At 36.6% G+C, this 56,091-nt stretch overlaps 2 protein-coding genes across 2 annotated transcripts; both read right to left on the bottom strand.

The window, feature by feature from the left end:
• Positions 1-572: 572 nt before the first annotated feature.
• Positions 573-16,118, bottom strand: LOC308632480 (broad substrate specificity ATP-binding cassette transporter ABCG2-like; the record flags this gene model as incomplete). The annotated part of the gene is made up of 8 exons (XM_081264574.1): positions 573-659; positions 1,698-1,783; positions 3,164-3,253; positions 5,280-5,428; positions 6,924-7,045; positions 8,142-8,228; positions 12,558-12,640; positions 16,056-16,118. The coding sequence occupies 7 exons, from the start codon at positions 16,116-16,118 to the stop codon at positions 1,754-1,756; spliced, it is 624 nt and encodes a 207-aa protein (XP_081120700.1). The 3' UTR covers positions 573-659; positions 1,698-1,753.
• A 737-nt stretch (positions 16,119-16,855) lies between these two features.
• On the bottom strand, positions 16,856-39,450 carry LOC308632481 (broad substrate specificity ATP-binding cassette transporter ABCG2-like; the record flags this gene model as incomplete). The annotated part of the gene is made up of 8 exons (XM_081264575.1): positions 39,322-39,450; positions 35,010-35,231; positions 30,812-30,871; positions 30,147-30,261; positions 29,449-29,601; positions 26,957-27,093; positions 21,234-21,385; positions 16,856-17,007 (listed from the first exon to the last, which is right to left on the bottom strand). The coding sequence occupies exons 2-8, from the start codon at positions 35,210-35,212 to the stop codon at positions 16,856-16,858; spliced, it is 972 nt and encodes a 323-aa protein (XP_081120701.1). The 5' UTR covers positions 35,213-35,231; positions 39,322-39,450.
• Between the last annotated feature and the right edge of the window lie 16,641 nt (positions 39,451-56,091).

Here is a 56,091-nt window from a genome sequence, read left to right on the forward strand (position 1 = left end):
CATGTTTTGTTATCATCATGAATTTTTTTACCCTAGAAATATCACTGTTTTTTTTCAATCTAGATTTCATTCTTCCAATATAGCATTAATATTTTAACATATTTGTTATTTATTAAGTAATGGCAGGTCATAGTTCATAAACTATTAAAATAGAAGGGCTACTAACCTATGTATTGAGTTTGAAAAATGAGAAAACTAATCAGTCAGAGATATTATAACTAGTCAAGAGTTTCTAGAATTCAATTCTCTTTTTTCAGACTGATAAATTCAACTGAATTTCTCCCCATAATTATTGTCTAATAAGAGGAACTTATATATACTAGTTTTGGGCTTGGATTCTTTCATTTATAGTTCTGTTAATTGTGATTTTTCTGAAATTTTTTTCTATTGAAAACACTTCAACAGTATGTTGGCAATCATGCACAACAAAAAAGTCTTCATTGGATACTTAAAATAAATTAAGGTGCTTCTTATTATTGTAAGAGTAACTTATAGTATATTAAAGGTGATTTTAATTACTTCTTTTAAGAAATAACAATTTTAGGTAGGCAATTGTGAGGAAAATTATTATCATAAAAGCCAAAGCCACATGATTCTTCCATAAACTCCAAGGTGAGAGATAGATGCCCTGGTTTGTCAAGAATTCTTCACCAGTACATCTGAAATTCAACACAAAAATATATGACTATATTCCTAACATCTTTCAAATTGTTCTCAATATAGTTGCTATTCCTTTGTTAAAGAAGTCTATAGGTCATCTAAATATTCAGTATCTGTCATTTCATAAGTAATAGCTAACAGTCATTGAGTACTTCAAATTTTGCTAGATATATTAAGCAACCTGTGCCTGACAGCTTAGTTAATTCATAAAACAATCTAAAGGAATATAAATATTATGCATATTTCAAAAAGGAGATGATGCAGGCTTAACTTACTTGGCCAAGTTTACAGATTCACACTATAAACCAATTTCCTAGGCTTCTCAGATTCATCTGTTTTCAAATCTATAATGCTGCTCTCTTCAAAGGAAATACTGATCAAGTAAATTCATTTTCTCCTGGTGGGAAAACCTCAGTTTTGATGATGACAACTCTGTCCCCTGTTTATATGATCAAAGCTCCTTAAATTCTGCTTACATCACAAGATAGTCATCAAAAAAAATAGGCTAAGAATTCTAAAACCAGAACCAGGGGGGAAAAGGGCTTGTGAACAGAATTCTGTTCTGTCAGCTCTCACACCAATACTATAATGAGTATTGCAGATAGTCAGCAACGGGAAGATACCAGCAGGTCTAGGATCAGTCTCAAACCTTAAGTAGCAGCTAGAGGAGAGCAGGATGGAGTGCCTCTGTCAGAGGTGAGAAAAGCACCTGGGCAGGGCTTACCAGTAGCCAATCCAGACGTTCACAGACTATAAGCCCTTAGTAAACCATGAAAATAGTCTATTACAAATTCAAATATTCTGAAAAAGAACTCATTTTTTTCACATTCGATAGTATTTTACTGTTAAGAGAACCAGAGTTACACAACATGTTCACATACATTAGTGCACAACAACTCACTTTACAAGTTAGAAAACTTAGGCTTAGAAAGTCTTATTGACCTTGAAAGGATCCTTACCAGCTCTAAGGCCAGGGACCTTTCCATACCATACTATGATAGTAAGCAAACCCAATGTGACACTGGATGCAAACTTACATTACATAATTGGAACAGCTACTGATTTCTGTTGTATTGAGTTCTGGACAGTAGTTTCATCCCCAAAATTCATTGTGTTGCAAAGCCTAAAACACAAGGGGGAGAAGGGCAAGATAAATAGTGTCAAGGGATTATCACAATTATGCCCTCAAGTTTAATGTTTATGATTATTTCTAAAAAATATTCTCTTTCTTGCCATGTCTTTGCCACAGCAAAGTACCTAATTTTCCCTGGAAATAAAGTAGACTAGGGTTGAGATGCTGGTTCCCATTGGATAAGAAAGGAGAACTCTGGTTAGATTAGACTGTGGTTACTTCCTTCTCTCCCAATTTTATAGTTTGAACACTATAATTAAAATGATATAACAGTGAAATGGTTCTGTGATTGGGTTTGGAATCTCTGATGGCTTCATAACTGTGGCATGCTTGGTGGCTAGGAAGTTTCTGTGCAAAGACACAGAATGCCTGGCTACTAGGAAAATTTCTGTGCAAAGACATGGTATGCCTATCTGCTGTAGGAATGCTCTGCATAAGGAGGATCTGTGCTAGAGTCTTATCAGCCTCAACCTTGACCTCAGGCTCACAGCTCCTGAGAATAAACAAAACTCTCTTGTTAGACAACCACAATGTTTCACCAAGCTCCGTTGCACGTGAACCTGTCCACATAACAGTAAATTTAAACAATGGACACTTGAGAGCTACACAAACCTCTTAACATTACATATTGCAACTATAGCATGCAAGTGAGGAATAAGCTGCATAATGTTACTTATTCTGTAAGCTGCCTAATGACACAACGAGCAATAATGCACTACTGATGCCAATGATCTAATGAAACTTATTGATATAAATAAATAAAGCTGACAGCTTGGCTATTCTGCTATTCTGCCTCTGTATCTTGTCTCTGTGTCTCTTTTTATTTTCCTTACATAATAGAGCTCAAAGAATATTGCTGATTTATAATAGCAATCTTCGCTTATTTATTTTTTCCAATCCATTTTAATTATGATAGTCAAAAATGTAATCATTCTATATTGACACAGGTTATTTTGGAGTTGAATAGCTCATGAAAGACAATATGGTTTTGAGTATTATATGATTTTCGTTCTGTTCTAGTTTTCCTTTTGATATAAACTATAAATTCTAGTCTCATCCTCTCATTTACTTCCTTATTTAACTAAAACACAACATGTTTATCATCAACTTTTATCTTCACATTTTACTATGAGATTTATCTATGACTTTCCTCTTCCTCAAACATCGGGGTGACTGGGGAAAACCCCATGTGACTCCAAGAACTTGTGCTAACTGAGGCTAACAGGAGAGTTTCATTCATTGCTCTTGAAAGGAGACTCCCAAATCACAGACATTCACAGCTCATGGCTGGGGAAATGAGCTGGTCAGGCTTTACTTTGCTTTTCTCATAGCTTGGAAACACATGTACTGTAAGAGAAGAAGACAACTTACCAAATAGCCATAGTGAGGGATACTGAAGTACTCAAGCCATGATAGCCAAGGTGGAAGAGGAGTGAAAGTCAGCAATATACCCAATAAACCCTATAAAAAGCAAAGACCATGAATCAGAACCCAACTGGTGATTTTATGAAGAATTCTAGATAATACCCTTTACAACTTTCAACTCTACAACTTTCCAAACATTTCTACTAGAATCAACTCTTTTCATATTCCTTCCAGTTACTCTAAAAAAAAATCTTCATCGTTTGAATGTGTATACACCTCTGTGTATCTAAGGTTGTTTATTATTTTAAAGGAAGGACCATTTCCAATAATCTGTATAATATATACTATTTGGATGATCTAAAATTATTAAGACTATGTCCTCAACATTCTCTGTAACTGCACACAATGGAAGTTTAAGAAGTAGTCATTCCTTGATACCTGAAGGGGATTGGTTCCAGAACCTCAGTTCACAGATACCAAAATCTTCAGGTATTCAAATACCTTATTTTTAAAATGGAGTAGTATTTGCATGTAAATCATGTACTTCATTTTTTTACTTTAATATTACTTCCTATATATTTCAAATCCTTTCCATATTCCTTAATGATACTATAACATAAATGCTATATAAGTAGTTGACAATACATATTTTATGGCATAATGACTAAAAAATGACATTAAGAATAATTTGAGGTTCAGAATGCAGGCTTCAGATTACCCAAAGCCTAGAACTGATAAACACAATAATATGATGAAGTACAGCAGAAAATATGGTCAATACTTCCATTTAAAGCTATCAGAAATCAATATTACAATAGAGATACTAGGAACGACTTCTCAAAACACAAGGAACAGCTATGAGGTTCACACAACACTTGTCCTAAATGGTACCATTTAGGTGGTACTTGGTACCACTAGGATAGCAACATAATGACAACGTTGTATGTCTGCCCACATTTAGATCTGACCTAACCAAGTGCTTCATATAACACATACCATCTCTGAGTAATATGTGGTTTCATGACTATGGTTTTAAGGTTCTACCAAGATCCTTTACACAATATTCAGTCAAAGCATCCAATAAATCAAACAATTCATCTGTATTTATTAAAGGATATTTTATTTATTAGATGAAATATAAACAAGACATCACTTTCTGAATGAGATACATTGTAGTTGACAAATTCAGAAATGAAAGATTTACACTTTGACAAGAACTTATGCTGATTATGTATCACTGAAAGACATCTATTGTAGCAGAGATGACAAGTGCATTAATTGGTTAAGCACTCCTATTTAGTCCATGTCATGGAACAAAAATGTGAGAACTATGTTGGGGATATAGCTCAGTGGGTAGGGTGTTTGCCTCATGTGCACAAAGCCCTGGGTTCAATCCCCAGCACCACACACACACACACACAAAAACAAACAAACAAACAAACAAAAACACCAGGGGAACTTGTTCTGTTTATCTGTTAATTCATCTATGTGATTACAAACTTTAGGGCCATGTGAGATTAGAATTAAGTAACCATTATAAATAAAAGATAAGCAGAAATACTTGATATAGAGATTCTTAGGAACACAAAAAGGGAATCACCTAGTACTGTGGACTTTGGAATTTTCCAGTATTCTTAAAACACTCCTTTTCAAAATACAGGACCCAGGTAAGACACCCCTCCCCATGCCACACACTATTACACTTCTCAAGGAGCTTCACATTCACCTTGGAGTTTCAATGCATCCAATGAAACTGTCTCCGCTGGTTAAACAGCTGGGAGTTCTCTAACTCCAGCATGAAAAGCAGGTAGAGAGTTTACTGTTCTCATTACTGTGGTTTCTAAAGTTCAAGGTCTTATTCAATGCTATCAAGAAGTATCTTTTAAAACCTCATCACTAAAGACATATTCATACTAACGACATTAGAACACTAGCAAAATAAGCTTGGATAAAGTTAAGAAGGAAAGCTGGTAAATTCTCTAGAATATACCTCATCTAGGTCTCCTGGAAGCATCCAAATCCCATGTATAGAATACTCAAAGTAGGTTTTAAATGACAGGTAAAGGTACAAGGAAGAAAAAAGGGGAAATTTCCTTCTGAGAGAAGTACAGTTCATACTCACCAGCATTAACAGATAATAGGTACTTAAAACTGCTACTATGAACAAACGTTGATATGAACCTATAGCCAGTAGCAGGGAAGCAGTTGAATAGTACACCATCAAAACAGTAAGCATCGTGATTGAGAAAACTTCTGCCTCCAGTTTCAATCCTTAGAAAGAAAAGAAGGGTTTAGCCCTGCTGCCTAGGTCAATATGTATTCAGGATCATTTACCATGCAAATAATGCTAATATTCAGAGAAATTAATACCTGAATGAAGAAAGTTACCCAAATCCAACTACCATGGGCCAGCAATTTCAATTTTCACCTATATATAATTGCATGAAGTTACCACACAGATTTCTTTTGTACATTTACCTCCAAAGCACTTTTCCGTATAGCACCTCTGTTTTCCTATGTGGAATTAGGACAAACTTCAGAACTACTTAGATGGAGAGGCACAGGCAACAAAACTGGTCAAATTATACTGCCTTCTCCTATACTCAGACATCACCACATTGCTCACTATTTGCTGTCACTGCATTACTGAAGAAACAGGGATCAGGTTTCACAACTTCAGTGGTTTTAATGCCTGGGGGAAAGAAAGGAATCTCCATACCTAAATCTCCCAGACAAACAATCACATGGCTCTGTGATAGAGAATGGAATAAGATAAGTATACTTTAAAAAGTGTACCAAGCAAACATTCATTATATAGTTTAATGATTTGGAACAGCTATAAGAACACTGATCAGGAGTCTGGGGCCTAGATACCATGACCAATTCCTTATAATACACCTCTTATTTGTAAACTGGAAGTTTTGGGTTCTTATACTATAGTGTGTTATCATAAATAGATATTTCCAGTGTATGTGAGAAAGAGAGAAACATATAGAAATTCAGAAGCAATGACCCTGGGGTAAAGTCTGAGAACAATGCAACAATGATCTATTGAATCAATAAACCCCAAAGTAACCATCTTTCTCTCATTATTAAGGGTAGAGGGAAAGAAGACATGTATACACAGATTCTTTACTTTTCTATATGTCTCTGTAGACCTTATCAATAATGCATACCAATCTAAATTTTATCTATATACAGTCACATGTTGAGAGACAAAGAGAAACAATATAGATAGGCAATAACTATCACAGCTCCTCAGCATAGTGTTGTTTTTTATAAATTATATTTCTATGTTTCTTCATGATACATGGCATCTTGGTAAAATGAAGTTTTGTAAATATTGAAAGTTCTGTTGAGTAGAGCATGGGGCATGTGTGCAATCACAGTTCTTCAGCGGACTGAAGCAAGATGATCTAAATTTTCAGACCAGTCTGAGAAGCTTAGAAAGACCCTGATCAAGACAAAAATTTTAAAACAGCTGGGGATGTATCTCAGAGATAGAGCGTTTGTCTATCATCCATGAAGCCATTGGATTGATACCCAGCATGGCACCAAAATCAAAAACAAGAAGCTTCACTTGGGAAGACTTGACAACAATACTCAACTGAATGGCTATTGTTGAGCATGCACAATGGATACACACTTCCCTAGTGGCGGGAAGTGTGTACTTCTAGTTGTAGGAACCATAAACATGCTTGCAAAAGAAATTGGTTTTAACATATAAGCAAAACTAAAGACACATTCTCTTTGTGTTGTTACTTACCTATTAAGAAGTATGCTACACAAGTACATATAATTGGCAGCAAACTCCTGGGTAGTAATTCAGATACCAGTTTTCCAAAGAAGTAAGATGACACTTCATACCATCCACTAATAAGCTCTTGTCTACAAAACAAAAACACACACCATGCATCCCATATTAGTCCAAGGCACAGCTCAGTGGAGACGCTGCTGTCCAGGTTCCTGCTGCCACCAGGTCTGCCACCAGCTGCCCACAGGCTCCAGGCTGACCCTCCCACCCTGCCCCCATCCCTTCTCCATTGCAGGTATAGCCTCCCTGGAGGTGGGACACAGAGTCTGCATCTCCTCACTCTTCTCAGATACCCTGCTTCTCCTCTCAGGCTGACTCCCTCTTAGTAGTACAAAAAGGGCCAATCTTAGCAGTAACGGAAGATTTTCTTCACTCCAATTCTGACCCTGTAAAAGATGACACTGTTATTCTCCAAGGCCTCAAAGCAACTTATGATCCCTAAACTTTTTATACTTCTGCTACTCTCATGTTAGAAAAAGAAAAGGACTTCTCCCTTCAACGATCACCAAGCAATACACCCATCAGCTACCAAACCCTCATCTTTCTTCTTCCTGATGTCTTTCTCCTGAAATTCCACTCTTCCACCAGTATCTTCATTCCTTCCCTTTCTGATAATTCCAGTCCTTGGCATATAAATAGGGTAAAATATCTTCCATCTTTGAAAGCAGAAGAAACAACCCAGTCTGCTTTTTAGTGTAAGACTGTCCTCTTGATCTTTCCATTCCTTCATCCACTAAGGCCAACTGTACTCCCACCTCCAATTGCTAATCCTACAACTTAACTCTCTACCAAGAACTTCAAACTTTTCTTGCAAGGGTCATGGTGGCCTGTTATTTGCAAAAAACCTAAAGATACTTTTCAGCTCTTTATTGCTGGCTTTCTCTGCAGTACTGCAAACTGATGACCACACCTAATTCTGAAATTTTGTTTTCCTTTGGTGACAGGCCCCACAAGCTCTTGATTTTCTATTTCACTCTTGACTGCTTGTTTTCAATTAATTGTGATAACCTGCATACATATTTCAAAAGCTCATGTTACACAATGATAAATACATACAGTTTATATTTGTCAACTAAACAAACCAAGAAATAAAAGAAAAATACTGGTAATCCTCTGGGTAACACCTTTGACCCAATTATAGATCCACTCCCAAAATAGAAACCTACTCACCCAAAGAACTTCTCCAGTTCAACACTCTTTCCTCCTAACAGGCCAGCCAAACTCTGGAAGATAGTCAGTGTACAGAGTGCCTGGGCTCTGCCAGGACAGAAGAACAAACACAAAAAAAATCCTCAGTCAATTCAAAGCTATTAGATCAGCTTTCAACTCACAGGATCTCCTTCCACAAATTATATAACATTTTTCTTTAAAATAGAGTCTTTAGTATTTTGTAATGGCAGCCTGAGCTATCTGGTCAAAGAAATACCATCACCTTGAATTCAGTGTTTCTCTGTTTATATTTTAGGAATGAATGCTTGGCACCATTCCTAAAATATAAACAGAGAAACAACAAACTTAATAAACTCCTCAGATGCTTAAAAATTTAATTAGCCAGTTTGATTTTAAAGTTGAGTCAAGAAAATGGTGAGACATGTGGAAGAGAAATGCCAGATGTTAGAAGGAACCCGCACTCCGTTCCTTCAGACACACAGACAGCACACACGTCAGCAAAGCCCGACAGTCATCCTTGACCAGGACAGCCACCTTCCTACAAGGTCTTCAAAAATAAATCAAAGGGATATAATTTAAGAGGAAAAAAAATTCTGTGTACCTTTTCAGTAAAAGAATTGTGTTTTTTTAAAAAAATATATATATAAATTTTATGATTATATACCAACCTCCTGGAAATAAGAACAAGCTTCTCTTCAAACCAACTTAACTGATATGAATAATTTTTAATTGAAACATTTTGAAAAAAAGATAATGTAGTACATCAATTAAGTAACATAAAAAAACAAGAGAAATAAAATATTTTAAATATAAATTCAAGTGAACAATTCCAGCTATATTAAAGGAAAAACAGGAGTCCAGAGACACTCCATATATTTTCTTAATGCCTAAAGAATGATGAAATAATAGTACCTGTAAATGTGTAAACATGTAAATGTTAATATGATAATTAAAATAAATAGGAAACAGCCATGCCTAGTAGATAATCAACTACATAACTTGGAGTCCAAAAATATACCTTATGTAAACTTATAAGCTAATTTGAGATGCATGGGATATAGCAAAGATTCAGTTCAATATAGCTAATGATATTATAGTGTTCATAACTCTGAGAAAAAAGACAATGAAATTCGTTCAGATACATAATATGATTTATTTTATATTACTTTTTATTATTACAGAACCAATTCATTCTAATTCTTTATAAGACAGTAACTCACATTTGTCATATCTAGTATTTATCTGATTGATTTTAGTTTTTAATTTCAAATAAATCAAAATATACTTGTGCATATATGGTACAAAGTAGTGATACTATTCATAAATATGTTAAATAATGAAATCAAGGTAATTCAGGTGATCTCTACCACCTCAAATATTTATCATTTTTCATGGTGAAAACATTTGAAATTTAATCCAAGCAATTTTGAAAGGTATATTATTATTTAGCATCTTCACAGCAATGAGCAATGTATCTCAAAAAAATAAAAAAAAAAATATGTGTCTCTTCAATCTGAGACTTTGTACCCTTTGATCATAATCTCCTCATTCTGCCCATCCCTCAGATTCTGGCAACCACTGTTTACTATTCTATTCTATGCTTCTAAGAATTATTTAATTGTTCTGGAATGTATGTATAAGTGAGAATATGTATTATTTGTCGTTCTGAGCCTGGATTAATTTACTTTCCATAATATTCTCCACTTCCATCCATGTTGTCACAAATGACAAAATTTCATTTTTCAGGGCTGAACAGTATTCCATTATGTATACATACTACATTTTTTTTCCCCATTCATCTGCTGACAGGCACTTTGATTCCTTAACTTGACTATTGTGAATAGTGCTGCAATGAACATAGGACTGATGACACCTTTCTCACAAACTGATTTCAAATAATTTCCATAAATATCTAGAATTGGGATTAGTGGAATCATTTTAAAATACATTTTCCAAATTTGCTTAGCCATAACTACAACCTTATAAAGCTATTAAATCAAAGGTGCTCACACTCTACATAGGATTCAAAGCCAGTTCTTACTTATACAGGTTAGAGAAAGTGCAAGGATAGTACTTGATCCCAAAGAAGAACAAAACCTTTGGCCTCCCTAGCAATTTCAAATGATAAAGGACTGATAGTCACTGCTAGAGAGTGCTTTAAGGACATAGTTTCCAAAATGATGCAAAACTACTGTTTTCTAATCAAAAGAATAAATCACTGATCACCCCAGGAGGGATTAGGTAAGCCACACACACAGGCTACTTTCACATAGCCAAATGCCCACAGAAAATGTGAACAAAGGTAAGTCAAAAGGACAAATTAAAATAAAGTTGATGTCTAAATTCTTCAAAAATAATCTCAAGAAATTGACCAAGATGCTTAGCATAAACAATGTTTTTTGGAACTGGGTGTTGAACCCAGGGGCACTTTACCACTCAGCTCCAGCCCCAGTCCTTATTTTTTGTCTTGAGACAGGATCTTGCTAAGCTGCTGAAGGTGTTCTGACTCCACCTCCCAAGTAGGTGGGATTATAGGCAGTACCTGGCTCTGACGTAAACAATTTACAAGAAAAAAAATTTACACTGATATACAGTTTCAGAGGTTTCAGTCCACCCTTGGCTGACTCCTTTGGTTGGGGTTAAAGCAGAATATTATGGCAGAAGTGATGCTGGAGGAAAGCTGCTCAGCTCATTGCAGCCAGAAAGCAGAGAGAAAGAGAGAGGAGGAGGGGCCAGGGAAAAGATCAACCTTCCACCAGGGCATGCCCCCAGTGACCTGCTACCTCCAACCAGGTCCCACACCCATGAGTCTTTCTAACTATCAATTGATGAATCCACTGGGGAGAAATGTGCCTTCATGATTCTATCACCACCTGAAAGCCCCACCTCTGAACACTCCTGCATTGGGGAACCCTTCAACACACGAGAGTTTGGGGGATAGTGTAAATCTAAACAATGCTCATTCTTAGTTTAGGAAATAGCCAGCCTTCTCCATGTATCAAAACAGACTCGACACAAGCTTTTACAATCACCCTCTATAATAAAATGGGGATAAGACCATACAGCCCCTTTGGCTGTTTAGAGGTAACCTTAGGCTCTGGATGACAAGCAGCCATCCCATCAGGTAGCCACTGTATGGTTCTCCATACGTGAATTATGAGGAAAACCCTGGGTCTGGGATGTTGCTGAGCACCCATGTTCAGGACATGACACAGCCAGTTAAATCTCTCATCATGAGGAGAGATTAAAGGACACATTACAGTTGAAACTAGGCAACAATCACAACAAGTAATATGAGTGCTCCACACAACAGGAAAAACTGAGTCCTGTCCTCTTATCTGACACTCCTATGTTCAAAAAAAAATCAAAATTCAAAGAAATTGACTCACTAGTAACAACAACAACAACAGACAATCTTGATTACATCAAAATTAGAAACATTTGTGTGTCAAACACACTACCAACAGACTGAATAGATAACCCAAAAGATAGGAGAAACTATTCACAAATTAAGTAACTGATAAAGGATCAGAAATCCATAAATATAAAGAACTCCAAGTCAACAATAATGAAAAAATAAAACAATTCAATTTTTAGAAAGGCAAAAGACTTCACAAGATATTCACCAAAAATCCAATAGATCTCTATTATTTACAAAAAGAAAAATGAACAAGTTCTGGTGGGGACGTGGAGAAACTGGAACCCCTGTCTGCTGCTGGAACAATGGAAAATGGTGCAGCTGCAGTGGAGGACAGCATGGCAGGTCTTGGAAATCTTAACAGAAAGTCCTTATGACCCAGCCATTCAATATACCCCATTGAGGTGAAAGCAGAGACTCACAGAGATAATTCTACTAATAGCAGTATTACTCACAATAACCAAAAAGGGGACAATGACACAGACTTTCATCAATGGATGCATAAACAATATAGTGGACAATTAGTTGGCCTTAAAAAACAAATTCCAACATATACTACAGTTTGGATAAACCTTGAGAACATTATGCTAAGGGAAATAAGCCAGTCATATGCAAAAAAAAATATTATATGACTGCAACAGAGAAAGTCAAAGATGGTTGCCAGGGGTTGGGAGAGGTGGGTATGGAGAGTTACTATTCAATGGTATGAAGATTGCATTTCAGAATATGAAAGAAAGGTCTGGAGGTGGATAGCAGTGATGGATGCTCAGTATAAATGTATGTGATGCCACTGAAATGTACATATACAAATGGCTGAAAGGGTAAACTTCAGCTTGCATATAATTTACCACACATATGCATACATGTGTAAAAAAGAATATTGACTCTTTCCTGAGTTTTGCATCATACTTATCATAAATCCAAATTCTTGAATGGATGTCTACAAGCTTGAGTAATGCAATGGCATTTTGTCAAAATCAAGATCCAAATTTACCTACCTATGGTAGATGTCAGTACAATCATGTTTTAGTGCCAGGAAAAATGCACCAATGACCACTCCCAGAATGACTGCCACAGTTATCTTTTCAAAAAGAAAAATGAACATAAAAAGGGTAAGAATTTCAATTAGAGTTAAGATTTTTCATGTCACTTATTATTATAATATATATATATATATATATATATATATATATATATATATATATATATATATATATATATATAATCACATCTCTCCATTTCAATAAACACTTTGATGGTGTGGCCAGAGTCCCTAGGAGAGTATAAAGCAGTATATGTTATGAAAATGCTATCTAAATTAGATGGCAAATTAAGGTATCTTTTCTTCAGGGAATTGGCAGGACAACAAGTAGACTACTGGACAAGCTAAAATTACTCTCAGTGTCCACCAGGCACTGCCAGTTAAGGGTCCAGTTCAATTCAAGTACTGAACCCACAAATGCTACTAAAGTTAACAGACATGCAGGGATCTGGGGAAGTCATTTGGGAACAAATGAAAATCAATACTATAACAGTATTAAAATGTGAAATAATCAGTGAAGGACATTTATGGCATAAAGGAAAATGAAATTTAAAAAAAATGAAGCATGATCTGTAAAGAATAGTTTGTGAGGACCCTAATCTGGAAATACTTACAAATAAATGCTGATGGTTCTACCAATGTGCAATATAAACAGGTAAACAAGAGTCTTTAACTTTCATACAGTATACCTTTTAAGAATATTCAATTTTTCAGTTTCAATACTCCATATTCTTAGTTTTTTTTCATTCCAACTTGACATCTTATACTACCAATAAGTATTAGGATGATTCCTATAGTTTTCAAATTTTGTTTTCAAACATTTAACAAAACAAAGAATTGCATGACAATATCATGCACACTTTTATGAGGTTACACATATTATTCTGTCTTACATTAAAAAAAGAAAACTAAGCATTAGTAGTGATAATGGCCATATATATGAGTTTTGTGCATCTGGTTTGTTTTAAACACAAAGATGAAAAAGGAGTTCTCCCAAAATGTTACTCAGTCTTTGTTCAAATATGTTGAACCAACATTTCTCAAGGATATGTTCTGAGGGATGTCTATAGCTTTCACTAAAAAAAAATCTATAGATGTTCAATATGTTAATAGAAACAATGATTCTCAGATTGATAACAATGTCTTCCAAATTGATTTAATCAGGAAAACTTTAGCACACTGAATAAACTCTAAATAATTTTATATAGATAATTCATTTATTCTAAGAACTTCCAAACACAACTGCTGGCTAGAGGTCAAGTCTGAATTGTATAAATAACTAGTTTAAATCAAAACATAGCTATCAGGTAACAGATAGGGTCTTATCAGAAGGAAGCCATAAAACAAATCTATCTTAACATTTTAACAAATCTATCTTCAAAACTGAGGCAAAAAGAACACTCCAGTTTAAGAATCCTAAACCACAAGGATCATTAAACTATGCTCCACAGGTCAAATGGGGCCAACTACTGTTTTTTTTCTACTGCCCACAAACTAATAACAGCTTTATAAAGTAAAAAAAAAAAAAAATACTATGTCTTTTGATAGGAGATTTATATGAAATTCACGATCAAAGTTTTAGGAGAATATAGCCAGGTTCATTTTTTTATGTATGACCTAAGGCTGCTTTCACTCTAATGTGAGAGGTAACTACCTGAGACAAGGACTATATGGACCTGAAAAGCCTAAAATATTAACTATTTGGCGCTTTCCACAAAAGAGTTTGCCTCTTCCTATACAAACATTCCAGCATTTACAAAATTGTTGAGATTTGTCTCACTAAACTCAGGGATCTCTAAGAGTTCTACCCTTATTCTAGAGACTACTATTCTCTGAATATTGCTGGACTTCCTTTTGCAGAACTGAGTTCACTGATGAGACCAGAAGGCTGAACACCAAGCCTGGAGGCACTGGGTTTCTGTTTGCATCTTAAGGACACCTAGGACCAAATGCACAATCCTGGTGTATTTGCAAGTAGCTATGTCCTAATCATACTCTGTCCAGAACTACTACTTTGAGAAGCAAGTAAGAAACATAATACATAAATCATATGAAAGAATGAATGGATTACATCACATTGTTCAAAAATATATAATGCAGGTTGATAGATCTAAGTCATCTGACATGCTTCCAAATGACATCAAATTTGCTCTGAAACAGTAAAACTTTACCTTTGATTGGTAGGACATAAAACTGTCCATGGTCTGAGAGAAATGACAGATCAAAAGCACAACAAACATTTGCAGAAATTGACAATCTGACTCAAATACAGATGCAGGCAATAATTAAATATGAAAATTATGATGGTTAATGTTAAATAGTCAGTAGTACTTCATTAGAGCCAAAAAAGGCCATCTTTCAGTACTCAACTGAAAATCAATGATTGATAATGTGCATTTGGTCCTAGGCCTCCTTAAGATGCAGACAGAGGCCTAGTGTCTCCAGGCTTTGTGTTCAACCCCAAACAATCAGCTAAAATGATATCCTTACAAATGACAGAAAATGAACTGGAAGTTAGAAAAGCTTTGTATGACACAGGGGATAAAAACAACAGAAAAACCTTGAGAAGTGATAATCAACAATGACCACAGAGCTAGCCAAAGAAGAAAATTACATTATATCATCCTAGTTAAGAGGGTTAACCTGAAAGTGAATAGCCTTGTTAAGTCTGGTTACTATCTGTGCATAAAATGCAAACCCTTTGAGGTATCTAGTGCTTTCTAAAGTTTAAAATCTCTCAATAAGGAAGGTGAATTATAAGGAACAGCACGTTGCATACAGGACCCTCCACCAGACAGTGGGCAGCCCAGACAATGGTCAGCCTAGACAACCCTCAACTGTATTCATTAACATCAAGTTCTCTCACTGCCTCATTTCAAGGGCAAAACAACCCTCTTGCCCCTACTGCCTTTTGTCTGCCGTCCCTCTTCTCCCTCCATTGGTGCTTAAATTTTCTGTATAGACCTTTCTGCAATCTGATATATCAATTATCATGTTTCTACCCTCGTAACAAATGAATTGTGTGAGAACAGAAATGTTTATTTTTACTCATTTTGTGTACTGCTTTGTGAGTTCCCAAAATGCAACACATGATCTTGTGAATGACTGCAAATGAAAGTGGACAGCTATGCAATACCCATACATATCTGAGACACATTGTCTTTATTTTTTTTTGAGGAATTTTTTTTTTTCTACTCAATATTACCCATTCTAATTTGTCTAAGTCAACAAAAATTTTGGGTGAGGTAATCCAAGAATCACTAAGAAACTTTCCCATAAGTAAAACTTGTGATTTGTTGTTGTTGTTGTTCTATTGGCCATGATTACATACCAAATGAACCAAGGATAATAAGTGAATGGAAGAGAATAAACCAATTCCTGAAGTAGATCATATCAAAACCATGTTAATTCTACAGGGTTATTTCACAGCATAATTAAAAGAGTCTCAGGGCACCTGAAATATGTTTTCCTCAGGATCTCTCAGCAAATTCTTGAAAAAACACCAGACAATCCCCATCTGAACTGATGATAGAAGGAGGTGATATAGGTGGTCTCCTTGAAGGCTGAGCTCCTCTTCTTCTGACCACCTGAGAATTGGTCTAACTCAGCTTTTGTTTCTCTGTAGATGGAGGAGTTGAGGTAAAACTCAACTAATGTTTCTATGACTGGTATTTTCCCATTGGAAAGCTCTTCAGTCTCGCTGACTTTCAAATAAAAATGAATAAAGAACAAAAACACTACTATCGGACAACAAGTTATTTAACCCATTTTTCTATGACTCCTTTCTTCAATAACAATTTGATTTTAGAGCCTGAATATAAAAATTACTAGCTTTATTGCCACTTTTCACATTAGGAATACACAGGTGAATGAGCTGGCTACTACTATGACTGTAATTACAGATAACAGCAAACTCACTGACCTTTTCCTCCCAATTTGGAACCTAACTATTAAAATAAATATCTTCATACAGAGTTATAATGTTAATATAAAAATCTGTTCCTTTTATTCTACATGTTAATGCATAAAAAACTGATTCTCATTTATAAGTAGTAAAACAATGAGCATATTTATTTTTAATGGAAACCCCCCCATAAAATCAAAAGTAGCATATAAATGCTCACTCATAAATAAAACAAACAAAAAACCATAGCACTCACAGGTAACAAAGCCTATCTGCTGACTGGTATCAGAACACAACATTAATGCAAATTCACAAAGCTTTGTTATAATACCTTTCCATATCACAAAACCTCAGCCAAATTGATTAGGCAAAAACTGTGAATCTGAGACTGATGTACCTTCACGCCCTTCTTCCTCTATGTTTAATACCATAGCAGAAAATTCTCCATTAATGATCTCCAGAAAGAAGACTGCAGGGCTGTTGTACAGCTCACAGGGATAACCTGCAAAAAAAGGCATTCCAACAACTCAACCCGATGGTCTTCGAAAGTAAAGAGGACTCACACAGTGTGAGACAGGTGAGACTAGGGAAGGCAGAATTATCATCTTCTCCCTCATTTTCATACATGCATACATACATATCCAACCAAATCTGGACTCTTTAGAACATATTACATTAGTTATTATCTACAATAAGTAATAAAATTTAATAAGCTTTGTAAATTTCCTGGAGTTTATCAATACTCCTTCATAAGACTAAGGCTAAGTCCAGGAAGGAAGTTTTGAAGGCCTGGGTGCATTGTATTCTGAGTTGATCCAGGAAATACTGGAATGGCAGTACTAATGACAACAAGATAGCTTTTCCACCTATTAAATTCATATTTCAAATTTATCATCTCTCAATCTGTCATAATTCCAAAGAGGAACAAATCCTTCAGAGTAGCATTCTGGAAAGAAAATGACCAGTACAGTACACGTGAACTCTTTCCTCCACTTGTAGTGGCATAAATCATCTAAACTTTGCCTGTGGTCTGATTCTTATCTCCTCTGGACTCCCCAGACCTATACATGCTTGAGTATTTTTTTAAATTTTTTTTTTTTAAAGAGAGAGCGAGAGAGAGAGAGAGAGATAATTTTTTAATTTTTTTTTAATTTTTTTATTTTTATTTTTTTTTTTTAGTTTTTGGCGGACACAACATCTTTGTTGCTATGTGGTGCTGTGGTGCTTTGTTGCTATGTGGTGCCAGTCAAGCACGCTACCCCTTGAGCCACATCCCCATCCCCCATGCTTGATTATTTTTAAAGGAGAGATATTAAACAAAAACAAATTTAAAAAGACAACTGTTTGGGGTCATAGAGAAGCATCTATGATCATACCCAAATATCTCTGAAGCAGATTGTATGAGCTGTTAAAAAAATCACATAATTTAATAAAAAATTCAAAGAATCAGACATCCCTGAAATATTGGTCTAATCAGATTTGGAATTAGCCATTCCATTGACTAATAGATCACTCACACCCACTTAAGTCCTAAATCTTGAGTCTAATGTTTCTAGAAAGTTAAGTAGCATCTCCATGAGCTCTCGTGAAGGCAGAGCAAGATTACATGTCATGGTAAAAACTAAAAAAGCAATATGTTATAGGTCTCAAAATAATAATATTGGGCCATTCTATAAATATTTAACTGACAGAATAACTGGATATAAATACAAGTAGTTAAATTTTGAACTTTCAGGGAAAGATCACTGTTATGGTTTGGATATGAATTTCCCCAAAGATTCATGTTGTTTTAATCAACTGTCACCAAAAGTCCTGAAAATAAAAACATAGAGGAGGAAAAGTTTATTTTGGCTCATGATTTCAGAGGTTCAGTCCACCATCAGTCAACTCCGTAGTGGTGGGCCCAGGGGAGATAGAACATCATGGTAGAGGGGCATGGAGTAGGAAAGCAGCTCAGGACATGATAATTAGGAATTAGGGAGAGAGGTTCACTCACCAGGAACAAAATATAAGCCCAAAATGTATGTCCTCAGTGACCTACTTCCTCTAGCCACCCCCTATTTGCCTGTAGTTATGATCCAGTTAATCTATAGCAGTGGATTAATCTATTGATCAGGTTATATCTCTCATAGTCTGATCAATTTACCTCTGAACATTCTTATGCCATCTCACACATGACCTATTGGGGAAAACCTCATATTTAAACCACAACACTTGTGTTTAAGGCATGGTACACAATATAGCAATCTCATAAATTAATAACTTGAATGGACTACTGTGTGGTGGGAGGAATTAAGTCACTGGAAGTATGCCCTGGAAGAATTTATCATGCTCCTGATCTCCTCTCGCCTCCCTCCCTCCCTCCCTCCCCCTCCCTCTCTCTCTCTGTCTTTGTCTCTCTGTCTCTCTCTCTCTACCTCTATCTCTCCCTCCCTCTCTCCTTGCTGGCAAGAGTTGAACAGTTTCCAGCACTACACCTTTCTGCCATGATGTTTCTCACCAAAGGCCCAAAGAAATGAAGCTTAGTTCTCACCTAAGACCAAAAGCAATGCGTAGAGCTGTATTGGAGTCAAACCTCCAAAACCATGAGCCAAAATAAATCTTTCCTCCTCTAAGTTACTGTTCTCAATTATTGATCATAACAATGAAGAGTTGATTAACAAGAAGTGGGGTCATTGCTGTGACTATACCTGACCATGTGCTTCAGAAGCTTTTGAAAATGATTTGTGGGAGGAATTTGGAAAAATGTGGAGATACAAGATAAAGAAGCTTTGGAATGTTGTAAGCAGAGGTTAATGGACAATTATGGTGTGATCTCAGATGACCAGAATATCAACAGGAATGTGGACAGTAAAGATTATGTTCATGAGATTTCAGATAGTAATGAGGACTGTTTTGGGAACTGGAAGTGGTATATTCTGACAAAAAAGTTGTTTCCATTTTGTTCATGTCCCAACACTCTCTGAGGCTGAATTTAAAGATGATGAACTAAGTAATGTACTGGAGGAAATTTTAAGGCAACAAATCATTGGGACTGTGGCATAGTCATTGCTAGTAGCTTTTAGCCATATTTTTAGTGAGAAATGGCAACAACAAGCAGAATACAAACATTTAAAAATTTTCTGTTTGGCCAGAAAAACACTTGTAAAACTGCAAATAAGGAAGGTGTGGTTGATGAAGAAATCAGAGCCTTTAAAGAGAAACTAATGTTTCATGGAGAAAAAAAGGAAAGATGTTTAAAGGTGTAAAAATGATAACTAGTTTGAAAGACTCTGCTTTAAGAAGAGAGTCCAGGGTTATATTGCAGGCACAGGGCCACCTAGAAACTTGTCCTGCCAGGACTCATTTCACTGTCCAAGCACTCAGTAGCTACTCCAGCTATTGTTCGAGCAGACCCAGCTACTGTTCCTACAGGCAGTGGGCCTTGGTGTCATCTGTGTTGTGCCAGTTTTAAATAATGCAGAATTCTGAATTAGGGGGTTCATGAAAGTTTTTACCCAGATTTCAAAGGAAGGCCTGGGAGATAGGAATTTGTGTCAAGGTTGCAGTCTCTGCAGGCAGCCCCTGAGAGTGTGATGTGAGATTCTGAGAGAGGAAGCTAAATCAGTAATGGAGTTGCCAGGACTAAGAGATGCCATGAACCATGGAATGTCTGCTGAGGAAGGATATATGCAATGAACAAGGCTTTTTTGGAGGCTGTTTATCCCCTTTTGGAATGGAAATGTCTACTCTGTTCCATTGTAATATTAGAAACATGTAACTTACCTATTATTATGTATATGGGCCCACAGCTAAGGTGTTACCATGTGTCTCACAGAATACTTTGGATTTAGAGTTTTGAGAAATGTTGGAATTGTTAAAGACTAGAGGAAATTGTAGGATTGAATGCATTTTGCATTATGAGATGGACATGAGCCTTTTGGGGTTGGGGCAGAATATTATGGTTTGGATATAAAGTATACACTTTAAATACTTAAATACTAAAGAATTTAAGATTCGTTCTCCAATGTACAGAGATGGAGCTTTTAAGAAATTATTTGATTATGAGGGCTCTAACTTCCTCAGGAAACTAATTCATTTCATGGGATAATAATTAGAATAGATTACTTAGAAGTGGGACCTAATTTGAAAAAATAGGTCACTGGGTTCATGCCCTAGGAGGATTTATTTTGTCCCTAACCCATTTCCTCTCCTTTCCTCTCCCCTCCCCACCTTTCCTTCTCATTCTTTCCCTCCTCTTTCTCCCCTTATTCTTTTTCTTCTCTCTCTCTCCCTGTCCTTCCCTCCCTCTTTTCCTTCCTCCCTCCCGCTCCCTCCCTCACCACCCCCCCCATTTCCCTCCACCACACCCTTACACCATTTTTCTGCCTCACCTCAGGCCCAAAGCAATGAAGCCAGTAGACTTTGGACTGAAACATCTGAAACTTGAAGCCAAAAACCGTCATACTTTTTGTAATTAGTTTTTCTCAGATATGTGTTATAGGAATGAACAGCTAACCCACACAGTCACTGGGAAGCAGAATAGCCATAGGACCAGTACAAACACTCTCACACACATATGCTGCCATATGAAGAAAATGTTTGGCAACAAAGTGACCAAGGATGTTTTAGAGTGGTAGAACCTGAGGTAAATTTATACAAAGATCAAACAGCACTCCCATCAATACCTCTGTTCTCTCCCAGAATTCCAAGAATGAAGGATCTAGTGCATGAAAAAGTCAACCAAACCTGCTGATGCAAAATATTCCAAAGCCTTCTGTGCAGGACCTTGGTACAATAGTTTTCCTGAGGCCAATAAGGTGAGGCTGTCAAACAGCTTGAAGATGGAATACCGAGGGTGATTAATGGTAAAGATGATTGTTGGTCCCTGCTCAGAAATCCTAAGTCAAAAGAGGGAAGATAATGAATCATTACACATCTGAACCTTGCCCTTCCTAATAAAACAGTTTATTCTTACCACTAAAACAAGAGTTCGAAGTTCAACTTCATTTTCTCTTATAGTCTTATCACCTAATCTTATGTTACCTACATGACATCTGGGGAATCTAAATTCAATATTTTTTTTATATATTTTTCTACTTGTAGTTGGACATCATACCTTTATTTATGTATCTTTTGGGTTTCTTTTTTTAGTTGTTGATAGACCTTTATTTTTTAATACATGGTGCTGATGATTTAACCCAGTGTCTCATTTATGCCAGGCAAGTGTGCTATCCCTGAGCCACAGACTCATTCCTAATTCAATGTTTTTATTAGTACTAAATTGTTAGAAATTCACTTTAATATGCAATTTAAAAATTAAACATGTCATCATTCTTTATTATTTCAACAACACTGCAACTCAAAAAAAATTCATGATGGGCTGGAGATATAGCTCATCAAAAGTGCTTTCCTAGCATATGTAAGACCCTGGGTTTCATACCCAGATATGCAAAAAAAATCATGATTTTTGTGCACCTTAGTAATTATTATGAAAAAGTAGTAATTATTATGGGCTTTGTATCTTTAATAATAACAAATAAGGGAATTTTTTATTTGCTTATTTTGAAAGAATTGTTCATATACATTATTAATATTCTTTGTGTTCTAAACAGGATTTAACTAGGCAGCATTTATAGTCATTTTTTTCCTTGGAAGAATTTTGCAGTGTTTATAAGTACCATAACAGCAATTAAAATACATAATCAAGATAAATAAAAAAGATGATTCTTACCAAGAAAAATAAAAAATAAAAACATTAGGCTTCTGAAAAGATGGTATATCGACAGTCTAGAAACTACTATAATGCTTATTAAAAATACAGATGCCTAGACAGTCCTCCTAGACACTGAATTAGAATTTCTGAGGATGATACAGGGAGTCCATATTATTAACAAGCTGTCCAGGCAACCTACAAGTATAATCAAGTTTGAGAAGTAGTAATAGAGTAAATATTAAGACAACAGTCTGGGCTAGGGATGTGGCTCAAGCAGTAGGTAACACACTTGCCTGGCATGCGCGGGGCTCTGGGTTCGATCCTCAGCACCATAAAAAAACAAAATAAAGATGTTGTGTTCACCGAAAACTGAAAAATTAATACTAAAAAATTCTCTCTTTCTCTTCTCTCTCTCCTTAAAAAAAAAGACAATAGTCATACAAATAATTCTCATTGATGATTTGTCTTCTATCGCTTTAGGATTAGTTTTCCTTTTCTCTACCTTGATAAAACAGTGAACATTCTGAAGTATGTACTATGAGATTGCTAAATGCTTTAGAAATTACTTCATTTTAATTTTCACACTACTGTCATAAGGTAGTTTCAATATTATAATTTCATAACTTTTAACAGGAAAAGCTTAAAAGTTAAGCGAATACCCACTAAGTCACAGTTATGAAGAAGTAAGGCTATGATTCTATCTCTGGTTTAATTTGTGGTAGAAATAGTATTAAAAGGCCATTTCACATGAGTTATTACTATGGATGCAAAAAATAAAGGTAAAAATGTTCAAAGTAGATATTTAAAATGTTTATGAGCCAGGTGTGGTGGTATGTGACTGTAATCTCAGCTAGGCAGGAGGTTGAGGCAGGAAGATTTCAAGTCTGAAGTTAGCCTAAGCCACTTGGTGTACCTCTGTCCCAAAATAAGAAGTAAGAAGGTCACAGGATCAGTGGTAGAGCACACTGAGGTTCAATCCTGAGAGCAACAACAACAACAACAGCAACAACAAAAAACTTTAGAAGACCCACTTCAATCTACAAATTTGATTAGTTTCTAGTATAGTTTAGTGCCCAAGGGTGCTCTGCCCCAAAGAGATTTGGGCAAGAAGACCAAAAATTTCAATAGAATGTGGAATAGATATAGCTAAGGGTTCCTTGTAAAGGCTAACAACCTAGGCTAAAGATGATACAAGTGGAACATCAAAAGGACCAACAGGACTCAGCTAAGAAAAGGATACTCCTGCTCAAAGAAACTCAGTGTTACAAAGCAAGAGGTGTGTTTATATATATCTGAGAGACGGTGACTTGGTATTAAATGAATAAGGTAACTAAAGAGACTATAAAAAGAGAACGACAAGCCTAAGATTGGCCCTTCTCTCAGAAACTGGAACTGTATTCAGCAGACATCATTGAGCTGGTAGACATCTAGAAGCAGGAAGCAGAATTGTATGAGAGCCCTGCTTCTCAAAGTGTGATTGGATGGGCAGTGGCATTAGTATCAGTATCGACTCTTAGAGTCCTCTAGGGAAAATCCTGGGCTCCACCTCAGACTTAAAGAAACAGAATCTACATTTTAATCAGACCCTAAGTGATGACTGTGCATAGTAGGGCTTGATCTCTGCAAGAGGCAGGATGCTTGAATGCTACCCAGTAAAAAAAAAATATAAAGGAAATAGTCACAATATTCTGTATCAATTCATCATTGTCTAATGAACACTGTCAGCAGAGCTGTAGATAATAAAAAATTTCCTGGGTATGTTCTATAAAGGTACCCAAACTCCAGGCCCATAACCTGGCATCTTCATTTATACGTATGTTGACATCTAGAGCATAAGATATTTAAAGAAACAGCCATCTTTGCATCGTCCTGTTTTTTCTCTCCTATCAGAAACTTTCTTACGAGTGTGTGGCCATCAGAGAAAGCAAGGTAAGTACTAGGGGAATCCATAAAAGTGGTGTGTCAGGCACCTTAAAGTATGAAGTAGAGGGGTTTCCAGAGGTAGGAGACAAAGATATAGCCCAGAGCAAGTGGCAGACAGGTTGCATTAAACAATTAAATCATAGACAGACCAAGTAAGTAAATATATTAAAATAAAAGGAGTCACATCTCTCATGGTCTGAAGTGACTTGCAAAGATTGAAAGGGAAAGAACTAAAAATGACACAGAGGTATTGGACTGGAAATAAAAATAATAATATGAACTCATGGGTATCTAAATATATACTCTTATAAATAGCAATAATTATAGAAGTATGTTTACATATTTTTTAATAATATACATACATATATACACAGAGAGAGAGAGACGGAGAGAGAGACAGAGAGAGAGAGAGAGACAGAGAGAGAGAGAGAAACAAGGACTGAAAATATTGCTCAGGTGTAGAGTAAGTGCTTAGCAAATATGAGGCCATGGGTAGGAACCCTGCCACAAACACAGTAAAAACCCCACTACACACACACACACACACACACACACACACACACACACATCTGTATACACACACATAAAATTCATCCAGGACCAATGTTTCCAAATAAAATAGAATATATTTCCATATTTTATATAAACACATACAGTAGGCCTAGGTACACCTACTGAAGATCTAAAAGCAAAGCCACTCCAATAGCAGTGAGCACAATAGCAACAACATTTTGGTTTCTTAATATTAATTAAACCAGAACAAACCACATCCATCCACAAATAGCTAACTCAGGAAAAGTGCAACATAAACATGGAACATCACAGTGACTACAAAGTAAAGAAATGATGGAAGAATGATCAGGGAGAGGTCAAAAGTACACACAGACAATTGAAAAGCTATCCCCTAGTCAAATCAGGATCAATTTAATCATTAAAACAGTGAAGAAAAGCAGATTCCAATCCATTGCATCACACAGAAAATCAACAGGGGAAAAACTCTTCCTTAGATAAAATGTCAACAATTATGTGTTAGGCAACTACCACAAGAACAGGAGTTATTAGCTTATGCTAAAATTGGTGGGTGAGACTTGAGGAGGAACACAATCTTGGTATAATAGCCAATTATCTTCCCAGAAAAAAAATACTAATCTTCTCTAAAGAAGAAAAGTACTTTCCCTGCAGAGAAGCCCAGCAGACCCCAACATGATCAAATGAGGGAAGTTCACACCACCTATGAGACCGGAATCTGCTCATGGAACATAGGGATGGACTCAGTAGAGGGTCACCCCATGAAATCCACCAAGACTTGCAAGGGCGTGACGGACAGGAAATGACTGTGGAACTCACACAGATTATCAAAACCAACCAAAACAGGAAAGCCAGAAAAGACATGTTTCAGTGAAGAATCCCAAGGCACTACAGGAAACAGACACTGCAGGGGAAGCTGGTGACATGTGACTAGAGTCTAAGCACTGGATGGTTGTGAAGCCACCACTGTCAACTTCCTTACCTGAAGGCTGGTGTAGTGGAATGTCCTTGCCTTTTGGAATTTACACTAGGGAGAATTTACCAGAGATGGAGCGTGCGGTCAGAAAAAAACTTACACAGGTGGAACACAGATGAAGGAAGAGGGGAGCAAATGCAGTAAAATAGAAGTTAGGGAATTCAGGTGAGGGAACTGGGAATTTTTTTTCTTTAAACTTTTCTTGGAACTTTCATGTCAGTTTGAAATAATTTTTTATAATTTTAAAGAAGATGTTCAGAAATTAATGTTAAAAATTTCTCCTATTACATTCCTGCCAGTCTCCTTTCTTGATAGAAATGAATGACTTTTTTCCCCATTGTTCTATTTTCCAGACCCCCACTTAGGAGTCATAGCAGGCCAAGTCCATTTCCTAAGCTGATCCAGTTGGTTCCACCTTAAAAAAAAGACCCAGAACCCATGCTTTTCTTACCACCTGACCACCAGCATCCTAGGACAGGGCCTACTTCAGCAGCTATTTCTTGGTGTCCTACATTCACCTTGCCTCATTGTGCAGTCAATGCTGACAACTCTCAAAATGTCCCTGGACCTTAGCAGCACAAAATATGTCTCACAGGGGCCAATGAGGTCTATGTAATCTGTCCCAAGCCCAACTTTACTTTACATCATTTCTAATTGGCTGAATTGTGGCCTCTCCAAAACTGATATGTAAAAGTCCTAACACCCAGCACCTCAGAATGTGGCTACCTCTGGAGAGTCTTTAAAGAAGTCCCTAAGATTAAAGAAGGTCATTAAGTGGTGACTCATCTAACTGTGTCTATTGAAGGATCCAAGAAGAAACAACTTGTAGACACTTGATCTCAACTTCCAGTTTTCAGAGCTGGAAGAAAAGTAGTATCTGTTATTCAGCCCCCAGCCTGTGGTCTTGTTATTAGAGTCTAGCAGCCAACCTGCACTGGGTTCTGTCCCTCTGGCCTCTCTGATGCTCCACACACATCAAGCATCAAGCATGCTGTGCCTCAGGGCTATTGGTTGCTCCTTCCAACCAGAACTCTCTGCTGACAGAAAGAGCAGGATTCACTCTGTCACAGGTCTCTCGTCACATACTTGTGGTCCTCCATGACTATCCTGTTTTTGAAAACAATTCCTCACTCCCTTCATGGCCTTTCTTCCCCAAGTTGTTCATTCATTTTTCTTAGTAACACTTCTTTGCTCCTTGACTATTTCTCTTTAAGAAGAAAGGAAAGAATTTTGCTCTTCACTTCTGAAACCCTGGCACACTGAACCCCTGGTACATAGAAGTGATCCAATTGTAAATAAATAAAAGAACAGTGTTCCTACAGTATTTACCTTTTCAGGAGCAAAAGTACAGTATTTGCTGTGCTTATATGCAAACCAGTTGTTGGTCGATCCAAGAACAAGATGGGAGGATCAGCAATCAGCTCCATTGCTATACTGGTCCCTTTTTTCTCTCCTCTAGATAAAACCTAAAACACAGATTATTACATTATCAACAAGAACCACTATGGTCACCACCATAGTGAATTAACTTAATTCGGTGGTTAACTTCAGTCCTACAAGATACTCTTTCTCTATTACCCTCATTATTCTGAACAAGAAAAAAATGGACACCTGAAAGAAGAAGGAGGTCTCTATTTGAACAGATAAGTACCTGAAGGCTAAGGACAGAGGATCCAAGTGGCTGGACCTGATATGAATCTCATACTTTTAACATTCTGTATATTCCTCTCCAAGTCAAATGTTTAAAGACAGTGAGTAACAAAACTAAAAGATATGGACCTGACACAGTGAAACCACAGTCTAAAACAGGAGATAAAGCTAGGAGATGAAAAAGGAAAACACCTTAAGTATTCTATTAGTCTTCTAACAACAACCCCCTTCCCCCCCACACACACACTTCATTGCTTCTGACAAAAGTCCCTGAGTGGACTTATAAGAAAAGGGTACACTTGAAGCCAGGAGAGCTCTCGTTCTACTATACCACATAAGCACATTTTATTCCCATAAGATTTTCTAAAGTGATACCATCTACACCCTAACTCAATACAGAATTCCCAATCAATCATTTCAGATAAAAGCAGGAGGTGGGATAGTCTGCAGGTACCTGGTTCAAACTTTTCAACCAGTCAATATTATTGTGTGTGCTGAGAGGACTAGAATAGTTCTGGGGAGAAAGGCAGTAGGGAACAATTCTCAAATGAAGAGTTTCCAAGAGAAATAATCAAACGCAACTCATAGCCCTTGATTGGGAACTTTTAATAACTGAGCTTTAAAAAGACATCTGAAGACAATTTGGGAAATGTGGATGAATATGGTTTGACATAGTTGATGATATGAGGATATGATGTTACTCTTCATTTTGTTAGTTGGTAATGGCTTTGTGGTAAGGTAGGCAAATGTCCTTTTTTCCAAATGCATATAAGTATTTTGGGGTGAAATATCATACAAATTTGTATAAAATAGTTCCGTAAGACAGAGTTATAATAATTATGAGAGATGTTAACAACTGAGAAATCAAGGTGAACAGTACTAGTAATTATATTAATTTCCATATAATTAACATAATAATAGATACATACTAAACATAATGTATAATATATAAATAATACAATGTACATATAATATATAACTATTATATTAATTACCCCAAATCACATCATTATAGTAATCAGACCATCTTCTCTAGATTTCTGTTATGTTCAAAATATCATTAAAACTAAAAATATATAAAATTATTTGATACTATTAGATTATGTTAATTATAAGAAATCAAAAACAGCCTTTACATATGTTCCCCAGAAATCCAAGAAAGTAACTAAGGACAATGAGTGCTTAATGGTAAAGAACAGAGCTAAAAAAAAAAGTACCAAACTGGAATGAGAAGATCAAATAAATAAAGAGAGCCAAGGAAAAGAAAATCAATACTCAGTAATAAAAAATAAGTAGCATCACAGGACTATTTTTCTAAATAAAACACTTCACATAAAGCCTATCAGCAAGTATAATAGGAAGCAGCAGCCAATAGGATGTTCCACCCACATTCTTCATTTTTTTAGGAGGGAAGATCAGGGGCTTCATTCAAAGACACTATATTCTAAAAAACTCATTATCACATACAGCTCCAAATATCTGCTCAGCAAACCCTCCATGTGGAGCAGTATCATTCTCTCCATGATCCTGCAAACCCACAAAAGTTTGAGTTACTTAGTCCATTCTATTACTCTTGCCCACAAACATACTTCTCAAACTTAAGAGCATGGTAGATGAGTCTGGAAATAAATACTGGCAGAAAAAAAAATGGGAATGAGGAGAGGATGAGAAAAAAAAACTGCCAAAGATAAGCTATAGAAAAAATTAGTAGCAGTGCAAATTAGAAGTCAGTCCTACTGTGATCAAATATAATTCTGGAAGTCAAATTACAGACAAGTTATATATACAAAGAAATAATACCTGGAACTTGTCATTTATCAATTTCAGAAATATGCCTCGAAAAAGCCATGAAACAAAGGTCCCAGGAAGAACAGAAGGTAATGGCAGTGAAAGTCAGGAAGAGAAAAACAGGAAGAAGAAAAGTTAGTGCAAAGACATCAAATGAGCCCTGACTACAGCAATGAGACCACACTCCACTCCAGGGATTCCACCATCTTTGAGATTGTTTCTCCAGCTTCATTTCCATCTTCATGGTAGCTATGTAGTCATTTTTTCTTATAATTACAGAAAACAGACACAGATGTCATAAGAAACTTCTGATTAAGGTCACACTGTCCACACAGGGAGGTCCGCTTTCCTGGCTACAATTCTACCAGTTTTTTTCACATTACCTTGGAATCAGCCACTTCACTTAGATCTAAATCCTCAATGACCTTGTTGATCCTCTCATTTTTTTCATGATTTGTCATAGTTGTTGGAAGCCGAAGAGCTGCTGAGAACTGCAAATTTTCTCTCACTGTCAGGGTGTTCATCAGGACATTATTCTGAAGGAAAATACAATTTTCATGAGACATACTGAGTCTTTTCTTAGACTATCCCTCTAGTATATGTAACTCAATAGATGAAAATAACAAACCCAAGGAAATGCTGTAGTTAATGCTGTGTTTTCAACTCTGGTAACTACAGAGACTCCATATACAGACAGCTGCAGAGCCCAGGGAGGAAGTTCAACACCCATCTGAACATCCAAGTGGAGCACAGGGAAATATGATATGACTACTGGCAGACACATTCAAATATGTTCTCAGGAAGGAAAAGAGGCAGGAGGGCAAAAACATCAGCAGACCCTTCTGAAAATGATAAAAGTAGAATTTATATCCATGTCCTACAGAGGTCATATTCCAGGTTGTCTCTGCCTTTCCATTTAACTCCACCCTCTTTCTAATAGGAAATTATGAGAAGCAGATGTAAGAAAAGTTGATTCTATGAGTATGTCACATAATCCACTGGAAGCACAATAAACTGCAAACCAAGGCACTTGCCTATACAGAAACACATGAAACCTAAAAGTAAACCAACTAATACTTACTTGAACCACATAACCTGAATGATATTTGAAATTGGCAGGTCGAGGTTCTCCATTGATCAAAACATCTCCAGATAATCCACTTGGGTCTTTCCTTGCAGCTAAAATGTTTAACAACCTACAAAAAGACAAACATGGTGAGGTTTTTTCTTCCCCTTCAATACAGGCCACCTCTCTCAGCTACTGTTAGTTCAAATTCTGTTCAAGCTATAAAATTAACTAATCAAGAGATATATGACTTAACTAAAACTTAGTACATGTGTGTTTGTGTGCTTCTGTGTGTGTGTGTATGTGTATGTGTGTTTACATTCAAATCCTCACCTTCCTTTTCATTTGTGCTATAAGAAAGCACAGAAATATAAAAGTAAGGCAAATTTGGCTTATCCTACATAGACCTCCCAAAGGACCCTCCTGTCCATCTGACATTGGTGGATCCAACCCAGGAAATGTGCTCTTTTATCTAAATGTGTCTTCAATTATTCCTATGTTCCATCTCCCCACATTTAATATTATTCCCTTCTTATTCTTCCTCATTAGCTCATAATAGGTTTGACAGGTGTACGTCAACCACTTTATGATGCTGTATTAATAAGACTGATAAAAGTTATTTCTAAAAGCACACTGAAACTACAAAAAGAAAGCTGACTTATAATTTCTGTTATACTCACAAAGACTTCTTTTGACCTTTGGGTACCATAATGGCATTGAGACCAGGTTTCATGATTCCACTGAAACACAAAAGCAAAAATGAGTAATTATTCCATTTTAAACAAAGTTCTATTAAATTAAGATCAATGTCAAATACACTTAAGGAAATTTTATGAAATTGCATCAGATTCTCATTAACATCTCTTAATTATTTTTTTCTAAAAAGAAGCAGGAAATTTCTTACTGAAAATAGGTATATTCTGACTGAACAGAACTTAGTTACATTCCTACCTGTGATTTTATGCTCACATAGTGTGTCAATCATTTATATTAGACTTGCCCTTCCCCTTTCTTTCTTAATAGGAATATAATGGATGTCCTGGGAGTAGGGCAACAGACACCAGCATCTGAGAATACAGGATGGGAAGCAGTGAGACAGTAGAGGGGAAAAGTTGTAGGCTGTGAAGAAGCTTATATGAGAAAATAAAAGAACTGAACAAATCAGTAATTACATTAAGACTATGAAGAGGCATTTTTTCACTGTTTTTAAATAGACTTCTTAAAAAATACATTTTTAAACGTGGAAAATGTGTGAAGAATCTACAGTGCTAGATTGGAATTGGTGCATTAATTAGAAGTAATAGGTTTTAATCTACACAATAGTTATAGAAGAGTATAGATGGAAGGGTGCTGAGGAACCATCTGCCATCCACCACTCCACTTACCCCTCCTGGACAGAACCACAACCTCATGCACTTGCATAAGGGATTCAGTTTTATTTTTTTAAGCAAAGTTATATATATATATATATATATATATACACACACACACACACACACACACACACACACACACACACATACACACACATGTGTGTGTGTGTGTGTGTGTGTGTACGCATGTTCATGCATACATATATTCTCTAGGCATGTCCACTGAGGTGGTTTAATTCTAATGACACATGAATAGCAATGAGCATTCTAAACACTCAGATGATGGTTTATAAATACCATTCTCCACAATTCCACAGAATGAACATCAGCTGATTCTGGCCTAGGGTCAGTGGACAGTTTAGATTTTTTTTTTTTTGTAATAGGATTAAACCTAGGGACTCATAGATGATAAACAAGCACTCTATAATTGAGCTACAGCTTCAGCCTTTTTAAAGTTTTACTTTGATACAGGGTCTTTCTAAATTGCCCAGTCTGGACTTGAATTGTGATTCTGCTGTTTTGGTGTCCTGAATAACTAGGATTACAGGTATATGCCTCAACCTCAAAAGTGTATGGAACTTCTAGCTATAACAAGAAAATACTCAAAGAATGAAAGAATAAGTCAAAACAGTGAAGGAGGAAGGGGACTCAAATTGAACGGTCTCCCACTGACTAAGTTCAGACCAACAGAAGTATCAAGACAAATAACAATAATAATACATTACCACTAAGTGTTATTGAAAGAGGAATCCTTGACTATTGTCAATAGAGTAAATTAAAGAGGAAATGGTAACCTGAAGTTTTTCCTCTTAGTTTCATGCAAATTATGAGATAATGGAAATAAATCACCCTTTGGTAACTATCATATTTTCTGATCTAGACAGGAGTCATGAATGGGAGCTGAAGCTGGTGAGTTGGAATATAATAAGGAGCAAGATTCTGGATTAATGTCAGAGCACCACCCTTCACAATAGTAATGAAGTGCAAAGAGGAAAATGGTGACACTGTGGTGAAATTTGGCAGACAGATGCATGACCAGGTGATCAATTTTAACATCACCTGGAGTGGGATGGAATTAGAAGGTACCAGTCTGGATGAGCCTGAAGAAACATTATGTGGTGAGGATCACAGTGATGGGCAGCACTCAGAACCATTCCTGCCTTCATTCTGAGGATACCTGTCTCCACAGCTGCTGCCAGACAACAACTGAGTGATTACACAGGAGAGGGTCCTTCTTTCTAGAAAGTAAAGCTGAAAAAGCTAGGGATAGAAAATCATCATGTGAACAGTCTGCTCTTAAATGATTCCCAAAAGACACTAGTAAAAATGAATGCAAAAAGAGACACAGTAGGGCCAGGAACAGTGGCATGTGCCTGTTATCCCAGTGGCTTGGGAGGTGGAGGCTGGAGGATGTCAAGTTCAAAGCCAGTTTCAGCAATTTAGTGAGGCACTAAGCAATTCAGTGAGACTCTGTCTCTAATAAAATACAACATAGGGCTAGGGATGTGGCTCAATGGTCAAGTGCCCCTGAGTTCATTCCCCAGTACCCCCCCCCAAGAAAGAGATACAGTGATGGCAATAAACAGTGGAATGTAAACAGGTAAGGAGTCTAGTGAAAGGATTATGTTCATGCAGGTTTATGTTTGAAATCATTTAAAAAATAATCATTAATCTGAAAATTTCCCAAAGAGAAGAATGAATTTTCCTCACCATTATACGAATATTCATAAATCTTCAGGAATGGATAATTTTTCCCACAGTTATTAAACATTGGTAAGGAAAAGTTCAAGCGCTGTGTATGAAGACAAACTAAGCTTAAGAGAAAGTTTTTCATGAGGTATGAAAATCTTTTCAATTCTCAAGGTCAAATTTGATTTAACTTCTTCTTACAAAAGGAAAGCAAAAAAGTATCCAATGGAAAATTGAGATTCTCACCACATTTCTTGGAATATACTTACTGTTTTGAACAGTGACTTGTGCTATCAAATACAAATAAAAAATAATATGAGTAACTCTTCCTCCATCCCATAGCCTACTAACCTGAAGTGAGCAGACAGGAGAAAGATCTGAAACACAACAACCAAAAATGGGTGTCCTTTCCCACAGATACTTACACCAGAAACACGAGAAACAACAGTCCCTGAAATTGTAAAAATTGAAAGAACTTCAAGATTTGACTGCACTTTTATTAGCCTAAGAGCACAAAACCATGACCCCTGTCCTTTGCTGAGAGGCACAACACTGAGCCTTAAGCCCAACAAGAAGTCTTGAGCAGAGGTGACACTTAGGGTATCCCATCACTAGTCTACTTGGAGGGAAAGATAATCTAGAGGTGTTTGGGAGTGTGGCTCAGTGGTAGCAAGATGGCTCACTGTGCACAAGGCCAAGGGCTTGATTCCCAACACCAAAGTGGGCAGGGGCAGGTAAATGTACCCTCACATAAAGAATGTATTTTATATGTATTTAGCCTACACATATTCAAATCAAATTACCTTTTACCTTTTTCAACACAAAATCTGAAAGTACCAACATTTTCTTGATTATCTCACAAAACTCTTATCAGCTTTTCATAAGTCAATTCTATCTAATCATTAATAAAGGATAAAAGCTTTAGATCCACTATTCCTCTTCTTATTCACCTGGTCAGGATTTCTTAACTAACATAAGAGAGACAAGAAGCAGGTATGACAGCAGGTATTACCAGAGAAGAGTTCCAATTCTGCACAGAGCCCCTGAGCTCAGCCCATGAAACCTCAGATCCTCACCATTTTTCTCTCAGGCACACCCCAATACTGTCTACCCAGCCCTGTCACTTCCTTGTCTTCTGAAGGATGTTAGGCACTACTGACAGTAAAGACCACAGATGCATACAAAATGTCAAGAAAACAGGTCAAACACCTGATTTTATATAGAGCTACAACCATACCAGGACTCTTATAACCACTTTCCCAGCCTTGGAGAGTCAGAAAAAGTTGCTTGTTTATACTAGGAGTAGTTATTTCCTCTAGTAAAAAAAAACAAAACAAAACAAACAAAAAACAAGAAACAAGTGTTGCCAGGGCAAATCCAAATTCATTTCCCCTCATGATTATCTCACAAAACTCTTGTCAGCTTTTTATTAGTCCATTCTATCTAATTATTAGAGGGAAGCACAGTTCTCTAGCAATCAGACAAACATTAACAACCCTAATGGCCAGCATCTGTGAGCTCATATAGATACAAGTAGCAAGAGGTTCCAAACTCACTGTCACTTTAATAATTAAATGACACATTAATTGCACAGTCATAAAAACAAACAAAACATGATGCAATTCATAAATTCTCTTCAAAGTTTAAACTACCTGATAACTGATCCAATCATATCAGCCCTTGTTTAGCCTAAAGGAAAGAAAGCATGCATCTATATCTCTACAAAACTTGTACTCAAATGCTCACAGCAGTCTATTGGTAGTAAGCAAAGCCTATATGTCAATAAAGTGAACTTTTAAAAAATTCATGCACATACCTGATATTTGATAGTATTTCTTTCTCAACCATTCTTCGTTGGAGCAGAGAGCCACTCTTCACTTGTACTCGATAGCAGATATTATGAAAACTCAACACAGCTCCTTGGGTAATTGTCTCCTGGTCACCAGCGATCATCTCAGGGAGGTCATTGGTGTGTCTTTGTAGCATTGGGATAACAACCTGGTCATTACTGGAAGACATCTTCAGAGGTTTTGCCTTTCTGTGGAGGGAAAAGTAATAGTAAGTTGATATTCCATATAAATGAGATTGTAAACTCTAGATACCAATTCATTGAAAACAAGATGGTTTTAAACTGCGCTGCAGTGAGTAAATTATTTTCCAATGAGCAGCCTGCATCACTATGATAAGAATAACATTAGAACCTAAAATGGGAGACAGATGAAACTTTAAATGGCTTGTACTCAAATTAGATGTCAGATAAATTACAATAAGCAAAATAGTTGAGTATGAAAATTACCTACAACTCATAACGAAGAAAAAAGACAAGTGAGCCAGGTAATTGGCAGATGCACACCTGTAAGCCCAGTGAATCTGAAGGCTGAGGCAGGAGGATTGCAATCTCAGAGGTTAACCTGGGCAAATTAGCAAGACCCTGTCTCAAAAGAAATGTAAATGTACCTCAGTGGTACAGAACCCTTGGGTTCAATTCCCAGTACTTAAAAAAAAAAAAAAAAAAAAAAAAAAAAAAAGGTAAGGACTGCTCCTGACTTCAAAAAGCATATTATGATACAGCTTCAGTTCAGGGACAGCCTACATGAGCATCATAATATCCCCTGTACTTTTTTTTTAATGTTGTAAGTGTTCATAGTGTTGTTACCAAAAAGGGCTTAGACAAGCAGACAGGGACAGGCGAATTCTCTGAATTTAAAGTCCAGACTTCACATATCTGGTTATTATGTACTTTCAGTCAAGTAAGAAGGTAAACTCCATTATTGTTTACAATGCAACAGATTTTATTACTAGGAAAACATTTAAATTCTAGGAAGATATCAAATTAAGTATAAAATGATTAAGTTAATTAAACCAATAGTTAAGCAGATCAAGACTTGAAAACAAAAACTGAAAAAAGAAATCAAAATTAAGAATTCAAGCCATAAGTGGTTGTGCATACCTACAGTCCTAGCTATATGATTAGGCTGAGGCAGGATCATCATGAATTCCAGGTAGCACTGGTAGTACAGTGAGACTCTGTCTCTTATAAGAAAAATAAGGGGGTGTAGCATAGTGGTAGAGTGCATGTTTGAGACCATGGGTTTGACCCCACTACAGGGGGAAAAAACATTAAGCATTCAATAGTTGAGTTTAGGTACAGTTTAAACAATGACAATGGAAGAGAATTAGTATAGTTTACTGAATTGAAGAGAATTAATAAACTTTAGTTTTCTGAATTGAAGAGAATTACATAAAAGAGGATAAGGAACAGAGGGCATGATAGGAAGAGTCTGATCTATATGTAACTAGAGATGTGGGAGAGGAGGGAAACATGAAGCAGCATCAGTCATTAAAGAAATACTGGCCATAGTTTGGAGGTTGAAGCAGGCAGACTGCATGTAAGGGCAAGACCACAATTTTAAGTTTAATATGTTGGAGGCAAAAGCAACTTCAGAATCCATATGAAAGATCTTTGTCATTCCCATCCCTTGACCTTCTCTCCTCAAATGATCTTGTCCTTCCGACTCTGCTTCACTATGCCTATTTCTGGTCCCCCTTGTCTAAATAATATCACATCAGTACCACTAAACAAAGAACTGGTAACTCTGGTCCCCTTTGTTTTCCAGTATAGTTATAATGATTAAAATTCCTTTGCTGCTTTTTGAGATTACTTTTTCTGCCAGTTTTTAGAGACTAGTGGCTGGACCTAAGTTTCTGGGACTCCACCACATTGGACCTCTCTCTGGCCTAGGACTTCAGAAACAACACTTAAAGCAAGCAAAATTATGACAAGCCATTTCAAGAAGTACAATTAGAACATGCACTGTTGCATGCATTATGGAAACACTGAGAGGGCTCTTCCATTGCCAATCCTCAGTCTCCTCTGCATCCTTGTGTGACATACACGAAAGACACAGCCCTCAAAAGTAAATGCCAGGTAAAGCTTCTCTGAAGAGACACAATGTTATCCCCTTTATTGTCACTAAACTGTGTGACAGACCATTCTGTTTTCATTATGGCCTCCTTGGTGTAACTTTATTAAGTGCAGAGGGCCCTTGGGTCAGCCCATGTCCATTGTAATGTGCTCCCTCATGGCAGCTTTCTGCTCTAGGTTGTGTATGATTTTGTAAACATCATATTTATGCTCAGGTCAAATGCTTCAAGGATGCTTAATGACAATAAATGCAGAAACAGATTTTGCATGCTTGTGTAATTTAATACACCTTGTTTCAAAAAGAATATGTTTCCTAAGAGAATTCCTGTATAATTCCCAGGACCTGGAATAAAGATGCCCAATATACATTTGTTACTATGAATCTCTATACATTTCTGAAAAAATAATCAGCAATTACATTTCCATTATTAGGTAAGAAAATAAAACAAGGTACTATTATAGATACACACACAAGCTGATATATTTACAACTTATTTTTTTTGTCATATATTTGAACACTTTTAGCATTATTTTTATATGTATTGTAAAAGGCTGGTTAATTTTTAAAGTTAATTATTAAAACTTAACCACTCACAGAAAAATTACAAAAGGAAATTCAATAATTCTTTTACAAACCACCCAAACTTGGAGTTAAACTTCATTTCCTGTGAATAAAAAAAAGACCCAATATATCAGTCAATGCCTTTAAAATATGTATGTGAACAAAATTCTCCTACACCTTTAAGAACTCCTATGCTCAGTAAATTTATGTCCATTCAATATCAATTCCATTTATCTTCACACACTTGGAGACAGGTAAGGATTTTACCTTAACCAACCTTCAAAAACCTACTATAATCAACTGCTCCACTACATCATTTTCTGAAAATCCATTCTGAATCGTCAGTTTGTATTTCATAGTCATTTTCAAATGAAACTGCCAGGTTCTGCACATATAATAAGGACTTAAGACTCTCCACTTGAGCCTACGAATATCCAGTTGGCAAGTAAAAGAAGGATTAAAATCTTGGAATCTCTGGATCCATGTTACATCTGTCTCCTTTACTCTCAGTCACCTTGGATTCTGGAAATGACAGACCTGACCAATAAACCCCTTGTGATGAGTGGAAACTACCCCCGCACACACCACACAAAACACACATACACATACAACTAGGAAATACCAGCTTTCTTATCTCCAACAGGTTCCCACCAGACCAATTGTGAGAATGATCATTCATGCCATAGTTTGACAAAAGCTGCCTGACTATGGATACTTCTATGTAGTTCCCCTTGTCTTAATAATCTAGACGTTCATATCAATGCCCCCAAATACAGGGTCTGGAAACACTGGTCTACTTCCCAGTATACCTATACTGATTAAACTTCCTTTCCACTTTTCACCATTACTCTTTCATTTGATTTTGAGACAAGGGACAGAACTGATTTGCTCACTGCCCCCCACTCCACCCCCATTTCATCAGGCCTCTGGACTAGGACTGAACTCTGGTTAACAAAAACTCCCATCATCTCACTTGAGCAGCATGCTTGCTATTTTTTAACAAATCACAATATAAACCAACTTTCCTGCCAAACAAATTTGCCCAAGTTGTTTGTGCTCAGAGGCAGGGCAGTTAACAGGTCTTGACTCAAACATTGAGAGAAGTCAGCTGGATTCCAAACAGGTCCAAAGAAACAGCTTCCTCTTAATATGATGCCAATCATTTTCTGCTGTGCTGTTGAATTCCTGAAGAGCTTTCCCCAAATACCCCTGGCTCCTTTCCAGGCTGCCTCCTTCCTGCAGTCTGGGACCACCATAAAAAATATGACCCCTTAAAACTAAGAGCATAGAAATTCTGAGTGGGGAAATGAGACTGGCCCACCTCCCCTTTAAAGAGGGTCAAATGCTCCTCCGCAACAGGTACAAGTGAATAAACACAGAGACCCTTTCTTTTTTTCAAGGAACCAGCCTAACACTTCATCAGAGTCATGTCTCCCTCTGGCTCCCCAGACAGCCTACCTAAGTATTCACTTGGGGTTTTACCAGTGTAAAGTCCAGTGGGGGTTTGCGGGGCTCCCCATCCCCCAGAGTTCTGGGGACGTGGTCTGTGCAGATCCTGGACCACACCCACAGCCACCACAGAGACCTTCACAGGACCCGGTAGTCCCCAGTGAATCTGCTGTCCTGGGGTCCAGCACTCACCACTGGAGGCGCCTGGGAAGGTGGGGGCGGCCCAGCTCAGTCCTGCGGGTGGCAAGGAAGTGGTGTGGACGCAGCTTCGCCACACCGGGATCCCGCTTCAGGGCTGGGACGCAGGCGGCTGCCTCCCAAGAGGTGGCTCCCCAAGGCCCAGACAGTAAAAAGAAAGAGGAAGGGGTGGTGCCTCTACCAGGAAGCAGTAAGCAAGCATCAGGGGGCCTGAGAGCCCAGGTTCTGGGAGAGTGTCCCAAGGTAAGGAGAGGAAGCCCTGCTGGTTGAAATAAGCCCTCACAGGGAGGGAGGAAGGGGTGCTGTCATGCATGCTGCAGGGCTGACACTTGCTGTTGGCTACGTGGAACACCCCCCTCTTCTTCACCAGTACTTCTCATTGACTAATGTACAGAACTTTTCCTGAAACTTGGTGAGGAATACATCAAATTATTAGTTTAAACCTACTAATCCTTTGATTTATGTGTGGAACTTCAGTTTTACAGAGTTCCTGCTAATATTTGTCCTATTTTCTTTATTTCTTCTTTTGAGGCAATAAGGATCGAACACCAGGCTTTGAGAATCCTAGGCAAGCTGTCTAGCTCTGAGCAACATTTTCAGCCCTCTTTAAATTTTATTTTGAGATAGTAACTTGCTAAGTTGCCTACACTGGCCTAGAATTGCAATCCTACCTCAGCCTCCTGGCTAGTTGTGATCAATGGTAAGGGCCATGGTGGCCAGCTCAGTGTGTCCTTATTTTATGTCCACCATAGACTTGTTAGAATACATTCCAGCACAGAGCAAGCAAGGAATTTATGTTTCCTGTGCAAAGTGACAGCTTCATTAAGGCCTGATACTTGACCAAAGACATCTTGGTTCTACTATCTACATCTGGTATAGTGACATGTTATAGCAATTTCATCTCCTTATTGGCCCATGGGTAATCAATCATAGGAAATATAAGTTAATTTCTAATGGCTTAAGTTTATATGTTATGCTTGTTTATCCTTTTGTTAATTAATTTTCAGAATTTATGGTTTTAAAATGCTTCTTGGTTATGTTATTTGTGGTTTGTTTTCTATTTGGGGGGATATGCTCAATTTTTTTTCTTTTTCTTTCATTCTTATTTTTGTTTGTTTTAAATTTAGAGCAACAGAAATTTATTGTCTTGAAGTTCTGGAACTAGAAGTCCAAATAAAGTGAAGGTAGGGTTATGTTCTCTCTAAAACTGTAGGGATCCTTCCTTGCCTCCATGTCACTCCCAGTGATTGCTAGCAACTCTTGGTCTCTTTGGTATGGAGCTGTATCACTCAAATTCTCTGTCTTCATGTAGAACTCTTCCTGTCTCTGTCTTCACTAGGTGCTCTCCCTACCTCTGTCTTTAAGTGGACACCCTATTATAAGCACACCTGTCCAGCTAATTTTTAATTTTATGGATATACTGTTTTTCTCTTTGTGGCTTAGCATAGTACCGCGTTTTGTAAATATTCCAGAGATACCTAAAGAAGAAACTAAGTGATCTCTTTTGATAGTAGAGACTGAATATCCCTTATTAGAAATACCTGAGACTAGAAGTGTTTCAGATTTTGGACTTTTTTAGATGTTGGTCTGTTTGCATACATATCCTGTGATATTTGGGGGATGTGACCCAAGTTCATATAATCTTTGCATGGATGTAATTTATACAATATCAATGTACAACATTTTAATAATTTCATGGATAAAACAAAATTATATTGCATGGAAATTTCCATTTGTAGTATCATACTTGCCCCTCAAAGAGTTTCAGATTTTGGAACAATTTCAGATTTAGGGACATGCATCTTGTATGAAGCTAGATGTGTATATAGTATGTCACATGTTCATTTCAAACCCTTCATATGTAGAGGTCATTTTTGTCTACTTTCTCTGTCAAAGATTGAGATATGTAGGGTTAAGTTTCCAACTACAATGTAATTTTCCTATTGCTCTTCATATACAATCTGGTATTGTTTTATATATCTTAAAGCTCTGTTATTCCATACATAAAATTCATGATAATTAAATCATGTGTGTGAACCATTTATCCATATTAAATAACTTTTGTTAGATTCCATAGTCAACCTATTGATTATAAGACTCCTTTACCCCTTTTAAGAAGCATTTCCTTCTCATATATTTTCTCAAAATTCCATTTGTCTTTAACTTTAGTTTGAGGGGGTCTTATACAAATTCTAGGGTGATTTTTTTTATTTTTAACCAATATTTGGAAACTCTGTCATCAGTAAAAGTTTAAATCATTTTTAGTTATACTTTAGCCAAATTTCTGTCACCTTAGTTCTTTCTTTTTTTTATACTTTTACATAATTTTTATTAATTTCTTTTCTTAATTTTAATTCTTTTATTAATTTCTTTTCTTTTCTCTTTCATTCATGCGATGCAATTTACACAGAGATATGAATTTATTTGTTTTTAATATTTGTATCACCATTTCCCCAACAATATTAAGAAAACAATAATATCTATTAACTATTTTGAAATAATACACCATGTTTTAATGGCAGCTTTTGGTAGTTTACATGCTGGTAGTTTGATGCTCTGTGTCTTATGTTTTGTTCTGGCTTAGTTTTTGGAAAATTAGGGGTTGGTACAGGATTGCAATAACAGAAGAAAATATGTGCACATGGATACATATGTGTCCTTTAGCTGATGTATTGTAATATTCACTTTTCCTTTCTGGTCCTCACTTCAGGTTCTCTGTTCCATGTGTCAGCTGTGTCCTTCACAATTAATTTCATTTAGTGAGAGTGAGTGCCACCTTCCCAGTCTTTTGAATATGCTGATTTCTCCATTGGTAATGAAAGGAGAAGTGATGCAACTGTCACATCCCAGTTGCATTTTAAGGTGTTCAAATGCTTTCATATACATTTCTTTAGCTGGGCTTCACAAAACCCCTAGATAATATTATGCTCATTTTCTTGAAAATAGAAATCAAACACAGGAGAGTTAATAGCTGTCCAAAATCCCAAGACGCCAAGCCTCAGAATCATGAATGCCAGAGTCAGACAGGATGGAGCAAAGATGAAACAGTGACTCAAATTGTCTGACACTAAATCCAGGGGTCATTTATATTCCAGTTACATAGAATTATGATGTAGCTGACTTCTGGAGTATGTATAATTGGCACTCAAATACAGCTGAGACAGCCCAGGATTTAGGGAAGGTGAGAAACTAAGTTCATGTTTGCTCATTAAAGATGTTTCAATAATCATTGAAAGCTGAAAGGCTTTGTTTCTCTGGCTGTCCAGCAGCGGGTGCTGTACAACCAAGGAGATCTGTTGCTTAGCTTTTACTGAACAAAACCAATATAAAGTTTCCAAGAATTTCAAAAGTGAAAGTCAATATTGGGTTTGGAATGCAACAGGAAAATAAAGGAGATACATTTTTTAAATTAGTAGCTAAGATACCTATATTTACTTATTATGCATAACTATACCATTATTTAGAATTCAAATATTTTAAGTAATTTTTCAAAATTCCTAAAGATAAACTACAAACCCACAGGTGAGAAAATAGCAGAATGTTCTATATTAATCTATCCAAAGCACCTTCTACTTTCATATTAGTTGAAAGCAATTAACTTGTTTAGGTGTTTTAGGAAACTTCACTCTCTATACTTTCATGTCAGCTTTGTCCCATCAATTGGCTCAGAATCCACAGAAGGCCTCTGCAGACTGTATCATATCTGTGTTCATCTCTATATTGGAACTGCTCAGACAGCTTGTTCCCTGGGGAAATTATGAGCCCCTTTTCTGGAAGGATAAGTAGGCTCTTGTTAATCTTCATGTTCATTACCTTTTCCATGAATATGAATGTTAGAATTCTACACCCTTAACTAGGGTCCAATACAGTTCTAGGTATGGCAGGTCATGTAGCTCTAGAAGATGACTGTTCTTGTCCTACCAACTTTGATTTATAGAATAATAGGTGAGGGCATCTTACTAGGGTATCTGAAAATTATTCCTAATCCTCCTGATATATTACACAAGTGGCATATAAGATAGATAGATAGATAGATATTTATTGCTATTAACAAATGTGGGTTTTGGATGTCTTGGTCACCAAGAAAAGGATCTATGTGACCTGACATAATAATTTCAGCAAAGCTTAGAAGGTGATTCTCCCTTCCATGCCCTACCAGGGTCAACAATATCAGGAGGACCACCTTGAGACTCATCGAGAGCTTGTTTTACTATACTTATATATCATGTTTTCACCCTCCATGAATCCGTTGATGCACTATGGTTGATACTATATTTTGGCTATTTTGAATAGTGCTGCAATAAACATGGGAGTGCAGAGATCTTTTGAATATACTGATTTCATTTCCTTATACATTTTAGTGAGGTTGCCAGCACATATGGTATTTCCACTTTTAGTTTTTTAGGGAATCTCCAAATAAAATATAGTTATATAAAGTTTGAATTGGGGAGGCAAAATTTTTCTGGTTTAAAATCCCTATTTCTCAAATGTATATTTGTGATTTTAAATTTATATTGACACATATGCATATCTGAAGGATTTCTCTGGGTTTTTTTGTGTGTGTGCTCTTTGGTAAATATACCTCCAATGTCTAGTATATTAAGAAAGAATTATTATCCAAAGTACATGTATGAAGACACAAATTGGTGTGAATATATTTGTATACAACCAGAGATGTGAAAAATTGTGCTCTATATGTGTAATAAGAATTGTATTGCATTCCGCTGTCGCATATAAATTTTTAAAATCAATAAAACAAAATAAAGAATGCTTGTTCCTTTTTAGATTGTGACAGTAGCACCAGGGCACTGAAGCAGGGAAGGATAATACAAATGGAACAATGGACCAATTGGCATGGGAAAACCTGTAGAACAGAAAGGCAGTCTGAGCTTAGCTGATTTAGAGGTGGCACAGTGAGCAGTATGTGAAATGTTGTCCATGTTTCTCAACTTGTGAGCAGAAAGCTGAAGCAGGGAGCAGTCTTGTGGGGCTCATGCTGGATCATGCTCTGGGAAACCTGGGAGATCATAGCAAATATTGTCTCAGTGTGCCAGCTAGCACATGCTATGTGGCCTGAATGTGATTAAAACAGAGATGATTGCATACAGGGGAATTCAGGTCAGGGATTCAGAGGACAGTGAAACTCTCTTTCCTTTTATGGCTGGTGCTTGCACAACCATCTGGAGAGGGTTGGGAACTGAACAGGTGGACATGACTACATTCAGGGAGACTTGGATATTTATGGGTGGTAAAATGTACAAGACCTGCCTTTCCTCTTTCAACCAAGGAAATTGGTTATCCCACAGTACGTGTTGAAATTTTGGGAAGCCCCTGAGGTTCAGATAACCAGCAGAAATCAACCTGTGCCCACCCATAGAGATGTGTTGATCTAATCTCTATGGAGTAGAAAACAGCCAACAAAGTTCCACAGATCCTAGATGTCAGTCATTGGAACTTCCTATTTAGGTCTAACTCTGCATCAACCCTGCCCTACAATTGTAATCAATCTAGTGTGTCCAGACAGAACTCCATTAGAGAGTACTTCCCATTGTGTCCTACCTCATGCTGGTAAACAATGAAGCTGACAGCCATTTAAGTCAATTTCTCTTCCCAACACTCCTGCCAGCCACTCGGTAAGCAACACAAAAGAGGGAAGGGTTTAATATCCCAAGCACTTGCCAACTCTAAGGGGTGAATAGCCCAAGAAGAAATAGATCATATCAGAATCTCTGGGACACTATGAAGACAATTCTAATAGGAAAGTTTGTAGCCATGTGTGTACACATAAAATAATCATAAATGTCCCAAATACACAACCTAATAATGCATCACAAGATATAGAAAACCAAGAATAAACAAATTATAAAATGAGTAGAATTGATAAAATAATTAACATCAGAGTCAAAATTAATATAATAGAGAATAAAGAAGATACAAAGAATCAATGAAATGAATGGTTAGTTTTCTGAAAAGATAAACCAGACTAATAAACCCTTAATCAAACTAACCAAAAGAAAAACAAGACCCAAATTTATAAAATGAAAGAAAAGGGATATCACTCAGACATCTTGGAAATCCAGAAGATTGTTAAGCAATATTTTGAATATCTTTAAATCAATAAATTGGAAAATGTAGAAAAAATAGGTATATTTGTAGTTATATGCCTCCCCCCCAAAAAAAACTGCACTTAGAGGATATAAAAAAATGCAGACAGAACAAAAGCAAGTAATGTAATTGAAACAGTAACATAAAGACTTCCAATACAGAGAAGGCCAGGATGACAGGAATTCTCTGAAAATTCTACCAGTATTTTAAGGAAATACTACTCCCAATACTCCTCAAACTATTACATGAAATAGAAGGGGTGCAACACTTCCAAATTCATTCTAGTATCACCCTGATTTATAAACCACAGGGCATATCCAGGAAGGAAATCTACAAACCAATGTCCTTGGGGAAAACTGATGCAAAATCTAATCAAATAATATAAATTGCATTGAACAGCACATTAAGAAGATTTTACATCAAGACAAAGTTGGTTTCATTCCAATGATTCAAAGATGGTTTAACTTATGCAAATCAATAAATTTAATTCATCACAAAAACTTAATTAAGCAGCTGGAGTTGTGTTTAAGTGGTAGAACACTTGCCTGGCTGATGTGAGGCTCTGGGTTTGATCCTCAGCACTGCATATAAATAAATAGATAGGAAAAAAGCATTTATAAAGAAAAATATTTTAAAATATGTATATAATTAAGGACAAAATCACATAATCATCTCAATATGTGCTTTGGGTTTCTCATGCACAAGTTTTATGATGTTGAGCTAAGTTATTTCTATCCCTAGTTTCTTCAGATTTCTTAACAGAAATGCATAACTACATTTAGTTAGTCTTTTTATACATTTATTGAGATTATCATATTACTTTTGTCCTTAATTCTATTTATTTGATATATTGTATTTATTGATTTTCACATGTTGAACAATACTTGCATCCCTACAGTGAAACCCACTTGATTATGGTGTAGTATCTTCTGAATATGTTTCTGAAAACAGTTTGCTAATATTGTATTAAAGGTTTTTGGTATCAATGTTTAATAGGGATATTAATCTGTACTTTCCTTGTAACATCTTTACCTATTTTTGGCATCAGGTGATATGGCTTCAAAGAGTGAATTTGGGGGTCTTCTTTATCTTTCTATTTTATGGAATCATTCAAGAAGAATTGACATGAGTTCTTTAAAAGACTGGTAGAATTCAGCTAAGAATTCATCTGGTCCTGGGCTTTTCTATTACTACTTCAATAGTTTTGCTTGAGATTGGTCTGTTTAGGTTTTTTTTTATATCCTCCTAGTAGGGTACAAAAATTGTGGTAGGTCCTATATGTCTAGGAATTTATCAATATCTTCTAGATTCTCTAATTTAGTGGAGTATGTGTTTCCAAAATACTATTTAATAATCCTCTGAATTTCAGAGATATCTGTGGTAATATCTCAGTTTTCTTCTCTCATTTTATTAATTTGGATATTCTCTTTCCTTGTTTTGATTAATTTGGCTAATCAAAACAAGGAAACAGATAACCAGGTTGCCAACTAGAGCAGCCTGGAACTGAAGCTGTTTGAAATAGTTCTTAGCTTCCCTTCTCTCCAGTATAAATCAGAATAGAATGTGAAGTACTGTCCACAGGGGTTTAGTCCAGACAGACTAGATTGATGTACACCTAGGGTGGAGTTGATGCAAATTTCTAAGTGGTAATTTCCAACAGTTGGGGTTAAGCTCTGATCAGACCTTTGAAATTTTGTCCGGTGCTATCTCCTAGGACCAAGCAGATTTCTATCTCTGCTGAGTGTCTCAATCTCAGAGGCCTCTTGAGAACTCCACTCACAGGATGAGATAACCACATTTCTACAACTCTTACAGACTTCACCACCCATAAACATGGCCTTCCCAGGCTCAGATCCTATTGTAATCATGCCTGCCTGTTTAGCTTCCTAACTCTCTTCAGCTGGTTACATAAACCAGCCGGATTCAGAGGGAAAATGAGCCACATTCCACTCCATATCCCTAACCTGAGTCCCCTTGGGAACAATCTTCTCTAGGCCAGTTTCAATCCCACTCCAATGGACACACCCTAGGCCACACTCTAGGTCCTTGCCAGCACAGTATTGCAATATTTGCTATGACCTGGGTTCCTGTGGCAGCATGCTGCAACATGACATCTTCAAGATGACTGCCTGCCTCAGCTCTTCCAGTTGAGAAACACAGAGCACTTTTAAACACCAGCTCTGGGAGTTTGGCTAAGTTCAGACTGCTTTGGTGTTCCACAGTTTTTCTCATGCTGAATTTGTGTGCCTCACTTCTGTCTTTCTGTTTGTGTTTTCCCTCCACTCTGTGGGGAACTCACTCTGCTGCCACCACTGCATTGGCTCTAATGCACGCTTTCTTGTCCTCTGTTACAAGAAACAAAATTTCTGGATTTTTATGATTCTCTGACTTTCCAGTATCAAATTTCAGTGAATTCCTTTTGTCACAGAGCTTTGTGAGGAGGAGAACTCCTGCTTCTTGAAGCCCAAGCTATGGAGCAACTAAAAAGTGCAACCCTCTTCTAATCCACCATCTTTGATCTCTCTCTGGCATGATTCCAGACTCATGCTTATATTAAAATTTCACTCCTTCTTCTGGCTGAAAAATATGTCATTATATGTCTATACCACTAGGTTTTTCCAATCTTTTTTTTATGTCTTCCCTCTTTACAGTTCTTCAAATTCCAACTTTAACATGACCACGAGTCTGCCAAAGATAGAAGTGCCAAAGATATGCCCAGTTAATATTCCACACCTTCTATGCTCAGGTTGCTGACTTCAGTGTTTATATAATAAAGAAGAAAATATTTAATGTGAGATCATGTCCTTTTCAAGGATGAAGAAATATTCATGGTTGCCACTTGGTCACTATGAAATGTTAAAAATTGTCCCTCAAAAAGGGACCCACAAATGCAAAGAAGTCAATCCATTATTAAATGTTGATGTCTATGCTACCTGCCCTTGCACATTGAGATATAATGAAACAGTTATAGAAAACCAGCACTATTCCATAGACCAAGGTCTTTTTAGCACCTAGTTTGGACTGGAGTCTCTGAAAAGACATCCCTGTATAGGTTCATTCCTGTTGAAAATTGTTGTCATATACTTAGAACTTAAACTTATTTAATAAGAGAAAAGATGTTTCTAATATTTTAGACAAAACTTAGAACTTCTTTTATCTTTTTTTCTAAGTTCCCATACATGCAAAAAACAAAATAGAACAAAAGAAAACTAGCCAGCATCAGATTTCTGTCTCCTGTATGAAGGAGTTAGTAGTTAGTAAAGGAGAGGACTCCTATGATAATTCATTGATAGGGCTTTTTGTGTATGTGGGCAGAGTTATCTCTAGTTAATTACTGTTTGATAAAATCAGAAATTGAAATGATTTATGAAAACCTGACCCTGGAAATACAAATCCACATTTATCTCACTTTGAGTGATGAAAATATTAGATTTTTGAACATATGCAATTCTGGTAATTCTTTAAAATTTTTTGTTTTTCTTTTAAGAAATTCAAATTTTCAGATCCAGAGTAACCATTGTAAAAAAATGAGTTATCATGGTTTACCCAGATTGTACATGGATTCACAGAGCCACATCAATTAATAATAATTACTTTTCATATTAATCGAAGGGAAATAACAGGTAGAAAGAAAACATTATCCTTCCAGAAGACTTCAATTGCTGTCAAAAGTAGCAAGGCTTTTTCAATAATATTGACATTTTTATTATTTGGCAGCTCTCCACAACTGCCACAACTGCCTGAAATGTGAAATCATCTTTAAGAAATGTTACATTAACAGCTGGGTATTCTTCAGTATTGTATCCTGATGTTTTGCTTTGTTTTTATATCTTCTCTCAGTTCTGCATCATTTTGGTATATCAACTTGGCAGAGTTTAGGAAGTTAATAAAGTTTCAGAACCACTGTATTTTACTACATTTGTACTTCATTCTTGAGTATGTACGCTATTGTTTATAGTGTGGTGATATAGGTTCCATGTTTATAAATGAGCATCTTTTATTCTCACACTTTACTTCCCACCATGGCAAAGAGCAGACAAAATTGATTTTAAAAAATTCATGTTATTTTCCATTGCAGACCTTAATCAAATATCATCTTTATGGTCTTTAATTTGTCCATTTAAGTGTGTTTAATCAAAAAAAATTAGAGCAAGTACAAATTTATAATTACCCCAAATAGTACTTTATCTCAATAATAGAATATTCCCACATGCTTTTTTTTTTAACTTTAATGTCAGCACCTTCACAGTCACTCACTAGCATAAAACTTTGTGTATTTTCTCTGTACTGGGGATTGGACCCTTAGGCATTCTACCTCCAAGCCACAACCCCTACCTTATTTATATATTTATTTGACAGGATCTTGCTAAATTTCTCATGCTTTCATCAAACTTTTGATCCTCCTTCCTTAGCTTCCTGAGTAACTGGGTTTATATGCAAGTGTCAACAAGCCTATCTATAGCTAATTTTTAACCCTCTGAAATGTCCTCTCCCTTTTACATTTTAAAGAAACACTAGGTGAAGTTTAATTCTTTGTTACCCTGTAACATTGGTAGTATTAGGACTTGGGGACACCGGATAGTATCTTAAAGAGCCACAATCCAGGAACTGAGAGTCCTTCAGTGGATCCTTCAGTTGACCCTGGCCTTCTAGTTTTTAGTTTATCAGTCACCTACATGAGGAACATAACTGTGGTGACTTGAACTGCTCAAATGAGGTCTCATTTGAATGTTGTGCCTTAATAGGCAGAACCTTCCAGGTTATTCAATTCAGTTTATCAGATCAAATATCACAACAAGAAAATAAAACCTTGTTTTTTATATTAAAATAATTTTATACTACTGCACAAGAAGAGATTGCTTTTCTTGAAGTCCTCACATAAAGATAGATGATAGATATATAATTGATAGATGGATAGATGAATCATAGATAATAGATAAGATATAGAGGCTACTTTCAATACAAAAATCATTTTTTAGCCAATGAGAAGCAAACTGTAGGGTGCATTCATCCCATCCTCCATTTAAAAATAACCCACAGTGAAATGACTGAGATAGAAATCACTACCACCACACACAGAGGAAAAGACCTCCTAGTACAGAGACACTTATGTGACACTTGCATTATTGAATGGGGAGTAAGTAGGCAAGCTTCATCTTGCCACCATTTTGAAATCCTGTCTCAGCCCCTGTCTGCTATTTGTTGAGAGCCACAGCCAAATGGGCCCCAGCAAACTTCCAGCTGCCAGAAAACTTCCAGCTTCCAGCTAATGATTGGCTCACAGCGGCCCCAGCAACATCTAGCTGATTGGTTCGTCTGCAGTGATGTTCATTGGGCTGTTTCCCTGCCCTTCAGACTGCCAGCTGATGATTGGCTCACAGCGGCCCCAGCAACCTCTAGCTGATTGGCTCCTCTGTGGTGATGTTCATTGGGCTGTTTCCCTGCCCTTCAGACTGCCAGCTGATGATTGGCTCACAGCAGCCCCAGCAACCTCTAGCTGATTGGCTCCTCTGCGGTGATGTTCATTGGGCTGTTTCCCTGCCCTTCAGACTGCCAGCTGATGATTGGCTCACAGCGGCCCCAGCAACATCTAGCTGATTGGCTCCTCCACGGAGCTGCTCATTGGGGGACTTCTTTGGCTCCGCCCATGCAACCCAGCCAATCGGCCTCAAGAGCAGGAGGATTGTGGGAGGTGGTGAGGCTTGTGTGGCGGTGAGAGGCTTGGGGAAGCCGGTGGTGGCAGTTGGGCTCTGAGGGTTTTTTCCTGAGGAGCTGTTTTGTTTGGCATTTGTAGTTCTAAAAATAAAGTTAGTTTCTTTTGACAAGTGGCTCCTGAATTGTGCCCAGCCAGACTGCGGCAGCTATTAAAAGCCTGCTCAGATGACCCACCCTTTAACCATTTCAGCAGAGACATGGGTATGCATCAATTAGCAATTTGGAAACCAATATAAAATGTTAGATGCCTCTGTAGGGAAAGAGAAGTTGGACAACATTCCAACTGAAATTATCAGTCCTGAAAATGGAGCCTTTGGCCAGGAACTTATATGTATTCTATGTTCTGTTCTCATATTTGCTATAGAATATTAAGATTCTCCCTTTATTGATAAATATGTATTAGTCCTTCAGAATAAGATAGCCCTAATGTTCAAATAGATACTCCACCATTATATCTCCATAAATATTTTATATTGTGTATACTATATATTATAATATATAATGTATACTATACTTATATCATACAGTGTGAGACGTGGTAGGTGCTGAGGATACCATGGCAAATAAAGCAGATCCTAACCCCACTGTGATGATGATTCTATGAACTTGTGGAGAAATGTCACTAAATACACCACTCTATAGTTATAAGGCACAATTACATGTCATTGGGGTAATTATTGGTCAGTGCCTAGGAAGGCTTGTTGTTCATGATGGTGAGATAAAAAGAGCTTCAAGGAATGTGATTATTCCGGTAAAGGGGATCGAAACTGGCCACTTCCCTTGTCTCCAATCTGTAGGTGGGAATCTTCATTATATAGTAAAGAAATGTACTCATAAAACATCTGAAGAAATTCATCTGCCACAAAGTGGGAATGCAGTCTCTCATATATATCACACAAATGATAGCTAATCTAGGAGAGATAGAAAGATTTTAGCAGAAAATGGAGTCCCATGAAATCCATCTAAAATTGGGAAGGGCTACTTCAGTTCTCCTGTGAACAGATTTGGGTAGAATTAATACAAACAAGAGTGGAGGAAAAGAAAATAGATAAGCAACCTAATGCCACTATGGTACAATCTGGAAGCAACTACCCTTATCTTCCAAGAAGGAAAAGAAAGAGGAGATAGTCATGAATAAAAAAATAACTCCTGCTCCCCAAAGAGGCAAAGACAAATTCCTGCTATTAAGAGGTATAACAGGGGCTGGGGATGTGGCTGAAGCAGTAGCACGCTTGCCTGGCATGCCTGGGCCACTGGGTTCAATCCTCAGCACCACATAAAGATAAAGATGTTATGTCCGCAGAAAACTAAAAAGTAAATATTAAAAAAAATTCTCTCTTTTTAAAAAAAATATAAAATTTAAAAAGAGTTATAATAAAAGCACCATGAACTTGCCTGATGAATTTTTGGCTGTTTGCTTAAAGGATGAGTAAGTTGGGGGTCAAGGTTCAGGCATCTGAATTGTGTATCTGGACTGGAGGCCATATATAAAATTAGCAGTACATTGGTCTTCAAAAATATTGAAATTAACAGTATTGGTGGATATGGAAGCTGAATATGCATTGATATATTATATTCCTGACAAAGTCTCGGGCAAGTTAACTGCTATTGATGGGTGTGATGGGAAAAACAGTAAGGGTTCAAGCTGTCAATACATATGCTTCAGTTTAGACACCTGCTGCCTATCCACTACCTGGTGTTCATAGCTCCCATTTTTTAATATGTAATTGATATCCTTATCTTATGGGTAGATTTCCATAAAACATAGTAAGGGAGTTTCATTTTATTGTCAAGAGATTAAACATGTGAGCTGTAAAGCCAATATTAAGGAGGCATGCTAAACACTCAACCATTGATTTTCCTGAGCTTCTCTGTATAGTCACCACTAAACAGTGCCAGCTCACAAATTGTTATCAAGAGATAAGGGACACCAAACATGAATTGACTAAAATAAACTGTGCTCAACCCACAGGCCTTAACTACCCTATGTGGCCAATAAAAAATCTGGACAGGACTTGGTGCATCTCAATTGGTCTCTAGAAGGAAAACAAATCCTCTGATTAAAACAGAATGTATTTTGCCAGTGTAATAAGTCAAAATGGCATAAATTTTGCAATTCCTAAAGGATTGTTATATGAACCATCTATAGGTTTTTTCTTTGATGAACTGATATTTTTAATGATTCTAGGGATTTAACCCAGGTCCTTGAGCATTCTGTGTAAATACTCTACAACTAAGCTTCATTCCCAGCTCAACTGCTGGTTCTTGTACTAACTAAAGGATATATTAATATTATTGGGTCACAGATACACTCAAGATGAAATTAAGGTGACTATTAGAATTTTATTACACAATATTAGCACTACAAAGACAAGGGCATTTCTTTGAAATATTGGTGTTAGCCACTTGTGCTGTATGCATTCAGAGGATTGAAAAAAAGGGAATATATGCCACTTTTCACTATGAACCAACAAATGCCATAATGATTGGGACTCAGTAAGTTACCCAGAAAATTAAAGGATTATGGTTAAGAGTTGTTATCAAAAATAAGCTATGTACCTTTTGTAAGTTACACTTAAAAGCTCTCAAGTGGTTTAGAAAACTAAAAAGCTTTGAGAAATGCAATGTACATTAACCATTGGAGGCAGTAAGTGTTCCCAGAAAATCTAATGCCTATGAACTTCAACTCTAAAGAGATGTAGTGAATGAATTAATGCTATGAATATAAATTTACTACTAATCCTAGTCACTCTTGTAGTTAAATATAAGCATACTGCATAATAGAATGTGCAACTGCAAATAAAGTTGTTATTTTTGTCTATTATCTTAGTCCAGACTTTTTTAGAAAAAAATAATTTAGAAAGACATTTGAAATAACATGTTCTAATGGCTCTTCTTTACCTGAAGAAAACATATTTGTTTTCCACTAAATCAAAGTATAAGATTATAAAGGTTTGAAAAGCAAATTTCCATGTCTCAATTTGAATCCCAACTAAAAATATTTTTAGTAAAGCCATGGTAAATGACCTATTTTATCTTGATAGTTTATTTGCATATGACCAGGCAAATTTGTCCAAAGTCTTTAAGTAAACTAAACAGTTTCTTGGTCAGTTACTCTGTTTTCTAACTCTAAGATTTCTAGTAAAATGCATCCTGTGCATTAACAAAAACAAAATTCTCTACTGGTTATTGAACCCTCATTTAGTCTAGGGAAGTGCTCTACAATTGAATTAATCCTCAGCCTTTTTTAAAGACAGGTTTAAGATAGGCTTCCCAGCTGGCCCTGGAAATTGTAATCCTCTTGCTTGTCTTCCCAATAATTGTGATTACAGTTGTGCACCCCATACCTGGCTAATGATTTCGATTTTTGTTGGATGTAGTGTCATGTGTTTCTCATATCAAACCCAATAAATATTTTAGCCATTTTATCTTATGCACTGCTATTATATTTTCCTCTCCATTTGTATACTGTTCCATTACTGTCATTTCTCCCAAAATGGGCCCCTCTGATGATTTTGGATATGTAGAAAAATATATTGTTTATGTGTTATAATTAAAGAGGTTTTACTACTATAAGTAAGTGAATTTATACTATAATATAGGATCTTGTCTTTCTTTATATATTACTAATGTAGTATTCATGTCTTAATTATTACAGTATGTTTCTTCTGTATTATGTAAATCCAGTAAGTTGTTCTGATATGTGTGTAGTATTTACTAGTATGAAGCCACCATATTTTACTTATGCATTCCTATAGTGAATGTTTGGTTCTATTGCCATCATTTCAAAATCTTTGCATGAACATAATTCCCTTGTTAACTTTTCATGTGTTCCTCTCTGGATGTGTGATAAGGGTTTGAGTAATAAGAGTGAAGTGAATAAATATTTTACCCAGGACTATCAGGCTGCCCACCAGAATGACTGCCCAGGATAATCTAATTATGTGCACTAGGACTCCAGTTTAAGCCATAACCTCACCAGCACTTGTACCATATACTTCCTGATAGAATGAGTTGAGATTGAGCCCTTTTATTCCCTGATTCCTGGTAACATTGAATATATACTCTAGAGTTGTTACATAATTGAGTTTCCCTTTCTGTATATTTCCAATTCAAACCTTTAAAATTTTATATTTTGACTTAATGGGAAATGAGTATGTTTTGTTCATTGCCTGTTTTTTCAGTTAGGTTGATTACAGTTTTGCACCCCTTGCCTGGCTAAAAGATGCATTTGAATGAATTAATGCTATGAATATAAATTTTATTATTAATCCTAGTCAGTCTTGTAGTTAAATATAAGCATACTGCAAGCTCTATTGGTTTAATGTAGATATTTGCAAAGTTATACAAAGGAATAGATAGTGTTATGTTTTGTATGAGAGGTGCCCCCCCCAACCAAGCTCACATTTGAGACAATGCAAGAAGTTTCAGAGGAGAATCGATTGGGTTGTAAGAGTCTTAAGCCAATCGGTAATTTAATCCAATGATAGGGATAAACTGAGTGGTAACTGAAGTGGTAGGAGTGTGGCTGGAGGCGGTGGGAATTGGGGTGTGGCTTTGGGTGTATATTTGTATCTTGTGAGTAGAGTCTTTTTCTCTGCCTCCTGGTCACTGTGATGTGAGCTGCCTTTCTCCACTATCCTTTCCCATCATCATGTTCAGGCTTAGGTTGATCCTTGAGGAATGGAGCCAGCCTTCTATGGACTAAGAGCTCTGAAAGTGTGAGCCCTCAAATAAACTTTTTCTCCTCCACAATTGTTCTGGTCAAATCCTTTAGTCACAGCAGAAAAAAAAATTACTGAAACAGATAGTAAATACTTAGGCTTTGTTGGTGACAATGGTCTTTGTCATAACTACTTTGCCATGAAAGGGCAAAAACAGATAATACAAAAACATTTCTGCAAACTTAATGCCTGTATTAGGACCTAAAGCCCAAGACATGAT

Source organism: Spermophilus citellus (assembly GCF_964194105.1).
Source record: "Spermophilus citellus genome assembly, chromosome: 13".
In the NCBI taxonomy this organism is placed as follows: Eukaryota; Metazoa; Chordata; class Mammalia; order Rodentia; family Sciuridae; genus Spermophilus; species Spermophilus citellus.